Here is a 72,089-nt window from a genome sequence, read left to right on the forward strand (position 1 = left end):
TGGTGGCCTACTACTTTTATTTTATTGGCATGCTTCCTTCAGAAGTGTCCAAGCACTAAATATTTATCTCTGGAAAACTTGGAATTCGGTAGGCTACCACAAAAAAAAACACGAAAATATTCTGTTTTCAGACTTAAAAGGACCATATTTTTTGCATTCTTGCTAATTTTTCTCTAAAAAATTATAACATTCCAGAAAGTTTTTCATGACAGCTAAACATTTGCTCTACATTTTGATATTCAAATACTTATTTAATCTTTGATAGGCTCCCTTATAAATAATTAAAATTTCACTAAAGCTTCTGCATTTTATTTCCGTATTTAAATTATTGGAATCATTTGCATTTGCTAAATTATATTATGGATTAACTAATATCCTATTGAGCATAAATAGGCTAATATTATACAAATACTTTTCACACTGTCTGTGCTTCATAAGGTGAAAGTGGGAAGACCAACATCAACCTTCTTGCCCCCTTCCCCAGAAAAAGACATTATTTTTCACAATACTAAGAAAAGCAAAAAAACTTTTTAGATCAATATTTATCCATACCTTGACTAGAAATAAGATTATCGTTGGCTTCCCCCTCCTTGAAAAATATTTACATAGGAGATGTAGATAGCACAAGAACGCATCCAGGTTTTTTGTGAGGGGGGGGGCGATTTTTTAAACGCATTACAAATTTGTTTATATTCTTTTTTGTTATATTTGTACGAGACGGACAGATATTTTGGGAGGAGGGGGGTGAAACCTCCCACCTCCCAGATATTGCCTTGAAATAACATCAAGCCTATGTTCCCTTGTAGTTGACCTGCATTTTTTTGAATTTAAGCCCCCTTTCGCACAAAAAAAAACTTACTTTTATGACTACTTCGGAAGTAATTCTGTAGATAGGAATTATAAACAAAGATAGTATCAGTAAGTTAGACCATATCAAGTTTCTCACCAGTTCTCTATTCTGATCTATACGCTTCAATACATATGCTAAGGCTTGAAATCGTCAAAATTTCGTAACGATGTAAATATTGATTACCAGAGCTTCTGCTTAATGGCTACAAAGGACCTTGCGTCGGCACTATGGCAGTTGGTGTCCAAATTTATAATAACTTGAAAAAGATATATAGGAAAAAGTCACCAGTTTTTCTCGCGAAAAAGTTAGCTTATGACTCACACACAAATTCTCTTAGAAATCTGGAAGAAAACCCATCATTTCCCTATTTTTCAAGTCCAGGATAATAAATAAAATAGAATATGACTTTTTTATTTCTTATTTATTTTGTGTTTTAAAGTCCAATTTCAAAGACACTGACCAAAGAGCACAAAAGAAATATTTTCACTTAAACCAAAAATTGTGCTTTTAATTAATTATTGTTGTTAATATCTGTGTATCAAATTTTGCTTATTGAGGGAAATCGACTTCAAATCGATATTTAAGCAAAATGCAGAATTCTATGACCTTTCTAAGACCGTTCAATTAAAGTTAGTATTATTACTGTGGTATCTGACATTTGATTCCAAGATCTGATTTGCAACCTAACTTCAAACACATTCTATAAATTTAGACTATCATTGAACTTCCAGACTTACGATGGGACGATAAAATCACTAGCGCAACTCCTTATCAAACTTAGAAAAGATTCAGCCAATCATTCGTCTGCGATTATAAGGACTTGGAGCCATGCTGACAAATGACAGCCAATGAAAAAAGAGAAATATCTCTTAGAAGCAGAGGGCGTGGTTAAGATCTCACAGCGGCTAAACTGATAACATTGCCCGGTAGTTCGACTTACGAACGGTGGCTGATAAGAGATAAGATCCTAAGTCTTATGTTGATCCGGTATTATTTTTATTGCTACTAGTTCAGATAAGAGGTTACTGTGCGAACTTTAAAAAATATGGCTCTAATGGAACCTTATAGAAATTATTATGAGAGCCAAGCAAGGCCAGGTGATGTAAGTGCTGGAGAAGATATGGAAAGTTTTTTCCATCCTATACACGGCCATGGAATGGTTGCTGATATGAATGGTCAAAGAGGCCCTCCTGGAATGCGATATTTTGCCCACCAAGCTGCTGCTGCTGCAGCCCAGATGTCTGCCTACAATACACACGGTATAATATAATTTGTTTTTATTAACATTGAAAGCTTTAACTTGTCAGGGCTAACACAATCACTATCTTCGACATAAATTTAGAAGCCTTAATACCAAGGATAAATTAATCCTTAACATCCCTCTGAAGCTTCATGTCCACCAAAAACTTCCCTCACTTTTTATATTGCCCAGCCTGGAATCTTCCCTGAATCGATCTAACTTTTTATAAAAACCCCATGACTGTAATTTTGACCATTTTACTGGCAATTTAGGAATTAGTTGAATCATCTTTGAACTTATCTCCCGTTATGGGCTTCAGTTTCCACCAGGGGCGTAATTTGCATCAAATTACTGAGGATATGCAAACCGATATTTGTTCGCCCCCCCCCTGCTGAAATTCAGTTTCTTCAAAAATATTGTCAAACATCGTAATCCAAACATCCACACAAGGCCGTATCCACAGCAACGGGTCAGTTTTCTTTAGGACATCTTTACCTTTATGGTACTATATAGCTACACTGTCTTTTTCCTTTGATTTGGGAAAATCGGATCTAATTCCCCTCCAACACCCACCCCTTGTGGGGTGGCTTGTGTCGAAAATACGACACTTATTCCCACTTTGAATTTTAGATGAATCTTTAAAATATGATAGAGAATAGGACACGTCATAAAATTAGAAATCCTAAGCAAGACACATACTCGGGATTTTTTCGAGGGAAGAGGAAATTTGCTTAGGGAAGTATATTGAGTTGACCATTTGTGAAGGAAATATGCTAAACAAATGAAAATAGCTGCATTAGATTTTTTATTTCATGTTGTTTCTAAGTATCATGTTTTTGACAATGTACCATATCTCACTTCTGGTGGCCCCGGATATAGCTCTAGGATTGTACAAAAAAAAATACTAGGAGAAAAGACTATATCAATAACGTTCTTATTTTGTAGTATGCAGCATGATTTTATTCATCAGGTTGTAATATTTCCTTCCATTATTATCCACTTTTAAAATTTTAAATAACAGTTTATCCACATTCTATTGTAATTTACTCATGTGAAACTAGGTTTCATCAAGTCGCACTGCACAAGCCCGTTTGAACGAAGAACCTTTGACGTATCACGAGATTCTATTAACGGGGAAGTATGTTTTAGGGCTATATTTGGAACCATAATAAGAAGGGGAGTGCATTATCAAAAAAAGTGGTCATACTATTTAGAAACAGCATAAAACGGGAAACTTAAAGGTACTAAATTTATTTGTTTAGCATATCCTTCATAAGTGACCATCACTATGTATCTACCCTGATAAAACAGTTCGTGATAACGGACTGTAAATAAGGAACGATGCGGTTCAATAGTAACCGAAACTCTAAAATACGGAATTTTGATACCAATAGATATATTAAAAGAACTGGCTTATTATGTTGATTCCAAATATATATATATATATATATATATATATATATATATATATATATATATATATATATATATATATATATATATATATATATATATATATATTTCATTAAGTTTAGTTTTACCCATCAAAGGTTATGAGTCTGAAAACAAATTGCCTGATTTTCGAAATTGAAGTAAACACCCGCTAAAAGTAGAATAATCTTAATGAAAATCCCACCATCAGACAAAACGTATTACAGAACCCTTCTGTAGAGGTTGCAAGCTCCTATCTGTAAAAATATGGAATTATATAACTTTTGGCCAGAAGAAAGATCACAGATGCGTGTTCATTTATTTTTTCCCCCAGACGTGATCATTTCGAACCAGCAGTCCTAGAATATCGGAAAAGCACTAATTAGAACGGATATTGTAAGTTCTAGTGTCCTTTTTAAGTGACCAAATTGGAGGGCAACCGGGACCCTTCCCGTGCACCTTTTCTCCCAAAATTGCCTACTCCAATCCACCCTTTCCTTGTGTACGCATCGATCCTGAAAACAAGCCCAAAATCTGTTTTCTAAGAAACTTTTAACAAACATTAAAATCCCCATACGCGGTGATTTTGGACATTCGCCTTCCTATCAAGATTCTAGTGATTTCAAGTGTATCCCTTCTCCCACCCAAAATCAATTTATCTATGCTTTCCGCGTATTACATTAATTTTCTTTATTACCTGTATGCTTTCTTATGACATGTAATCATAGAGTTATATATATCTATATATATAAAAATAAGTTGTCTGTCTGTCTGTGGATGGATCAGGTGACGTCATGGAAAAAACTAAAAAAAGGCAAAAACTACAAAAAAACTAATAAAAAAAATATAAAAAGGCTAAAAAACTAAAAAAACTAAAAAAAACTAAAAAAAGGTAAAAAACTAAAAAAAACTAAAAACTAAAAAAAAACTAAAAAAAAGGAAAAAACTGAAAAATAGAAGAGAAAAAGAAAACTAATAAAATTTTAGGCTAAAAAAGGTAAAAAACTAAAAACTAAAAAAAAAAACTGAAAAAACTAAAAAAAGGCAAAAACTACAAAAAAACTAAAAACTAATAAAAAAAAATAAAAAGGCTAAAAAACTAAAAAAACTAAAAAAAACTAAAAAAAGGTAAAAAACTAAAAAAAACTAAAAACTAAAAAAAAAACTAAAAAAAAGGAAAAAACTGAAAAATAGAAGAGAAAAAGAAAACTAATAAAATTAAGAATAAAAAAAAAAAATAAAAAAGATAAAACTAAAAAAAAGTAAAAAGAAAAAACGAAAAAAAACTAAAAAAGCTAAAAAAAAGGGTAAAAACCAATAAAAAACTAAAAAGAAAAAAAAGAAAAAAAACTAAAAAAAATTTTCATCTAAAAAACTAAAAAAAACTAAAAAAGGTAAGAACTAAAAAAGAAAAAAATAAATGACGACACTCAAAGAGAAAGCGACCGGGACAAAAGGAATGTTCGATTAGCAATCAACAAAGCACCGGGACACGGAGTATAAATGACTTAAAAAAAATAAAAAAGGAAAAAAATAAAGGAGAAAAACAAAACTAAAAAACGAATGTATATACTGACCGGGACACAGGGATACAAATGACGACCGGGACACAGGGAATATAAATGACCATACATAAGCCATAATGACCAGGACATAAGTAAAAAATATAAATGACGACCGGGACACAGGGACACAACTACAACGGGGACGCCGGGGGGCACAGTGGGATATAAATGACGACCGGGACAGGGAATGTTCGATTAGCAATCACCATCAACAAAGCTCAAGGGTAGGCTAATCATTAGAATCATGAGGTATAGATCTGAATACGGATTGTTTTCCCATGGACCATTATATGTTGCATGTTCAAGAGTCGGTAAACCTGACAATCTATTTATATGCACAGACAATGGGACAGCAAAGAATGTTGTATATTCGCAAGTTTTACGTAGTTAAAAACATATATATAATATATCTATCTATATTCACAGGTGGGACATAGGGACACAACTACAATGGCGCGTAACTAATATGGCGCGTAACGACTTACGCGCGCGGGGGGCTTGGGGGGGGGGCGCGAAGCGCCCCCACCAACTAGGTGTTGGGGTGGCGCGAAGCGCCACCCCAACAGCTAGTATATATATATAAGTGACCTCATTTTCATATACATCAGAATTGCAATGGCATCAGACTTAGGCCTATGTGGAAAAATTGAAGATTTCATGTAAGGAGAAGTTTATATTAAATTGCTTAAAAGCAAAAAACTTGTAATTGCAAAAATATTGTATATATTTCGATAAGAGACTCCAACAATTCATAAACCTTAAAAGATAAAACCAAAAGTCTGAAGCTTAGTAGATATCGTTGTTAAAAATTGGACTTGCTGTAAAAATCTAATATCTTTGAATCGATCCCGTATGAAAAGACATTAAATTACGTAAAGAGCGAGAAACTGGTAATTGCAAAGTATTTCTGTATATTTTAAAGAGGAATTAAAACAAATCTAAAGTCTTAAAAAGAAAACCAAAAGTTGGAAGCTTAGTTTAAATCTTTGTTATAAACATTTCATTGCCGATTTTTTTTTTCTAAAAAGCATAAGCAATGTCTTTTTAAGGCATGAAAAAAAGTTGACAATTTTTCAAGTTCAGTTCACAATCGCTAAAGTTGTTATGTAAACTACAAAAATATTTACGGTGCTAGAGCAACAATTTTAATGTTACATCAAACTGGAGAAATACCTGACATTTTTTTTATATTGGTTGTTTTTGTTAGATAAAACTCGCCACGAAATTAAGCTTAGAGGTTTGAAAGCAACCAGTTATATATTGCCAGTAGGAAGTCCCAAAAAGCAAATTTTTGCAATTATTACCAATGATTATTCTCTATTTTGACAATTCCTTGAAAAGCAAAAAAAATGGTAATTGGAAAAATATTTTTATACATTTTAACAAGGGATTATAACAATTTAAAAACTATAAAAAAGAAAACGTTTTGAACTAAACCAGTTATATAATATCAGTAGGTATTAATATCAGTAGTATATATATATATATATATATATATATACTAGTGATTGGGATCGGCCCTGCTTCCATGCAAGCAGGAAGCATGAACTTTTGAGATTATTCAATAGTTTTCCGACTTCACTGCTATTATTCTTTTATTTCAGTCACATAAGCTTGATTTAGTTTCAAATAAAACATGTGACGCAAAAACAAGATACAGAAAAAACAGGTCTAAAGAGGGATTCATTTTAGTTTTTCCTTCGTTTGCTCTGTTGCTTGGCTGGCATTTACTGCCTTTATTGATCTGTTCTGTCTGTGGCTTAACAGCTTTTGAATAAAATGAATTAATATAAAAAAATAGATAAAACCCGTCGGTAAGCTAGTGTTTCCCAGTAATATAGGTCCGGTTTACATTCACTTGCATTAGATTTTATGGTAGTCTATAGGATGCACCAAGAACTCTTTTTAGAATTTATGTTTTGCAGTTGCCATGGGCCAGGAAAACTACAAAATTTAACGGTTGAGTCAGTTAACTTTATATAATACACCGTTTATCTGCTATTTTAATGAAGAAAATCCAAAAGCGAAATTGCCTGTTTTGGATAATACGCTTGGTGTGGGAAGCCGATAGTTGTTCCCTCCGTAATAATATAGAGAAAAAAATATTATGTATTGTAGCATAAAATTACTGAGCATTTTGCCTGAGTGACGGTAACTAAGTTTAAAGTTTTCTCATGACTATGAAACAGACCTATAACTAAGTCTGTTAAACTGATAATGAAACCTGTTTAGATAGCCCCCCCCCCTCCTGATAGGAGTAGGAAGTACATCCGTGGTAGAACTCCATGACGAACATAAACATTCTCGCTCCTTCGTTGTCGTCTTTTCGTGCTGGGAATTTAAATTTTGGAAATGGGAAATGAAAGAATTTGGAAAACTTTTATATAATTTATGAATACATAGAAACAGGAAAGACTCCAATCACTAATTGATGTTTAACCTAAGAGATTCCTTGTATTTGTAAAAAAAAATATTTTGAAATTTGCTTTTGGGAAGTTTAAGCTTTAACTTCGTTTAGCTTCGTTCAGCCTGATTATTCTTGTTCTATCTGTTACCCAAAGTTGATCAATCTTTAAAGCAAATTCATTGCGCAGTTATGTATTAAACCATATTTAACATCATAATAATATGCTTTTAAGTAGTAAAACAGCCGAAAAAAAATATTAACAGAACATATTGTAATAATAAGCATGGAGATTCTAAATTCGCAAATCTTCTTACAGAAAAAAAATAGTCTCTTGCTTCTTTGATCGGATTAATTGCTTTAGATACAGGATACGTTATGGAATGCTACTGCTGCTACAAACAACTAACCGCAGCTCCAAATATCCTGAGGCATACACTGCTATACATCCTTCTCCATCCCAACCTTTTGAGAGCTTCGGTTTTAACCCGCTCCCATGGAGTCCCAATTTTGATCAAATCTTTCCTTATGACAGGTTCCCAACGCATTCGGGGACGATATTCTTTTCGACCTTCTCCAGGCTGAAGGCAAAAAACATTTTGTCATCCTTCATTCGTAAATTGTGACATACCACATCATAATTTTATTTCATTATAGCCCCAAACACTGAGAAACAGACGAATTTTTTTTGCAAATTTGAAACAAAATTATCGATCCCGCATTAGTTAAAAATCTTCTTGGAGTCCAATCCATGATTTTTTGCTTGCTCTTTTCATTTTGTTCCTTTCCTTACAGCTTTGTCTCTTTCTCTTTGGCGAGTCCTGACTTAGGTTTTAAATCCCACTGTTTTCGTTTGCTTAGATGTAAATGAACTTTTCTTCTCGCTCTGGACTCTCTTTATTTCCTTTTTCCCTGTTAGTATTGTGTTTTATGCCTATTTTATTCATTTGCATGATCTTTACTCGCTACTTATTTTTAACTATATATTCATTCCTCTTCTTCTATTATGTGAGATGCAGCGATGGAGTACTGCGTAAATCTTATGATAAGAAAATGGAAAAAAAAGGATTTTTCCAAGATAAAGATAAATGTTTCATAATACATATTTTATGATTTGCTGTCTCTTTATTCTTCAGTGTTATTTTATTTTACATTTGTATTGTGTGATCGTGAAGTTTTTATCTGTAGCTTAATTGATACTCAATATTAGCCTATTATTATACATTTGATCAATTTTGTGTTTGCAAATCCTGACACACTGGGTAAAGTTTCATTAAATAAAAATTAATAGAATATAAGTACTCAGACTCCTTTAAGGTGGTTTTACTGAAACCAGTATGGTTTGACGTATTATTAAAGGTCTCTGTAATAAGATACGTAATGTTTTCCCTGGATCACTCCCCACCCTCCCCAGATTTTGAGAAATACTCTTTGGAGAATCTTCATTTTAAAATGCCTTGTTTTGGTATTTTGAGGGAAAATTGAAAAAAAAACGAAAAGTTTACCCCCGTAGATTATTTTCACCTCCGTTCCTCTGAGTTTTTCTGAATTGACGTCATAGACTGTTCTTGAAGGAGGAAGGGTAGACTCTAATATATCCGTTATATCCGTAATGTTTAGAAGGAGGAAGGAAGAAGGGTAGAAAAAACGAAAAGTTTGCCCCCGTAGATTCTGAAAAATAAATTTCACCTCCGTTCCGCTGAGTTTTTCTGGATTGACGTCATAGACTGTTCTTGAGGTTGGAAGGTTAATGTATGTTCAACCAAACTTGGTTCTTCCTGATCCATGCTGCCCGGCTGATCCTCCTTGTAAGAAAAGCTCAGCAAATGGTTTTTGGCAATTATGTCTAAAGTATAGAAATGTCAGATCTGACTTTTAAAGGGGGAGGCGACAACGAAGAATTTATTAATTTACCTATTTAAAACCATCAAAATGTTTTTTTGGGGGACATCCAACCTAATTATAGATCACGGTACTTGTCGGTTATTGGAAACACTCAAAAAGTGAAGTTAGGTTAATCCTGAAGAATAATAACTAAACATGATGATAAAATAATACCTAGAAATAAAATTATGAAAACTCAAAATAACCTAACGTAACTTAACCCCCACCCTTAATGTGCAAATATAGGGCCCAAATTATTCAAATCCAATGCACTCTGTCTAAGTCCAATGCACTGAATCATCCGTTACTTGTTTTTGTAGCCATCAAACCGGTTTTCCGAGATGTAGCCTAAGCGTAATTCTTGGGTGTGTTTCCAATAACCTTCAAGTACCTAGATCACAACTAATTATAGAAGACCTGGACATTGTCTAGCAGCATTTTGACACAGACAGTTTTTATGTTATTCGACGAAAACAATTTAAAGCTTAGCTAGGTTCGTAAAATTCTGTCATGGCAACATATAGAACTTACAAGACTTCTGTAGGCCAACTATTGCTTTATATTATACTTCCTAGCCAGCACTTTTTGGGCTTCAACTCCGTTCCCCGCTAAAAACATAAAACGTTCTTTAAGAGGGAAACAGAGTAGGCCTGTTGATTGTTTGTATTTATATTTCAATACGAACTTTAAAATAAAATAAAGTAATTGCCGTTGCTACTGACATGGACACTAGCGAATTTTACATTTTCTGTACATACTAAGGAAATCCTGCTGTATAGGTGAATATCGTTAACACCTTAAGATTTTGGAAGTCAAAGCTCCAAACATATCTATTCCAAAGGTACTAACTTCATTTTCATTTTTCATTTTAACTTCATTAAGTTCTGAATTTGATTGGGTAGGTATGTGTAATCAGTCAGGGATTTTTTTTTTCTTTTTAGTACTAAATCAGACATTTGCTAAATTTAGAGAATAGGTGAACTTGGAGTAATCTAGTCAAATTAATTACTATCTAATTAAGGGATTATCCATAACTGTTTTTCAACTTACTGCTCTTGTTTCTATGCTGGACAAAATCCTTTCTAGGCTCAAATAACTCATCAAAAACATGTCATGTCAAACGATGGGAATACGCATTCATATTTTTTCTTTAGATATTAATATTAATATCTCTCTTAATATTAATTAGGATATTCTTAATAGGGATATCTTAATATTCTCTCTCTCCCTTTCTGCCTTAGTTATTGCTAAAATTTAAAGTATAGTGAGCCTTTTTATTTATTGGTAGCTATAGAAATGTCAGGTTATGGCTGTAAAGGTTTTTAAGTTGCAAACGAATTTAAAATAACGTGTACAAAATTAATTGCGCCATTGTTATCTTAGATGTTATTAATGGTTGTAGTTGTATTTATAGGCTTCTGTAGCCTATTTAGCAGAAAAATAAAGTTTATGCTGCTAATATCAAAAGTTGTTTCACATGACACCATTGGTGAAACTAGCTCACAGCAGAACACTACAGATTTTTTTTTCTTCTTAAAATATTAAGAGAAAAATTGATTTATTTCATCTACCTCCTTTTTAAAAGTTGTTTAAAACTAACTTTTTTTTTACATGGATTCTATCTTCTGACATCGTTTGAAATATTTCCTCCAATATCAAATAATGTAGCCATTAAAAGTTAAAAAATGTTATTCTCTAATGTTCACGGCACTAAAAAAATCCATCAGTTTATACTTTCACTTTAGTAGGAATCAATCAATCTTATTTCATTGCGAAGTTACTTAAAACTCATTCTAACACTAATTTAGTCGCCTCTTTCCTGATACACCGGTGTCCTGGAATTAATCTTGTGCTACACATGAAATCATTTCTGGAATTTACGATTTACAAGAACATTAAATAAATATCGCCACTGGTGTATTTCTTTAGGCATAGTCTAGTAATCAATACTCTTTTTCCTTATCGTTTTACCGGATGGTAAATTAATAAAGCCTTTTCAGTAGCAAGAAAGAAGGGCAATTTACATATTATTGTTTTATTCAAAATATGTGCTCAACGATACACCAAGGATTGAATGAATTTTAAGTGGGCTCAGGGAGCTTCATGGCCAATGGATAATTTATGGCAACCTATAGTCACATTTTCCAACTTGTATGTTTTTATGTGAGTTTCAGAAAAGCAATCACTTTAAATGGTTATATAATTAGCTAGGATGGTAACAATATCCAGTTTAAAGGTAGTCAAATACACTTTTAGTATTTATGTTTCAAGGGGTATACAAAATGGTCGAGATTTGGCAATAAAATTTGACAGTTATGGATCTGCAAACGGCTCTTTCTTCGGTTTTTGACACTGTTTATTAAATTAACTTTGGATTTTTTTTTTGAAAATGAAGATATTTCAAAGCTAAAATAAAAATGTCTGAATGTTTTATAAAATGTCTGAATGCTCTTTTCCTAGCTTTTTTAAAATGGACTCTTTTTTAATCATAGAATAATGTATTTTTGAATTCTAATATATTTTAAACTTATTTACAGCGATTTTACAGTAATTCTAAGCAAGACATTGAACCTCCTCAGGATAGGATTTACTAGTCAAAAATTACTAGAAACTACCGAAATTAACGAAAGTGTATTTTACTGCTACCACTACTAACAATTCACAGCAGCATCAAGTCGCCTGAGGCCAACAAAGCTGAGAACGATCTTCCTTTACCTCAGTCTATCTGAAGCTTCTATCTATAATTCCTATTATGAAGGTTCAATTTCCATTAAATCCTTATGTATCATCAGAGTCGTGTCCAGTATTTTTTTTGTGGGTGGGTGGGGGGTCAAAAAAGGGATTTTTTTCAGGGGGAGGCAAAAACTTTTAAAAATGCATCAACTATTTGTTTATATATTTTTGTTAAGTTTTTACGAGTCGGACACACATTCTGAAGGGAGAGCCCCTACTCCCATTTGTTTATATATTTACAGCATCAAGTCGCCTGAGGCTAACAAAGCTGCGAACGATCTTCCTCTACCGCAATCTATCTGAAGCTTCTATCTATAATTCCTATTATGAAGGTCCAATTTCCATTAAATCCTTATATATGATAATGTTCGTCCAGGATTTGTTTGTGGGGGCCAAAAAGGGATTTTTTTTCAGGGGGAGGCAAAAGACTTTTAAAAACGTATCAACAATTTGTTTATATATTTTTGTTACGTTTTTACGAGTCGGACACACATTTTGGTGAAGAGGGATCGAACATCTACCCCCTCCCCCTGAATTTGGCCTTGTGTATGACCTATTCCTACCTTATTCGGGGACGACTTGTTTTTCATTTAGCCTAAGATAGATGGCCATAAGGCACAATCTTTGGGTTTTCTATAATCGGTAAACGTGTCCTAGCTATTCTCAGAATTGCTTTTACTAACAAACGCGGCAACGAACAGTAAGGAGTGACTGGGGCCCAATGGTAGGTCTAAAAAATGTAACTTTAATGGAAATGCATACATCAATACAACTGGGCTTTCATGATGTTTCTAAATATATAAGAATTCATTAAGCTTAACGTTACCCATCAAAAGCTACAAATCTGAAAATTTTCCTGATTTTTGAAAAAGGGGGAAAACGCTCCCCAAAATATAAGAAATATTAATGAAAATCATACCGTCACATTCAGTATGTAAGAGAACCCCTTTGCAAAAGTTTCAAGTCCCTCTCTACAAAAAAGTGGAAAGTTGGCTTTTTTGCTAGAAGAAAGATTTGTCTAGTTATTTTCTTCTTTTTCCATGGTTAATCGTATTGAACCAATAATCTAAGGAAATTAGAAAAAAGACTCATTTAAACAAAAATTAGAAGTTCTAGTACCTTTTTAGTAACCAAAAATATTGGAGGGTAACTGGCACCCCTGCAGGAAGGAATTCTTGGCATGATTTGAAAATTTAAATTGAAGGAAGGGAAATTTTTCAGAGAAAATTTTCAGCAAAGAGGGAATGGTCCGGAGGTAATATTCCGGAAGGGGACACTTAAGGGGGTAAATTTTTGCGAGAGAATTTTTCGCAGGAAAGTGAATTTTCACGGAGAGGGGAAGTGGGTTTCTCGGCATGATTTGTAGACTGATCAGGAACTAAATAAAAATAATGCATGCTGTTTCAACTGAAAGTAAGAAACAACATTAAAGGTTAAAACGAACAGAAATTATTCCATATATAAGAGGGCTGTCGCTCGTTCTGTACACTAGAATTTGACTTTGTAGTCCAATTCTTTAAGAAAGACTCCATAAACACATCATTATGTGTCTCATTTAAATGGAATAAGAAGTTTTTTTAAAGCACTAGAAAACTTTAGCATATTAAGTAAGGGTTGAAGAAGAGGCAGCACCCCTCATATACGGAATAATCTCTGTTCGCTTTAAGGTTTAATTTTGCTCCTTACTTTCAGTTGGAAAAGCTGTTTTTTAATTCTATTGTTTTTTAAGTTGATAGAAAGTGGGATCGAACCTCATTTTCACGTACCCTATTGTTTGACATACGGTCAGTCAAAGGGATACCTAAAACTATCCTTAGATTTTATCTACGGAAAATATGAAACATTGCACCGTCAAAAACCAAGTATTGTATTGACATTTTGACTGGATATTCCCTGTAATACGTTTAAAATAGAGTAGTCAATCATATATTGACCCAAGAATATACATTGTAAAGAAAGGGCTTGAGAGAACTGAGACTCTATTTCAGTTAAAAATGACTTGACAAATATATTGTTGGGCTGGGTATTGAAAAAGTGTCAAATTTCGACTATTAAAGTTTATGTTGCGTCAAATTGACGGACTTGTCGATTCAGCAGTTTTGCTGATGTTTAGAAAAGTGAATTGAGCCATTAAATCACAAGCAAAGTGATCTTCTTTTGATCTAAATCCCCTGTCGTACTATCGTATGCAAAGGTGAGTCTTACTCGATGTTAATTCCCCTTAAAATTAGAAACTGACAATTTTGATTACCATTCGGTTTTAGCTATTAAACAAAGTGCGTGATGTTTATATCCATACACGCTCACTGAGAGGGAGAGAAGGGAAAAATATAGCCTAAACCCTACATTATATTTTCTACCTGGTCCGCGATCTGCTAATAAACTACTAATGGCTTCCTTCTCCGATGAAGTAAAACGAGAGCTAGATTTTATTTTCTGGGAGGGGAAACGATATTTTAAAAAACAAAAATAATAACGGAAAATTAAAAAAAGATATAGAAAAATTATAATTTCCGAGGGAAATGGTTTCAAAAGCCTCCCTCCTCCTCCAACAAGCGGACCTGCATCGGATAGATACTATGATGTGATTTATTGTATTATTTTTTTCGGGGGCTAAATACAATAATGCCCTTTATTGCATTCTTATATTGCAGAAGAATTTTTTCGGGGTGGGGCACAAAAACTGAAAAAAAGTTTTTTACATGTCGGGCAAACATTTCGGCAGGGGTGAGTTCAAAACTCCTAATTCCCCTGGATACGGCCTTGGTGGACGAGTCCATTTTTACGAAAGAAATGTATATTTCATTAATAAAATTACTGTTGAGTAGATGTCACTTCAGATTCCCGACGAGTCTCCTTTCTACCGCTTACCAATTTAGCGTTTTCCTGTCCATTTACAATTCTCATAACGGGGGTGAAGTTGAAATCTCTTTTTTGGACACATAAGTTGACAACACACACAATATTAAAGTAGAAAAAGTGTTATTGTTAATAGGTCCTTTATATTCAGCCTTAAAGAGTTGATTGCTACTTCGCAACTCTTTCCATTTTCGTTTAGGAAGGATTCTTTACAAGGTGTTAGGCCACAGCGGGACAACCGCTACGATGTCAATAAATAAAGAATCAAGGAATGCACTTCATTTATCGGGCTATAAACTCCAACGGATTACCAATTGCGATTTAGTTCGTCAACTACTGATTTACAAGCAATTTTTGAATGATGAATGTAATGACGGCCCAGCATGCCGTTATTCATTTCAAGTCAAAATAGTTAACTTGGATCAATGAGTTCTTTTTCATTTTCTCGATCTTCAGATTTTTATAGTGTCTGTGGCAATAGTTCACACGAAGCATCGATCGTCTACATTCAATATGTCAGGGGTAGCCGATCCAGCTTAATTTAAAAGTTGCATGCAATAAGTTGACACCGAGGATCGTAACACAAATTAAGAAGGTTAAAACTGTTCTTGCTTGCCTTTTACATCAACTATTACGAGAAAAGAAGTAAAATCGTATCGTCGCTTTCAATCTTAAAAGCTGTACCTGATATTTTCACACTTTTGAAATTTTCTAATCAGTTCTGAAAGGGAAGGTTAGCTGAGCAGTGTTTGCAATCCCTATTCGATCTACCTGGTCTACATTCTCCTGCTGATCATTTCTTGGATACAACTTAGCAAACAGTTTTTAGCAATTATCTTGGAAGGGTCAAAATGTTAGGTGGACCTATAACCTTAAGCAGGGGCGAATTTCCGGCAGTTTTATTGAGGGGAGGGTAAGAGGGGTCCATTTCCAGATAGTCAAGGGGCATGGGATGTATAATAATTTTTCTTTAAAAATTAATCTTCTAATTTTTCTTAAATATTCTTCATTATTGGGAGGAAACTGCCCCCTTTCGCCCCCCTCAAACGAGTCCCCTGACCCTAAGATCTGACGGCAGTGGCGTGTTCACGAGCCTCATATTAAAAAAGTGGGGATTTGCCCGTGACCTACAATTTGGCTACCTTGCCTATTTGGCTACCTTGCCTCTATTGCTCTCCCTCCTGAGTGCGGGCCCTTTTGAATCCTTCCACAATGAAACTCAAACCAATTCCCTCATTTGCCTGTGACCAACAATTTGGCTACCTTGCCTCTATTACTCGCCCACCTGGGTGCGGGCCCTTTTGACTCCGTCCACAATGAAACTCAAACCAATTTCCTCATTAATTACCGTAGCAAAAAAAAATAAATAGACCAAAACAAAAATTGTCTGATAAGGTCAGTGACATAGCCTTCCAAACCCCTGCTCTCTTTTCAATTTTTTCATTATCTAGCCATAGTCAAAATGGTATTTATGTTTGAGCATGTTCGGCAACGGAAGGGGCTAAAATAGTTTACTATTTCCATTGTTTTAAAATGCTAGAAATCCATACTTAAGAGTGTTTTTTTTGGGAGGGGGGCTGGTGTATAAGGGGGGGGTCAAAATTTTAGGGAATACATTCCCCCCTTCGATTGACTTCATTGACCCTCACATGCTGCTTGTTTCACTTTTACTTTTTTCTATTTTTTTTGTTTGAGTGGGTTACACAAAATTATTGCAAACAAAGTGAAAAATCTGAATACATAAAGTGATACATGTTGTAAATTCGTATTATACATTATCCTTCAACGACACAAATAAAGTTTTCATTACTTAAAATATATCTTTGTTAACCCTTCCCCTCTTTTTGGGACAACAGAATCTCATATATTAAAGTTTTACTTTTCCATTTTTGACTCTATAATTGTCACGTGCACAAATCCAGAGTTTATTTCATGGCAAATCCAAGTGTTACAGTTTAATCATCTAGTTTGATATTTTATTCATATGAGCTGCTGCCGGACAAACTTGACCCCAGTGATTTTTGCACCCCACGACTCATTCCAGTCCCAATATCCCACCCTCTGTTAAATTTATAATAAATCTTCTACTGGTAGTCACTGTCTAAATGGAGATTGCTCTGCATGTAGTAATTGTAGAGTTAGGTTCAAGTTTTAAAGGAGTGATTCATTCTTCTTGTGAATAAATTTTCAGCCTCCCAAGCAGATACTTTGAATGAGTTGTTCCAGGTTCGTTCTCAAGGGAATTCCTCAATTGATATTCAATAGGTCCTGCTCAATTTAATTGAGAGTTCATCGATGTTTTTCTTCTTCTTTTTTTTAAACTTGTTTGATGGTTAGTGTTTAAGCAGAGGTTTAAGAGAAATGACGAAGTAATTTTACGGATTGTTTATTCGAAAAGGGGGATTTAAAATAAATGGAGTTGTCTACTAGCCATACACAGAATAATGGAGCAGGTTGGAGTTGTGTTAACGAACTGCATGTTAACGGTAAGATATAATTCTTTGTTAGACATTATGAGAATGTTTAAAGACCATTTTATTATCAGTCTTAGAACTATGATTTTGAAGAGTTTCTGGATGTCCCAGGTTGTCAACTGTTAGGAATGAACAGGGTTTTCCAGTTTTGTACGCTTTTTAACCGGTCATTCCTGAGAAAATTTAAACACCCATGTTTTTTTTTCAAATAGTTATATATATATATATATATACAAAATGTATATATATATATATATATATATATATATATATATATATATATATATATATATATATATATATATATATATATATATATATATATATATATATATATATAGATCACACCCCTCCCAACTTTGGCCTTGTGCACTTTGTGGCGTTAATTCACAAAAAAAAGTAGTGGGGGAGGAGTGAAACGTTATTTAAAAATCTAGGGGGGGGGGGACAATTTGGGGTCAATGTTCCTATAACCTGAACAATTGTTTTGAATCATGAAACTATTGTTAATAGATGCATTTTGACTTTTTGAACATCTTTTCTCTCTTGCAAAACTACCGCGAACTCACCGTTATGGAGTTATTATACGTTTGCACATTAGGGGGGGGGGGATAAAGCATAGCATATGTTAAATACAGCAATGGTTAGTTTACGTATTTAATATATGCTATGCTTTACTCCCACCCCCCTAATGTGCAAATATATAGCCCAAATTTGTTTCTAAACTATTACAGATTCGCGATTTCAAAAATCCGATCAACGAAAACGGAAATGATTGCAATTCTATATGTATAAATACAAGAATATTTGGGCCGGAATAACTCCACAACGGTGAGTTTGCGGTAGTTTTGCAAGAGAGAAAAGATATTCCAAAAGTCAAAATGCATCTATTAACAATAGTTTCATGACCCTAAACAATTGTTCAGGTAATAGGAACATTGACCCAATTTGGTTCTTTTTTAATGAAAATATACAAAAAGTTACCCTTCAACGAAAACATCGTAAAACAGATATTTTCAAAATACATGGTGTTCAATATAAGTGTTTTTCAAAATACAGCTGTCTTCTCTCCTTCCCCGAATTGTCACCCCCTGTTGATGCTGAAGGTTAACTTTTCATTTTGCTTGAAGCATTTTACAATGCAGAAATATATAGTTACAGATGTTTTACTTACTAACTGTGTTTCAAAACTAATAAACACAAAAAATTAGCCTAATTAAAGCAAATACTATGAAATACACTTTTTGATCCTTGAAGCATTTTGTTTCAAAAAGTTTAAATGTTTTTCCGTACTGCTCTTGCGTTGGAGCATTCATCTTTAAAACTTAGACAATAGCCACTTAAATTTTACAGTAAAAAGTGAGGAGTGGGAAGGAGTAAAATTGACAAAAATACATGACAATTTTTCTGGGCTTGGCCGGTGCCACCTGTTGTATATTATTTCTGAGATTTGGAACCCCTTCACGAAGGGGAGTCACGGAAAGTTTGAACTTTTGAGCCCAAGGGGCAGTTTTGGTAAACATTAGAATGTAATTTTTCACACACTCACAACATTTTCACTAGAAGACGGGATCTATAATCTCCTCAGCACTCAAAATGAATGAATTACCGGGGGCAAGATCTCGTCCTTTGCTCTCAATGCTGGTATAAAGAAACGAGGGATCTCTTACTTTCCGCCTCCTTGTGTATATCTCTAAGCGCTACATGTGCCTCACTGCTCGAGCACGTGCGGGACAATACTACTACACGTGATAAAGTCCCCACAATGCTTGGCACAATTTTTCTGGACTTGGCCGGTGCCACCTGCTGTATATTATTTCTGAGATTTGGAACCCCTTCACGAAGGGGAGTCACGGAAAGTTTGAACTTTTGAGCCCAAGGGGCAGTTTTGGTAAGCATTAGAATGTAATTTTTCATACACTCACAACATTTTCACTAGAAGACGGGATCTATAATCTCCTCAGCACTCATATTGCACACTATGTTCAAAGATATTCTTCCATAAGCTGGAAGTTAGACCTTAAAATATCCCTCCTCTATCCCACCACATTGATTTTTGTGGGTTTCATGACCTTTTAAGAAAGTTGGATAAACTTTACCTGAAATGCACTTTTTGAAGCCTCAAGTAGACCACAGCAAGATCCACTGACACTCTATCTCCCAAGCCAATATTTCAAATTTTGCCAAGCGATACTGCCCATAGATAAATCGACAATGAATCAAAAATATTTTTAAATTCCTTTTTGAGATATTTCCATCTAAAAATCTTTTTTGCGATACTTTTGGTCATAAAGTAGAAAATAACAATAAATCCCCCCAAAATTTTCGAAAACACATTTTGCCCCCCCCCCCTTCTGCTACATTTTCGTGAATTGGCGATTTGTGTCTTATTGAACATTTTTATACAATATCTATGATTCTGGTTGCATATACAAATGCATCCAAATTTTTGGGAACGAATATGAATTAATCTGAAGAATAAAAGTAAGTTTTTCTTCATTGAGCGCTAAATGATATTTTTGAAGCAAATTTTATGTTCAGACTAAAACGCACTTAAGAAGATCTTCCATATTTAGAAACACAAGCGAGCACCAACCATGGAGCATTGGTGTTTTAATGGGATTTTCTCCGTTGTTTGCGTTACGGACTTCTTGCTTATCAAGGTGATTATTTATGGATAGTCTGTATAGCAACTATAAAAGTAAAATTTTAATCATTCATAATTTTAACCATTAGCCTGATTTATGCAGTACAAGGCAAAATGAAAAGCATTTCTGTCCTCATCATCTCCCTGAATCAAATGTGTCAACAGGTACTAATTTGGGGGAGAGTAATGCACAAGTACCGTCTCTAAATTACATAAACACGGGCCGAGAAATACTCTCCCTGCGTACATTTCTGCAATAACCCGTTAGGTGTTGATCCTTCTCTAAAGAATCAGCTAAATTCACGCTTAATTACCGCAAAGGCCCCTATGACAGAAAGTCGTTAATGCGCACCGACCTTAATCTCTGATTTTTTTTTTCCACAAGATGAAAATAATAATGGCCAAATTACATGGCAGGGTGATAATAGTTGTTTTTGTTAGATCAGGACTAGCCCTTCCTGTAAAGGTGAAGTTTTCAAACGATGGATCAGAGAAACTAATGGAATCTGTTTGCAATCCTTCAACTATTTTCTTCTTTCGTGGTTTAAGTCTTGAATATCTGTCTGTTGTCTGATGAATAGTCTATTGTCTATTGCATAGTCTGATTGTAACCCTTTTTTCCACTGGGGAACCCGTGAGGACTAAATCTCAGGAAAATAACCAGCCGAATCATCTCTTTTTTCGCTCCAAGAGCAGAATATCGTCAACATCCTTATATTTTTGTGGAATCCACATCGATGAACAGATTCTGATCAACATAATCTGTTTGTAATTTCGTAACAATTTTCTACTTGCTACTGTCTTGTATTATGTCTTGACTCCGTTGATTTCGCAGGTGTAACCTGTTCTTCTCAACGATGGTTCTAGGCCTGGGCAGATGGTTAGGGGGACAGCTGCCCCCCCCCCAATTTTTCTGAAATTTCAAAATAATCTCTAGTTATTTTTTATTTTTACACTCCTATTGTACATCTCCCCACCCCCACATACACATTATGAGGTTTAAGACTGCTATTGAATTTTCCACAGGGAATCCTAGCAAGCTAGTACGAGGATTGTGTTAAAACCTGACGTCTTCAAAATTTAATTGTTTTACAATGTAACGATTAAATGGGTTTTGAAACAAGTAACTTTGTCTGGGGTTTTTAACTTGTAATACCAGTTTCTCTAGTCGAATAACTAAAAACTTTTAGTTGAAACTTGATACGATTTTAGAGTATCGATTGCTTTTGAATTAAAAAAGGGAAAAAATGTTGTGCCTACTGAATCTGAATTCTTGGGCTTAAGCCCGGAGTTCTTGTAATCGTAAAAGAGAAAATGTATTAAATAACAGTAGCGAAGTTGTGAATCAAAAATTAATTAGTTCTTTAGGTGTGTCTTCAATTGAAACCAACTGTGATTATTTTATTATTTTGATAGAAACAACTTCTTTTAGAGAGTGGCGGTGTATTTTGGAAAAGAGAGCAAGTTTTTGAAAATGCAAAAACATGCGAATTGAGCGAAAAAATTCAACAAAAGCCACTTGAGAAAATATAATTTACTTTTTTGTGAATAAAAGACAGCCCATCTCGCTATTCGGTCTTTCGTCATTGCAAAAAAATAGTTTTAAATTTAGTAATGGTTCTAAACTTGGAAAGGCCACCACAATAATCACAAGGCTTCCTAGTCGAAGTACTTTTCACAGAAGCGTTTAATTGCATGGCTTTATCCTGGCGCCCAACAATGCAATGACTGTCGTCTAATGAGTTTTTTGTGGTCCGTACATGGTGTTCAGCTTAGTCAAACAAAAATTTAGTTTTAGTCCCCAAAAACCCGGTTGTAAGATGGTTGAATGTGTCGTTAGTTGTCTCTTAAAACCGTCAAAGTTTGGGGCCATAAAAGCAGTCACATTTGCCTTTTCAAAAAACGGCGCCGAGTGAAATGAAAACGGGTTCCTTCATTTCTATTCGATAGAATGTCAACCATGGTCGTAAAACATGCAAATTTTATGATTGTAATTTGCGAAGTTTTTTCGCAATTTGACATCTTACTCAAATATGCAAAGAAATTGATTTAGCATTTTCAAAATATGTGTGAAACTCAGCATTCCTTTAGAACTGATTCCCAACGTGGGGCGCAGACCCCACTGATGGGGAATGACAACATTTTGCTTGGTCATGGGCAGAACGTTCACCCTTCGGCTGACTATACTTAAGAGCCTCAATTTCGATAAAAAAAAATCTTGTGAATAACGTCCAATTCAAATGAATTTCAAGAACAGGAGAGATCCATGATAGCATTGCAATGACATTATACATTGTATAAAAGGTGTTTTCAGACAATGTCTTTTATTAGTGTAAAACAGAAGACGACCCAAAAGAAGATACTAAGTTAATGGTCTTTTAAGCTTCCTTCAGGTATACAGAAAATTCTGAATAAAAATTGTTTAATATCACGGAGGGGGGGTTAAGGATTTATAAATGCCTAGGTTGGGCATGTTCTAAAATTGGTTAGGAACCATTGCTTTAGAACAACACAAAGTTTTCAAAATATATTCTGCAAAATAGAAGTTAACTATGCATACGCATTTTCCCAAGTAATTCAAGGAATTCAAAATACCATATGGAAATGTAATTTATTATACTTTTTTCTTGGAGACGAGTCTGTGAAGTTCTCATTTTCTGTTCAAAGTCATTGCTCAATATCTCAATATCTTTTCAAATATTCCCAACTAGTCTTTATCCCCCACTCCCCCGAATATGAGGTAATGAATCAGCTTTTGAAAAATATTAATGACATTTAATCTCTTCTTTTCACGTGTATATGTTTAAACAAGGTATGTTTAAGTTTTAGAATTTAGTAGCCTAGTCAGTTCTCAGAATAGCTTCACACCGCTATGGTGGTGTAAAATATTTAAAAAAGTACTTTAGTTAGTTTATGGCTTTTATTTCTTTTTAGCTGCTCGTCTCAGCAGCAGTTCTCAAATGTGCCGTCCTTCTCCTCACATGCTGACGCCTTGGCTGCAAAGTGATTCAAAGTCTATGATAGGAGTTAATGCTCACCAAGGTCATCCAGGATGGGGCACTCACTTTCCCATGACGTCACCATCATATAAAGCAAGTCATCCTCATGGTAGTCCACCGTCAAGTTTCTTTCCGCCAACACCCCCCGATGAAAATCCAGATTTACCAAATAATCAGTTAATTCAACGAAATGGAAGTCCTTCTTCTGATGACAGCAGTTCAGAAACAGAACAAGCGAACTGTAAAGAAGAAGTAGGTTACGGTGGAACAGGACCTATTGACTTGAAGACTCAAGGACTTTGTGGATTAAATTCTGAATTCAGCAAAACAGCAGGAATGGTTTTTGGTAGCTTTCATGGATCCTTTTCAGCCTGTGCTGTCACCAAGCCCCGAGAAGGTACATCTCCTTACCCATCCCCAGGGAATGCAACAGGGTCAGGTTATTATAATGGGGATTTACATCCTGCTGCATATGGGTTTCACCCTGGTGCTGCAGCGGCACTTAATTCTAAGTCACTTCAAACTGCAAGAGCCAGAACGAAAACGAGGTCAAGTGCCGGTAAGACTACCTTATAGAGCACTGCTTACATTTGGTGACGGAAAAATTTCACTAATTTAGTTCAGTTAATTAGCAAAATGCACAATTTAACATTATTATCAGCAATGTAGCAAGCTGCATTTTATCGTTGAAACGTGGTAAATTTGAAATTACGTACACGCTAAAAACCTAATCAGACATGTATAATAGTAACGATAATAGAGTATTAATGTTATACAAAATGACAATGTAAAGTATAGAAAAGCTAAGGTCCGTTTCACTTTTACCAAGGCCATAGAGACAGATTTAGGCAGATCATGATAACTCTGTTCTAAATGACTTCCTTTTATTTTCAAATTCTTTTTGTCACTGAGAATTAAAATCCACTTTATAACTTATTTTTTTATTGTAAGAAAATGCTAAGTATTTGAGATTAACAAGAGCTATATGTAAGAATACAGGGAGGGTTCATTCCCATTTTCAAGACCATTGATATCTATTGTTTTTAGGGGGTATTTTGTGTTCTTCCTTTTTAATATAATAGAAGCACATTGTTGGAAGAAATAAATGAACTGAAAAATATTATCAGTAAAATTATTAATTTGATAAATACTTAGGAGCAGCTTGAATCGACGTAAAGTACATTGCAGGGGCCCAAGAAATCATTTATTAAAAACAAAATGTATTGTTTACGTTTTCAACATTTTAAAGTTAGATGTATGCTTTTAGCCCTTAGAGAGACGGCTTGATTAACTATGCTTCTTGTAGTAGTTTTTAAGTAAAATATTTTTCAATTTATGATATGTTAAACCATTCACGATAAAATGCAGCTTTAGAGGGTAGATGTAGCATTATGCCGTCGTTTTCTTCTCTGGCTTCCAAATGCATAAAGATACTAAAGTGCCCATTATTAGAGGGTTGTAGGATCGGGCACTCTTTGCGTAATTTTGCTAATTCTATTTGGTAATATCCCTCCCCCAAAATAGCAAAAGGAAACAGGTTCCGGTTTACTTTCCTGAGCTGAGCTTATATCCATAATTACATTACTATAGACTAATAAGATTACAACTTCTATCACACCTTTCCTATTAAGAAAATATGCAATCATCTAACGATCATGCGTAGAACACATTGCTGGAAAGTTTTGAGTAAACTATTGCCATTTTCTGTCACAGTTGATGTGGGACGCATTAGTGTGATTTCTGACACTTTTACATTTGAGATTCCCTTCATGTACAATATGCTCAAAATATTTTAGAGTGCTTATTTTCTAATGAAGTTTACCCCCCTGTCTGAATAATCTGTTCATACTGTGATTGAATTTTGGTAGCTTAAACAGCATGCCATATTTTTTTTCTATTTTTTCCTAATCGCCTGTCTGCCTTTTATCCTGTTTAAATTGAGGCATTTTCTTTCCTAAATTTAAAGGCCTAGAAAGAATTCTGATATTCAAGGTTGTCTACAGAGAAAGCTCTGAAGGGACCCCCTTCTAGAAGACACCCGTAAGAAGTACAGAACTTTATAAAATTAAAAAGATAGTATATTCCAATTAATAAAATTTATTTTAGTCAAGGCCATATCCAAAGAGAGGAGTTACAGAGTTTGACCCCCCCCCCTCCCGAAAGTCTTTTGAACTGTGAAGAGACCCCCTTCTAGAAGACACCCGTAAGAAGTACAGAACTTTATAACATTAAAAAAAAATATATTTTCCAATTAATAAAAATTATTTTAGCCAAGGCCATATCCAAGGAGAGGAGTTACAGAGTTTGACCCCTCCCCCTCCCGAAAGTCTTTTTGAGCTCGTGAAAGCGTGACAGAATACAAATGAATAAATTTTAATATGTTTTCAATGTTTTTTGTTGTCCCCTTCTGAAGGTTTTATCATACTATCCATGTCAAGCACAAAAGGCTTGGCTAAAGCACTCGGAAGCCAAATATCACGCTTTGCAACACGAGAAATTAATAGTACTTGGCAAGGGAAAGGCTATACCTACTTTTAGAAGAGGTCTGTTGTGCCCCAGTTTTTACAGGGATTTTCAACAATTGTTTCAAATCTTCCTTTGACTCAGAACAGAAATTGAACATTTGAGAGTTTTCATGCAGTTGGACACAGTCTGGCACAAGATATTGACTGCGTCCGTAGATTTCCAAATTTCACTCTTTGGCAATTTCATTCGAGCATAATTTACCGGCAGAATTCTTACAAGCATTCGGTAAAGAAGTTCTTTACAAAACAGAAGAAGCAGCACCTGGAACTTGGATAGGGGGTATTGGTGACGTTGCTCTAATCAGTCAGACTGGTCAGTGGTGTCAATTCACGAAATGTAGTGGGGCGACTGTTTTTCGAAATTGCTCCTTTTTTTTATTCCCCCTGGAAATACCAATTTTCAATGAAAGTAGCCAAGAAAAAGGTGTCTTTCAAAATTAATGGGGACAAACCCCTCTCTTTAACTGATGCACCGGGGCTGCCACCAAACGTGTTGCATTTTCTAAGAAGGTCATCAGGTTTTACAATATATCAGCAACTTTAGAAACAAGAGCCAAAAGACTTTTACCAGATGGTGTATGCGCACCATTATTGGAATTATTATTCTCTCTATTCATGAAAAAAACTTCATAATATGCATCTCTTTATTATGCAGACACCTATCATAAAAAAGCAAAAAGGCGAAAGTAAAAAAAATTATTGTAAGAGCTGTATACACAATTTTGCTCTTGGTAAATTTAGATGATTCAAAAAGCATAGCTACTAAAAAATATATTAAAAAATAAGAAGTCTTCTAATTACCAGGGGTGGGAGGGGAATAAACGGCCCTTCGTTTGGCTGTTTAATTATGTGCGTTTGTATAAGTTATATACACTGTTGTAAAGATTAGTCGGAAGCAACATATATGAAATCTGAGAAATGCGGGTCTATATGATCTAGAATTGATGGAATAGGAGATAAAACCACTTAAATTCGTGCCATATAGATCGCACGCGAACGACACGGGGGGCCACACATATGGGTGGTTTATTGGGTTGAAATTTTAATTTGAAGGTTCCTTTGTATTTTTATCAGTTTTTTCTAGTGGGCATTAGACCATTCGGAAGGAAATTAGACGCTATCGAGTTTTGACTTCTGCTTCCGTTGCCTCATAAACTATTAGATAATTGTGAGAGAAATTCTTAGAAAATCTTAATAATTGGCTATGAAAATAAGAATGAAATGTAAATTTGGGTGGTCTTATGTCATTCTCATTAATTGTTCATGGGTCTGTCCCATATCCAAAAATGTTCCGTTTAATTTTCAAATATTATATTTTGAATTATTATGGTCAAAAATATATATGTAAAAACGCTTCGCATTGGTTCATATGAATGATTTGCATGTGCGTAAGATTTTTGCCATGGGGTAGGGGGAGGTAGGGTTGATTTTGGAATTAAAGTAATAAACATGTACTAGATGTACAGTTCAAACTGCAATACAGTTAGAAAAAATTGTAATAATTTGGTAGTTTCCTAAAATTTGCTGTGATTTCAGGATTTAGGTCTTAAAATATTTCATTATTAGCCTACTGCTACTCTAGTTACAATTATACTACTCACAAAATGGTTTAGGAGAACTCTCAAAAATGTTTTGAAAACACAGAATTCTCAAAAAAATTTGAAAACACAGAATTCTCAAAAATGTTTTGAGAACACAGAATTCTCAAAAAAATTTTGAGAGCTCAACTTAAAAAGTTCTCAAATGTGTTTTGAGAACTGTTTACTTCCAGAGTTCTAGAATTATCTTTAAATATCTACTTACAGAGTTCTCAGAAACGCTTGGAGAACTCTACTTACAAATTGATTTAACAGAACTTTGTACTTATAAAAACTGTACACGTAATATGTTCAGTGAAATTTTAAAATGCACCAAATTAGCACCGTAGTTAATCGCCAAAATATTGCTTTTACTGATAATAATACGTATTTAAAAGCTTTAAACCAGCAAACGCAAGGTGTAGAAACAAGATCGATAAATTCCATTTAACTAGAGAAAGTCAATTATGTAAGGCATAAGAAATGACCGAATTTATCATTTTTATTAAGCTATTAAATAAAAAAACAAGTTTTTTTTAACTGAAAGTAAGGAGCGATATTAAAACTTAAGTCAAACAGGAATTATTCCGTATATGAAAGGGTATGTCCCCTCCTCAACGCCCCATTCTTTACGCTAAAGTCTTTTATTGTTTTAAAAAGTAGAGTTGTGAGATAGAGTCAAACTTTAGCGTAAAGAGCGGGGCGCTGAGGAGGGGAAAGTCCTTTTCATATACAGAATAATTTCTGTTCGTTTTTTATGTCCCTCCTTACTTTCAGTTAAAAAACTTTTTCTTTATTTAATTTCTGATCGTTTTCGAATTAATCCAGGTCTTGATTTTGGCTCATCGTACATGAATAATTAAAACAAAATTTGCATATTGATTTTTGCTTTTTTTGGCAAAATGGCTTTCTCAAAGTTTTGATAGTACGATTTTAAGAACAAAGAGGTGGAGAGGGGCCAAGTTACCCTCCAATTTTTGGTTGCTTCTTAAAAAGCCACTAGAATTTTTAATTTTCCTTACGAGTGTTTTTATTAGTAATAAATATACGTAATTTACGAAATAACTTGCGTAACGAACTTCTATATTCGTATATTTTATTGCATATATAAGGATGTTTTACCCCTTGTCCATACTCTTGTCCATACTCTTACCCCTTGTCCATACTCTTTATACCAAAATTGGAATTTTGTTCCAATTCTTTAAGAAGGACCCCTGAATCACAAAGGCCGTTTAATGAGAATAAATAGCTCTTTTGAAATTACTAAAAATACTTTAGCGTAAAGAACGAGGTATTGACGAACCCCCTAATATACGAAGTCAGTTGAAAAAAAAACTTGTTTTTCTTATCTTTAAGTTAATAATTTTTGTTAATATTGCTGGAAAATCCAGCGCCCTCTTCATCGAAATTCTCTTCCCCTTGATAAACTCCTCCATGGAAAGATCCTCCTACGCAACATCCAACCCCCCATCACCATAAAAATCCCGTCTGAATGCTTCCCCATAACCAATACTGTATGTAAACAATGGGCAAACTTCATAACTTGCAGCCCTTCCCCCAGGAATGTGGAGAATTAAGTTGTCCTCAAAGACAAAGTTATTGGACTTTTCGACTATGCTGAACAAAATGGCTATCTCGAAATCTTGATCTTGTGACTTTGGTAAAAAATGAGCGTGGGAGGGGCATAGTTGCCCTCCAATATTTTTGTTCACTTAAAAAGGGAACTAGAACTTTTAATTTTCGTTAGATTGAGCCCTCTCGCGACATTCTAGAACCGCTTGGTCGATTCAATCACCCCTGGAAAAAAATATCAACAAATAAACATGCATCCGTGATCTTTCTTATGACAAAAATAAAAAAATTCCACATTTTTGCTGAAGGGAGCTTGAAACATCTACAGCAGGGTTCTCTATTACGCTGAATTTGATGGTGATGTTTTCATTAGGATTCTAAGACTTTTAGGGGGTATTTTCTCCTTTTTTCGAAAAAAGGTAATTTTTCTCAGGCTCGTAACTTTTGATGGGTAAAACACACACACACACACACACACATATATATATATATAAATATTATGTATATATTGGTATCAATGTCCCGTTTTTTTTAGTTTCGGTTACTATTGAGCCGGGTCACTTGTACTTACAGTTCGTTACCGCGAACTGTTTGATATAAAATTGTCTAATTCCAATTTGGACCTTAAAAGGGAATCTTCATAATTTTTGTTTTACAGGTATCATTACTTACTTCAAAATTTCATTAGTTTTGGGCTGAATTCTTTAGATCTTTAACTTTTTCCCATATGTTCTAGGATTATCCTTTTTACAGCAATGGGGGAAAAGTTTCACAAAAACGCATATTGAAAATGAATAAAAAAGCAACTTTAAAGTAAATTTTAGCCAATTAAAAATTGTCCAATTTAAAGAGCTTTCGGAGCAACATTCAATGAAATTAGGTTAATAACATGCAATTGATGTAGTACACAACCCCTTGGCAAGACCTAGTTTCAGGTATAAATGTGAAACTGTCAACTAAGCGCCATGTTAGACATTGACTGCGAAATAAGGGATTTCTAATTTAGCTTTGGATTTAAAGTCACGTGACTTCCGTGTCCACTTTCACTTTTTGTCCCATAGGATGTGGATTTGAATGACTTCATGGCCTATCTTTTTTTCAAATCATTCGACCTTGTCCCCTGTGACTAAATCGACTGCTGTTGATTTTGACTGTTCTGTCAGCATGCATAATAATGATGTTAATAACTTATAATAATACTACATATTATAAGCTGTTATAAAGGCCATGCTCGGATAACATTCAATCATAAATGCTATAATACTTGAAAAAATTCACTCTATTTAACATCCTTCCCTTTAATACGAAATTTCCTACTGAAGGAGATCTAGGTTCCATTATCCTTTGGAACCCTCCCCCCCCCCGAAAAAAAATGAATCTCTTATGAGAGAAAGCTGCCTTCACTGATAAGAATAAATTAAAATTAAGCCATAAATATTCGTATAGCGCGTCTCCTCTTGGGAATTGACGCAACTTTATTTTCATGGAAAAGGGGTTACAAAACCCAGAAATAGATTTCAAATATTGTACCATTATAGTTGAAAAAATATAGGTACAGTATAGCCTACGTAACAGTTTTTAAATTTCAATCTTAGTGTTTATTGGTTATAAAGCAATATGGAAAATCAGTCCTATTCTTCTGAAAACTTTGATGATTTGAATTGTTAGAATGTCAATTCACGAGTTTCAAAATTAAGCTAAATAAATAATGTCAAACCTAGGAAAGAGGGGGAATAATCAGTAATGGTATTGTTTGCGGTAAAGGGCTGACGCGTGGTTTGATAGACCATAAATACAGCAGTTCCGACTTACGTATAAAGGGTTAATTGTTACTTTATTCTATTGAAAACACATGTCTTTTATCTATCCATATACTGAACAGTATTTACTTAGAAATTTTTGGATCTTTTCTTTTTTTAAGTAGGTCTTGGTTTCAGACAAAATTCTGAGTTTAATGATCAAGGGTTGAATCTGTTATGCGGCAACACCGATCTACAGGTCCTTTTACTCTACACTGCAAAAAAATCTTATGAGCTGCACATGACTACAGAAAATACACGCGAATTGGCCGACAAGTACTGGAATTTAGTGGAGTTGTATGTGTATTTGGGGGAGGAAACGTATAAACAGGATTGCCACCAGATGACAAAAAAATCGCTGGATTTTAGTGATTGTACTCTTACGGATTCTGTCCTTTTGCGAGAAGCAACGTTTTTGGAAGTGTAACACTGCGTCCTGGGGGCGCATTTCCAAGTTAAAGTTGTCACAATTTTACTAATAAAATATTGTATTTTCATCATATTTTTTTCATTAACATTAACCAACCTTCACTTCTCGAGTGTGTTTTATATAATAGACAAGTACCAAGTAAATTATATAGACAAATTAGGAAATCAATACAATCGCGAGATTTTAGCAATATTGCTACTAGAGGTGATTTTTTGTTCAACTATTAACAACCACGTGTAACGCACACATGTGTATAAGGAGAGATAAGGTGGGCCACAAAACCTGGCCCTCCTGGAAATTTTGAAATGTATGTAATTGCTGTTTAACTTCCCTTATCTTCATACAGTTTGCTGGTTTTATTATTGTTTCTTTCAAGTTAGCCCTCTTGCCAAAATGCTAGTCCACGGTCTACAATATATCCTTGTGTATGTGCCTTTTGTACGACTTATTTCAGATTTCCTAGCCAAAGCACACCCCAAAAAATAATTTCTAAGCTGTAGCAAAATTTAAATTACTAGACTAAATTGAGATTATGTAGACATCAGATTCTGAATCAGAATAAATTGAAAAGGAAACATTTAAGTTTCTAAGATCCAACCAATGCCAATAACACCACTTTACAATTTATAAAAAAGCCCCTAATACCACTATTTGGCCTTTTATATCGTTTGAGCGTGATGGTTAACGCCATATCGAATCACTTAGCTCTTAAAGTATGTATGTCTACCTGAAACTACGAAGCACGTGCTTGAAGCAGCTTTTTGTTCTGTCGATTATTTTATTACCGCTAAGTATTTCACGAGTATTTGTTATAAATTTAAATTGATTTTGCAGAAGGACGAGAATGTGTCAACTGCGGTGCAACCTCCACACCCCTGTGGCGTCGTGACGGGACGGGACACTATCTATGCAACGCATGCGGCCTCTACTACAAAATGAATGGACAAAACAGGCCTCTAATCAAACCAAAAAGAAGACTGGTAAGTATTTAAGCAATCCACTTAGATTAATACACAATAATAAAGTAAGGTGTGCTGGCTAATTCTGGTCAAACGAAGTAGGTGGTCGTTCAAATCTAGGCGTCGCTTTTTTGTTTAATTTATTTCACTTGTACCAGGAAAAAAAAGAAGTGAGGTAGTTCTAGCATTCTCAAAATAGTTAAAAATTATCGACCAGTTATGCTTTAATCCTTGTAGAAGCGTGAAGCGTCCAAAACTCTGTTAAAGTTGAAGTTGCAAGCACCTAACTCACCGTACTTGTAAGAGATATAAAACAATGATCGGTAAAATTCTAGTTAATTGACTTCTTGCTATCTCGAAAGGGTTTAGGTTAGGAAAATGAAACTTTCAGGGATGGCTCTACAGGCTAAAGTATGTCCCAGGAACAAAAAAGAGATGTAAAAAAACTAGTCAACAAAAATTTTTGTTCTTCCCTGTTAAACACAACCACAAACCTTAGATTAAAAAAAAGTTTGACTCATTATTATTTTACAGGCGAGCTTGCATCTAAAAAAGTTGTGTTAGACCAAGAACAAATGAAAGAAATAGAAGACATTAGGAACTTTGCAGACCTTATTTATGTACCAGAATCAATGATTGTATTGGGTGCATCTGATTTAAAACTACTTTGCAGGAAGTGTGTTTTGATTTTGAGCACCCGATTAAAGATATTTCACTAGTAATAGAAAACCAGGGTATCGCCCAATAAATTCGAGAAAAAACACTATACTTGACGATCCGGATATGGACCCCTCTCCCCCCAATAAAATTCGGGAGACTCACCCCTGTAGAAAACACTAAGGTCACGAATAATAGCTATTCAGACTTCTTTATTAATTTCATCTGCTGTGAAAATTGTTTTTTCACCCTACCCCCTAAATTTATTTACTCATCTGAATTTTAATATTTTTTTTTTATTTTATGGCTAGTTACTCGTAATCTGACAACATCCACTTTGAGCTTTTTGGTCTTAGCGAATGTTTGATGGTTCTTGTTTCGCTTGTTTTAAATACAGAAATCTGGTAAAAGAAGACTTGTCACCAATGGCCCCTGACTCGTCAGTGCAGATATTATCTCAAATTTCTGTAGAGCTCAGACTCTGTTTGCCAACCTTTACCATCAAGCTTATTGACTAATGATAAGCAGATTAATTATTTTAAAGTCACTTTAAAATCCATTAGCTTAGGATTGATTACCACATTGTTTCGGGTTAAAAACAAGAGTAAGCAAACAAGGAGTCAAATTTTCCATAAACGTGGTGGCAATTGCTATTATTTCGCCTGTCAAAATTTTAAATCTGTCACGGTCATAGAATGTGTAATTACCAGTTTGGGGCGCTAATGATCACCCGAAAGGACAATTTTCATCGAAAACCTGACTTTCCTTAATTGTTAGGTTAAGGCGCCCGTATATTGCTACTAGCTGCCAGTATACCTGTAGAGTTTAGCAGGGTTCTTGCTACCTTGACACAACGGGGGTTGTCGCGACTGTCTTTTGATTTATCATAGGGTATATAGTCTAAGGGCCCACTGAAGCTACCTGTGGTGTAACTATTAGGTATCTAACTCGGGGTAATTGTGACACACTCCGGTGACTAATATGATAAACTAAACCTTTCGCCAATTATTCAAAATTCCAGAAATACGATTACCCATAAAATACAATTTTGCATCTGTCGTGATTTAATAATTTAGGGAAAGGGTTTTGTGTCATGAAATTTGAATATTGAACATTTATACACCCCTCTGTGCCTTTTGCCAAGTTGTTAGAGTCAATGCAACTCCTATAAATTATGCTTTTGAATGTCCTATAGAATTTTCCATTGAGGCTTGTTTGAAAAATGTCGTGTCAGTTTCGTTCCACACTTTTATTGCTTAATTCGTGGTCGTTATTCTAAAACGAGTGATTTAACTCGCTATTTATTGGGAATTTAAATGGAATTCTTTAATGTGAAGCCAAATCTATTTGCAAGCCTTTTTTCAGTACCTTCTTTTTCATTGAAACTTAGTTGTTATGTTGCTTCCTTTTTTTGGTTGATGCGTTTAATTGATAAGTCTGTCACTCCGAAAACTAGATTTTTCTGTAAATCATTTTTCACTACCCATTTTTATGAAAAGTAAAATTGTTTGGTCGTTTGCTTTTATTTCGGTGTTTAGTCAATAATGGAGAGACTAGAGAGCTCAAAATTCGATATTCTTTTTGTTTTTGAATTGTTATGTATATTTTTTTGCATTCAGCATCAGAATTTTTATAACAATTTTTAAACCAGAATTTTTCTTCATTTGTGATAGCAGACAACTGTAAGAAAATGCTCTTTTTTTTGTTATTGCACCATTTTTAGCCCATTTACAGTGCTTTGTTGAAATAGTGTTCGAGTTTGTCGAAACAGAGTTCGAGTTGTTTGTCAACCCGTGTATCGGGTCTGTTATTTTTGCATGGTCATCAATGACTTTCTGACTATTGAAGCAATATTTTTTTTCTGTTTATGTTTTTATGACAATTTAAGTTTTATGCTAAATTTATTGATATCATGGATAGGTTGATCCATATTCACGCTATTGAAAACCTTACAGATTAGCCTGATATTTTCTATAGGTAAATTACTCAATGCCTTTTAGGCTCCTATGACAACATCCGTATTTTTTACACGAGGCCTTTGTGTTTTCAGTGAAGCTCTGGTTTTGGATAATTCTATAAATATAATCGGGTTATCTGTAATATATTTACAGATATATATTACATAGGCTGCAAAGCAGTAGTTTGTGTTCATTTTAAGTTTCGACTTCAACTTTTTTTTCCATCAGGAAAACTGTTTAAAAAAAATAATTTTTGCTCGTGTTTGTTTAAAAATGTTGCAAGAAACTAATTGAAAAGCTAATTTTCCTTCTAGCGGCTACTGTGTAGGGAAAAAGCGGACAAGCTACAGATATTCATGTGAAATAAGATGATCTTCGTTTTAAGGCAGGGGCAGTAAACCTTCGGTCAATCAGTTTGTGACGATGCCGATTTCAATGGCGTACTTCAATTTTGATTCAATAACGTGTCATGCTTCATTGGCTTCAGGCTCTTTTTGAAATTCTCAAAAATTTATTTTCGTAAAAAAAACATTCTGTCAAATCTGTAAATAGTTCTTAGGAGTGAATCCCTAAGAGATCCAAAGGCGTTAGAATAAAGTGACTTGTCAGTGTAACTCATGCAAAAAATATGATCTTCGGTATTTTCAATATGAGTGACAGCAAATTTTCTGTTAAGGGTTTTTGACGATCACAGTTTCAGTCTCATTCATACAGTTCATTCTTACTATTCTAAAGAATGTGTCTTCATAATTAAGGAACAGTGTTCTCCTAAATGCGTATAATAGATGTTGTGTCCGCATTAACGTCAGTTGGATTTTTTTTTCTCTTAACAGTTTCTTTGAAAGAGTGTTAGAAAAATTTTGCTGGGCCATGATTTGCTGTTTATGCTACTGCCATAGCCATGGAAGGCTAAATTTCACTAAACGTATTGGTAGTTTTAAGATCAAACATCAGCTCCCTGAAAAATAGCTAGTGTTTACCCTTCGTGTTCGTGTTCATTCCAGACATAGAAACCGAGATTGTTCTGTGAATTTCGTTGCTGATTACAATCACCAACGTTTAATAGCTTCGTTTGTAATGGAGATTAAATATAAGCGGAAAAATAGCACCTCACAAAAACAATATACATGTCAAGCACGATTTTTAATAATTAAAGTTAATGGAAATACTAAACAATATATTTTTAATTTCGAGGTGGCTATTTTCTTCAAATATGTCAGAATCCAGTATAGTAATTTTCAATCTTTCTAGTGCATACCTCACTCCCAAAAAAGTAATAATAAGTTAATACATTCTTAGGTTTTATTTATGCATATAAGAAGTGTTAATAACAGGTTACTATGTTCTATGTTGGCCAGGGTAGCAATCTGACCGCTTTAAATCTGAGTTTTTATATCACCACTAATTTGCAGGTTCAGACCGCATGATGCTAAAAAAAAGATATAGTGGGTTGAATGATGCATTCCTCGTGCTTTTTTCATTATCATTTTTTTGCATGTATCTTAGGATGCACAAGCGAATCTCCTGTTGACACTTCCTTCCTACTGAGCCACGTTTTATGCTTTCTGGATAAGGTGCTGATAAACAGGAACGGATTAAAATCAATCTACAACAACAAATTCATTTAAACTAATCGCCACAATCAGAATCTTAGGGATGATACTGGGAGACTATTATCTTTAAAATAAACAGGGTCGCGAGATATGGACCCGTTACCTTTGCGTCGTCCCCGAAATGAGAGGGTTTATGGGCGTAATTTAACAATTAAGGAGTCTGAGAGATTACCTTGTAACATGTAGGACTAAACTGTGATATCGTGGAAGCTGGAGGAAGTAAGGAGACACGGCAACAGGGCAATTCTCACATTCAGGCTCTCAATGTTTAATATTGTGGGATCACTTAGTCTACCAGAATCGTGAGATAAGGGATTGGAGCCTCCGTTACTGCCACGAAGGTAGATTATATGGTGACTGAATTTTATAAGAGGTATAGGCAGAAGGGGTACAGCCTAGCGACAATATTTCACTGATACCTGAATTTGCCGAAATTATGCAGGATAAAATTTATTGAGTTCTTCTATTGAAACCATTTTATGCGTCATGGAGGAGCATTTTGAAACTGTGCGTAAATTTTCAATTTGGTTTCTAACTTCGAGTTTGTTTCCTCCAAATTTCTCCAAAAAATCGTATTTTTCGTAAGGACTCTGGAAAGTCGCTTGAACATTGTGACATGGAAATTTTTTTTGGTACTTGTGAACACACTCAATAAATGAAGTTAGGTTCTTTTGTGAAACAAACTACGATGCAGGTAGATTTTAATTAAATATTTGCATTTGTTCATTATTCATTTGATTCAATTCAATTCAGAACATATTCAGTTTAGTTTGCTACGCATAATGATAGAAGATGGTGTCTGAGCATGGATTTTGAAATGAAGATTTGGAATTTCCCAAAGACTGAAAAAGAGGTAATTATATTTTTTTCAGGATAAGGGAACACAACAAAACTGTGCCTCAATGGACATAGCATGACTTTATACTCTTACGAGGAAGAACCTAACCTAAACTGCATCGTAGTTTGTTTTACGAAAGAACCTTACTTCACTTATTGAGTGTGTTCTGAATAATACACAAGTACCTTTTTTGATATGACAGAATGCTCGTGGGAATTTGAAAGTGGAATTTGAAAGTTGCCTAACAAAACGTATATTTTTTTAGTCAGCCGCGAGGAGAGCAGGAACAACTTGTGCGAATTGTAAAACGACAATGACTACACTTTGGCGACGAAACCCGAACGGAGAACCTGTTTGTAATGCCTGTGGTCTCTATTTCAAACTACATAATGTAAGTTACTCTTTTTTAAGTTTTCTTTACTCTTATTTTATTTTAGAAAGGGGCAAAAACTGGCTTCTTCTGCACCGAAAATACTGTGGCTGTGTCAGGCCCATATGCGTAATAGTTTTAGGGGGGGGGTCTAAAATAGACAAATTCTGTTGAAAATACAAGAAAGTATTTGAAAAATTGCGTGGAGCTCGATAATTTTGCGGAGGAAGCATGAACCCAAAGGCTTTCTTACTTACGTGACAGAGCTAAGTCACAAATCCTATGTTGTGGCTTAAGTTGTTTGGAGAAGCCTATTATTTATTTTTACCAATGAGTAGCCAGGCTTGTACAAAGAAGTTTATTCATTTTTTCAGGACTGGGGGATATCTGACATAAACTGACAAATATACAGGTGGTAAAAAAATAGATGGACATATAGAGAAACTTGTGGAAATTTCGCTATTTTGTGTGAAGTTTGGAAACCGGAAGGTTTCGAAGCTGCTCGCAAACCTGTCAATACCCGTGTGTTTTCCCAACATAAATCGGTTTTGAAAAAATGAAATGAGGGGTGGTAATTAAGTCCGATACTAACAGCAATTATCGCAATTTTAAGCAAATTAAAGGATTGCATTTTATTTAAAACTAAGATAAGACAAAACAAAAATAAATTAAAAAACATTCAACGTAGAAATGCCCTAAGCACTCACTGAATTTAGACTACTCTGTTTTCCAATTTGTATTTTTCAAACAGTCTAAGCTATCAATTGTAAAAATTAAATTCCAATAAGCCGAACATAAAAAACGAAATGTTTTAAAGCAAAAATTAAGCCAATATTAACAATTATTTTAGAATACTATTTTAATAGACCTATAAATTTATTGTGCTAATATCTTGTCCTAAGAAGAAGGGATCAAAACAATAATGTTTATTTTTGCTGGCATGTCTGCCTAAACAGGTTTGACATATTTTGCCCGTGTAATTTGATTCAAACAACCCACATGTCTACACTGGTGGTCAACCATATTAATCAGTCGGACAGACACTTAGATCGAAAAGTGCCCATTGGAAAATTCAAGTCGTTTTCGAGTGATTGATTATTCAATTGAAATTTAAAGTTGTGACATTTTGGCCTGTCATTCTGTATATGTTTCATACCTTGTTCTTTGAAAAATAAAATACTTAACATGAAAATTCAAAACTCTGATAGGTCAATTGTCCAATTTCGAAAACGGTGGTTCTAATATAAGTTCTTACTTACGATTTTGATTAAGGGAGAGGGCAGGGAGGGAGGGGGCAACTACAGAATGTCCATCTTGTTCAACTAATGATATGGAAAGTCTCCTTTTGTTATTCATTAATACCACTCCTCCTGGTAAAGTTCTGAGTTTTCTTTCCAAATATAGATTTTACTATTACCAGGATTTAGCTAGCTCTAATTTGAGCCGATCTGAATTTTTGTGTAATTTTTCAGCGACTAAGCAAATTCCATGAAAAATCTGATTGGCTCAAATTAGTGCTAGTTAAAACTCCGTATGAACAAATCTTATTGTGAATAGGATTTTACGGCGAAGAATATTAAAAAATTTAATTATTGGTGACATAAATACTAGCGTGTATTAGACCTATTAGTAAAGTAAACTTCCTTCTTGCTTGAGACTGACGGTACTCATTGAATTAGCATAAAATACCTTATTGTAATTTTTTCTTAAAGTTTTTGAATCTATGATTATCGAGGGTAAGACTATATCTAGGAGCGGGGTTTGAACCCCTCCCCTGAAATGTCAGGACAACTCGTAAAAACGTAGCAAAAATGCATATAAATTTTTTTTGGTATTTTCATCATATTTAGTTTTATTTCATTAGCATTAACCAAACTTCCCTTCTCGAGTACTTCTCGCATAATGCACGAATACCCAAATTTCAATGCGTTTTTTAAGTTTTTGTTTGTAAACCCCCTCCCCAAAAAACATTCCCCCCAAAAAAGAATCCTGGATACGACCCTGATTGAGGGTAAGGTTATCAAGGACTAGAAAGAAATTCAATAGAATTGAGCTTTGGAAAAAAGTGTCTGAATCATTTGAAAACTTGCGTAAGAGGTAAAGGAACTAATAATATATTACATAAGGCTATCCAAGGAGCTTATGCAACTTTGACCTACCAATAACAGTAAAAATATCTTATGGTTGACTTGGAAGAAATCTGATGATGACAAATAATATAACATGTATACTTTTGTAGGGTAAAGCTGTATATATATATATATATATATATATATATATATATATATATATATATATATATATATATATATATATATATATATATATATATATATATATATATATATATATATATATATATATATATATATATATATATATATATATATATATATATATATATATATATATATATATATATATATATATATATATATATATATATATATATATATATATATATATATATATATATATAATCCTAAGATCTTGGGGAAAACTTTGAGCAATTCTAAGGTCATCTCCCATTATTAAGAGGCGCAGCTCTGAAGGTCTCGGAAGCAAGCTAGTGTCCCTTCTAAACGAGCCATCGTTAACTGGCATGGTTCTAAAATCCGTCAAAGATAACAAATTCAAAACCTCAACAGACTATTAGTTTCAATTCGACTAAAACTGGAGATAAACTGGTAAAGATCAAGTTATCATCACTTACAACCGGAACAATGCATATCAAGTCCGTGCCGACACTAAGTGCCGCCCTCATTTAAGCACCCTGTTGTCAGATTTTTATACAGCAGCCGAGAAATTATTACGTCCCAGGCGTCCTTGCGTCGCGACTCGGCGTCTCTCAGGAGCATGGCTCTTTGTAGCTCTTATTACAATGCTCCCAGATTTTGGAAAATTTGCGGCATTAGTTTTTCTCAGGGTCTGAGATCTGATAAGTGTCATACTTGTCATAGATGACATGATGTCCGCAAGTCAATGGAGGAAAGATAACATGATGGCTATAAAAATAGAATGTTTCCCTTTTGTGCATCTGTCATCCACGGTGAGGCTCGCCGTGAAATGATGCACAATAAATTTAAAAACTAAGTTTCTGCTTTACAAAACTAAGTCTTTCTTTGCTAGATCTCAGTGATTCTGTCAGTTTATCAAAAGATTAAACCTTAATAGCAACTTTATTGTTGTGATAAAGCTACAAAAAAAAACAAAATTATTCTAAATTGTTAAGTTGTCATATTTCTTAAGCGCAGAAAATTGCAATAGATGAAAAACTAGTATAAGGAGGAGGAGGATAGGAGAAATTTTGGTTAAAAGTATTAGGAAGGACACCTTCCCACACACAAAAAAAATAATCGGAGACTATACTGAATTCTACTTAAAAGTAAAAAAAAACTTTTATTCAGGGTTTTGTGGATTTGAATTCTTCTCTCATTTTGAAAGTATCATAATTTATTATCAACTATCATAATCTCTGAGCAAATCTGAATTTTACGGAAGAGCAAAAATATTTCATTTAATTTTGTATATCTCAATTGTTATCTTCCTGCGTCAAAGTTATTAGCAAATATTTTCGTTACAAATTTAATTCCAAATTTAGTGTAGGCTATTGTTCCACTCGGAGAATAATTGTCTCAATCACTTATTTACCTAAAATGGGTTTCGAGAAGCAACACAGAATATCTTCTATATTCTCTGCTTACTTTCATCCACTAGTTCTGCGTTCTTGTTTTATTGATGTTTAGTCGTTTAGCACGTTCAGTCATGGCTAATTGGGTCCCTTCCCTACTACATTTTACACATAATCCATTTCTCCAAGTTTCCGCGCATCGACGTGTGTAATGAGGAAGATACAGGATTCCTGGAGTTTTGAAGTCATGCTCACGCGTTAAATGGTGATTGATAAGAGTAGCCTTTAGCCCCATTTGTCCGGTATACCATCAAAGCCAAAATATTCGGATTCCTTCTTACTGGACAACATCCGATATGCTGCGTTTTCTTAAATGGATTAAATGAAGGCGATCTATCTTTGCAAATGATTTAATCAGATTTTAATTTAATTGAATCGCATGAATAAGTAGGAATTTAAACATTTACCATTTTCTATTTCATATATCATTCGTGTTTTTTTTTTTTTTATTAGTGACTCCCTCTAGAAATTCTTAGCCCTTCTTCTATGAAATAAGTTGATGTGTGAGACCCTAAATCAATATCCTTTTACCCTTTATTGTTTAATTTATGTAAGTGATAAACCTTGAAAACATGGATCATTACGCTGGAATTATGTGTATAGATGACCAGATTGTACACAGTATAGGAAACAAAAGGAATTGAAAAGGAAAGTTCATAATTACACAACTTCACAGCAAGGCCGTATCCAGGGTGGGGGTTTACTGGACTTGAACACCCCTCCTCTCCCAATTTTTGTCTGATTCACAAAACAGGTAAAGAAAATGTATATAAACAAGTTTTGATGCGTTTTTATTCTTTTTATAAATCCAATTTTCGTTTTATAAACGTCTTGACCGTCCAAAACCAAACGCATACCCTAGACAGGTACCCCTAGAAGACCTATCTTTGTGGAGGGCGCATTCCAAACCCCGATTGTCATTCGAAATTGCTAGGTTGCATTAAAAATGGTATTGCTTTTTGAAAGTTAATGATTAAAAACGGATATGTTGAGCGCCGTTTCTACGTCACCTATAGACGCAGCTGGGCTGATACGTGATATGACGCATTTAACTTGAATCCAGCTTTAAGAGCGAACGTCTTTTGATTTTGGACAACAATTCTTCTGACACTCAAAAATACTTTTACACTTTTAATGTAAACGCATAAATATCGAGAAACGTTTAATTAATTTCTTTAACTTTTTTCTGCATCCCGGTTCACTCCGTTTTCAATTAAAAATATTACAGGAAACTAACCAGTTTCTTGGTTGCCGGAAAACTATCAATTCAAAATCCTATCCGGTTACATACTATTTGCATATTCCCTGATTTGCGAATTGCATGACTTCTTACTCGCTATTTCATCCGTATTAATTATTGGTCTCTTCTGTGGTAGTAGCACTGCTTGTCTATTTCACTTTTTGTCTCATGTTTTAACTAACTGTGTGGTCGACCATGTTAAGTTATCATTCACTAATATATTAAATTAACTTGGTGCTGTGATGTGTCCGGTGAGGATTTACTTTCCCTTTCTAAAACGGAGCTGAGGGTCAGTCTCAGTCAGCTTCTGAACATTGTTAAAGACAGTTTGTCGTAAGGGACTTTTTCTCTTGTCCCCCTTGACAGGAAATGGTTGACTTATCGAAGATATTTTAGAACCATGTTAAAGCATTAACAAATCTACATGTTTCGGCGAAAAATATAGACGAAGATAACAACCTTCGTATAAAGATAGAATGATAAACAAGCCATAATATTTTGTATTTTGCTAGGGGGGAAATGATTTTTGGTGATTGGCTGGTCAGTCTTCCCGATCAAAGTTAATATTTTGGAAAAAAAATGGTGAAAATTGATAAAACTTCCGTGAAATCGCCAGACTTCGTGCAGTAACTTTATCACTACATTTTTTCTGAATGAATGAGCACATTAGAGGAGGGATTCCTCCTCCCTTATTAGAGGGGTTGAGACACTGAAATTGTAGGTTGAAGACTCGTAAACTTTATTTTGAGGACTCGTATTTGCAACGTCGCTGTATCAGAAAACCTATGGAGGAAAGAAGAAATTCAAATAATTTTTAGAGAAGAAGTGCACTCAAACCATCTCTGCTCTAATCCTTTGAAAATGATTAGCCTTGTACACAAGGGCGCATCTAGGATTTTTGTTGTTTTTTTGTAGGGGAGGGGTGCATTATTTTCTCGAAGAGGGGGTGGTTACAAAAAAAGAACGCGTCAAAATATTTGTTTATGTGTGTATTTGTTACGTTTTCACCAGTTGGACAAAAATTTCAGGAGGTTCAAGCCCTGCAACCCCTCCCTCCTGGAAACGGCTTTGCTAGATACGCCTAAGCGTATCAGTCCTATCTCTGAAGATTGTTGTTGTTAATTGTTGAGGAATTGGGCTAACCAAATACAGATAGAAATATATATGTTTCTCGAATTCTATAACAAACTGATTTCCATAGGGTGTTTTGTTTCGCTGTTTCTGTTTCAAGTCGGAGTGAGGGGGGTTTAATTTTCGCGATTTCCTGCAGGGAAATCAAAACCGCGTAAATGACTATTTTTAAGCAATTAGGGAAAAATGCTGTTGCACCGATATATCTCATTGATCTTTCCCATGAGAGGGAAAGGGGCATGGCCCCATTTTTGCTCCCCTTAACAAAGACCCTATTATATACTAAAAAAGAAAAACAAATTACAGGTTAATGAGTTTCACATACATTTTTGCTTTTAAAAGCCTACATTGTTACATTTTTAAATGCTGATTTTGCTATTAATGCCAAAAAACGAATATTTAATGCTTTGCTTTTACTTCTTTGTCATACAATCACATTTGTCAGTCATTTCAGCTACATTAACTCACAATGAGAATCCTACATAAGAAATAATTATCCTTATTTGCCTTAGATTTATACCCACGGGTTTAAAAGCTTATTTATGTACCACGTTTTAGTCCTTCTCAAAGGCCATGCCTGGTTGGTTATAATCCTCACCAATCCTTAAGATGAACCTTAAGAGGTATAGCGGTATTACGGCACACTTCTCGAGTTACACAGAAGATCCATCCTACCTGTCAATAGGAGCTGGGGAAACAACTTGAAAAATTCCGAGTCTCGCGACGAGTTCTTTCAGACGACACATCAGATAAACCTCTTCATTCAATGTATCATCTTTTCAAAAAAAGAACTATGAATAGGTCTGCATTCCTTTGCAACTTGTCAACTATAGGTCGCCCTTTGCTACTGTATACAGGGGGGCGACACTTCAATGCGGGTTTACTCATACACAGTAACCCCCCGATGAGTATGTTTTTCGGGGACAATTGGGGCTAGTATTGTGATCCTTGAGGATGAAGGGTCAATATAGCGAACAATGGCATGACGACTTTTAAATGATAGTTCAACATGTGGTTATTGTTACATTGTAAATCGAACGCTTCATTCATCCGTAATATAACAGGCTACATAGATCAGTTAATCCCAAGGCTAATCTTCATGGTCTTTATTTGCTGTTATGATTGAAAATTATAATAAATGTAATTGAATCCTTTTCAGATACACTCCAGGCTGTAGAAGTCTAATAGGAAATAAAAGAACTGTTCCAAATAGAATTTGGAAAAGTCAAATATAATTTTTTTCGGCAGGGGGGGGGACTAGAATAAATAGATATTGTATAAAATGAATTACAACAAATTAGAGGATATATAATGAATATATGAAACTTCCAGGATGGGGAATACGGGCACAAAACTTGTTTGTTATTTTTGGTTATTATTCCTTAAAGCTTTTGCTCTATTTCTGATCTAGTTTTCATTTATTTTGTAAATGTGTTATTTTTCCTACATGTCAAAAAAGTACTAGTATACACATTAAGAATCACAATAAATACTATCATTTTTTTCAAATAAATTATGCTATTGTAGTGTAATAAAGTAATGTGTATTACCAGAGAGGAAGGATATTATAGATATGATACTCTTAAAAAAGGAAATAAAACGAATATAATATATAAAGTTGCTATTCTAAGATGGACACTCCGAGCTACTTTTAACGATATTTGAAAAAAAAGTTGAAAAGTGACAAAATTTATACATTAAAAAAACAAACATAAATAATAACAAGCATATGCACCCAGTGAATTTCAACTGCTTTTGACAGTTGAAATTCAGCTCTTAGTCGGGAAATATTCCATGAAATTTAGACTATGTAAAATGATAAGAGAGAATTTGGATAAAATTATTACTCGGATCTAGAGATAAATGACACAAAATACCAATTTGATATTTCAATTTTCCCATTTTGTTTGTATACATTTTGTATATCACTGTGTGTTTGAGGTCTAATCTTAATGAAGTTATAGCCGTCAGTGTTTGGAAGGGGTATAAACTGGTTTTTAAACGGTGTTCATTGAGATGTTAGAGAAAATAAATATTTTCAAACCCTTTATTGAAGCTAAATCCGACAGTTAAATCTGGTATTCAACCAAGTCTTTCAATTAGTCCTCCACCTACTGAAATCCTCTTTTTGGAAACAATTTGTAAACTTCCTTCGCAGTTTTCGACTTAGTCGTTCATAGGAGATAAGGTTTGATCCTAATCAGGTGTTGTTTGTCATTTAATTTTAGCGTGCGTCTTTAAATCATTCCGATTAGCGACAATGTTACATTGGACATTCTTTAATCGAAGAAAGAAAAGAACACTAATTAAGCCGGCATTTGCGAAGTATTTCACCCCCATGGTTTCATCTAAAAGAGTTAGAGTCATAGAATGCGCATGATCACAGTACACCCGCAGTTTGCTCAAAATGTCGGCTCCGGTGACTTGCTTACATGCAGTGAGCAAAAAACACAGAATCATCCAACATCATCTACCAGCTCGTCTGCAAACAGTACTCTTCGTGCTACTTGTTTCCTTTCTTTATGATCTGGTAATGACTAGCAGCAGAACATAACGAAGAGTTTCTGCCTCATCATCAACAATCTTGCCCTGCCCTATTTATATACGGCCTACAATGTTAAGCCTTTAGATTTATCGACTAATTTTTATCCGATTTTTTTACAAACTGTCTGGGATTATGCCATGGATATTAAGAAAGCTAAAATATTACAAAAACACCGAAATGTCAGATCAAAAAAGGGGGCGTGTTTCAGCATTGATATGAAATACACTTTCACGTCTCATAAAGTGTTTCTGATATAGTAGTATTTTTGGTCAAATACTGAGGAGCGAATAATTCACCTGTTATTTGCCGTTTTCACCCCACCCCCCTGAAAAAACTCTAGCCCATACGCCTGGCTCCCAAGGTCAATAAGTGACTTGCTCATTCTTCAATAATACTTTAGAACACATAATTTTGTAGTTTTTAGTTCCAATTGGAATAACTCCAGTAGCTTTATTATTTTCTGCTAAATCATTGAAATATAAGACTTAGCCAACTAATTTAAATCTACATTGATGGGTTTAGCTAACAGATCCTCAATCAATTTCATAAGACAGGGTCATAGACACTGAGTATTCCTCCTCCTTTTTATTTCTAGTAAAGTAGTCTATGTGAAGAATTGCCTGGATAATGTATGTTTCTACTACAATTTGCCTAAGGGTAACTTTAAAGCATGCTCACCAATTTCAGGATGAGATCTGTAGCCTAACCCCGCTTTGGGAAATGAGTGCTAGAATCTATTCTAATCCAAATTAATGAGCTTCAGTCAATACAGAAAAGGTAAAAACCAGCCATCAATACTTCAAAGAAGCCTGGATTAAAACTTATTTTTATTTAATTCTTTAGTTTTTAAATAGTAATATTTTACTATGGCCGAGTGGGTTGGTGCGCTGGATTCGGGATCCCTTGTCTGAGAGGATGCGGGTTCGAATCCCGGTGTACCCAATTCTTCAGTTTGGGACGGGGGTCAGTGGCGTGACTCTGTAAGCTTAGCCAGAGTCGACCCAGCTCTAAATGGGTACCTGGAGAAATCTGGGGAAGGTAAACAGGAAGGGTGTGCGAAAGCACAGGATGGCTGGCCCCCAGCCCCCCCATTGCACTTCCTGGCTGAAGGGCCAAGAAACGGAGATCAGCACCGCCGGTACGGACTGTAAAGTCTAATGCCGTATCCTTTACCTTTTTATTTTGGGGTAGAAGGAAAATATCCTTGTTACTCCAATAATTCTAATTTGGTTAATTGAATTATTTCTAACAGTTTTGAGAAGTTTGGTCATCTCGCCATGGGAAAATCAAATAAAAGCTATTATTTCTCTGAACCTTCTGATACACACACCAGCTAGGTTTTATTTGGTTGAAACTTTCTGAAGTAGTAAGAAGACACTAAAAACTAGAAACTGTTTACAAACTTAAATTGATTACGAAACAAAATCCTTCCAAACAGGTTTTGTAAAATGCAATAAATGAATAAATGTAGAGAAGAGATTAATGCATATAGATTTTAATTTAAGACCTTCCACTAAGACCGATGACGAAACATTAAATTGTACAAAATCGAGAGTATTTTTCGATCTCCTTAACAAGGTACGCATCGAGATGTTTTGCTTATTTGAAATCCAACATCAGATTAGTGTTTGTAAGTCCTAAATTCAAGAATATTGTTTGTCCAAATTTTTTAAAATACCTTTCGGACGTTTTTCATCATGGTTTGAAACCACGGGTCCAAATCCGTGGCAGCCTTTTTGTACTTGTTGCGCATCCAGACTCTTCCCTGGATCCAAGATTTGTCGGTATGCAGCTTTTCAAGGCAGACTTTCAAGTGGTGTTAATTTTTTTGGAGCATGTCACTGTTTCCATATGAATACTTATTCGGAATTCCGTTCTGTAAAGGGGCACAACTTCAATGAAAAGATAAAAATGCACGAATTGTACCAAACATAAAAAGAAATGAAAGGTTTAATCGTCTAGAAGAAAGTGTGGGCCTGAACCCCCCATTACATACGCATCTGGTTGCTTATTCTGTTTTGGTTTTCCAAAACCAAGCTTGTCTTTTTTTTAGTTTTTGCTAACAAAGTTAATTTTCTTTATTATTATGATTATTATATCTTTAAATAATATTATTATTATGATCTTATATGACGAGATGTATTATAAGACACTGGAAAATGGGAGGACTGGGCTTAACTACTTTTAAGAAAGTATCTGCGAAAAAACAATCATTAGTATTTATGTAAATCTTAGAGGATTTAGTCACTGAACAGTGAAAAGAATACTTCCACAGGAAAAACCTATAAAATGGCAGTTATTCAGATGAATATTTACGTTTTCAAACATAGCACATACATACATAGATTATCCTATACCCTCCCGCAAAGCTCCACGGAGTGGAAAGGAGAGAAAAGTATATTTTTGCAAACAGAACAACAAGATATTACTCGTTATGGTAAACCTAAATAAAAATTTGAGGTACTTCTCTTTTAAACGAAACACTAACGAATTACGCTCTGTAAGACAAAAATCGGTTTGCCTAATGGTTAATCCTAATGGAATATACCAAAATATAATATATTAACAAAATCACTAAAAGTTAGGAACGATATGTACAGACAAGTACCAAATTTGATAAACCTATCGTTCCAGTGCCGTCATTTCAGGGATCTGGACTTGCACCTCGTTTCAGAAAGACCAAATAATACCTTATACATTTTTCCTTAGCAGCACCGTTCCGGCCAAGTAGATTTTACTCTTAATGTGGGCTAAAGGCTAGAAAACGAAAAAAAAAATATGAGGAAATAATTTGACAGACCGGATCGACATTTGGCTAAGAGCCTCGTATAAAGCAATGGTCAAAGGTTTTGATGCCTGTTTTATCACTTCCTCAATTTTCTAGATCTCTTTCTCTATACCCCTTGATCAACAAGGAAATTATGGGAACTCCTTGACAGAAGCTCTCAAAGGACCACTTGAATTCATCCTATTTTTCGATGCAAACAATAACAGTTGAGTTTATGGTCCCACAGTTATTTTCCTAGATTAATTGAAACTTGATACTGTGACAAGCAGTTATACTTTGAATGCGACAAGGGTTTCCCAGTCTTAAGAACGTGACTGGATAACAACATAAGATCCTCGTCTTTATTTTAGCACGTACAATTGCAATAATAATTGGCAGTGTTATTAAAGAGGTCGTGGTAACGAACTGTAAGTAAGGAGTGAATCAGCCCAATAGTAACCGAAAATCTAAAAAAAGAGAGTTTGATAATAATTGTCTTATCAAAAAATTAGCTTTTTAAGCTGATTCCAAATATATAAAATTCTTTAATTTCAATATTATTCTTAAAACCTACCAGCCTGAGAAAAATTTCCTGATCTTGAATGAAGGGAAAAACACCCTCCAAAAAAAGGCAAGCAATCTTAATAAATCACACCGTCAAGATAGGGTCAGAGAACCCTACTGTAAAAGTTTCAAGCTCCTATCCACAGAAATGTGGAAGTTTGTTATTTTATATCAGAAGAAAGACAACAGATTCAGGTTAATTTGTTTGTTTTTTGTTTTCGTTTTTTTTTCACAAGGGGTGATCGTATCGAACCGATAGTCCTAGAATGTCGGAAAAGCGTTTATTATAACGGAAGTTCTAGTGCCCTTTTTAGGTGACGAAAAAGACTGGAGGGCAGCTATCCCCCTCCCACGTCCCCAATGACATCCGATCAATATTTTTGGATAGCCATTTGATTCAGCGCAGTTGAAAACTCCAAGAGATATGCATTCAGGGATGACATAGTCCCCCACGATCTATGGGGAAACGACTGTAAGCTATATAATTTGTCATTATTTACATGTGGCATCTGTCATTGGGAAATGTAGGGAAAATTGCTCGCGGGGAATTTTCTCCGGGGGAGGATTTTTTCCCTGCAAGAACTTTCTGTGGGGAGGAACATTTTTTAGTGAATTTTCCAAGGGAAATTTCAGTCAGGGGGGGGGGGGTTGTCCTGGCATGATTTGAAAAAATGGTTGGAAATTAAATTAATTTTTTTTAAGTGAAAGCAAGGAGCAACATCAAAAGTCGAAACGAACAGAGATTATTCTTTATATAAGGGGAACTGCCTCCTCCTCATCCCTCGGTCTTTACGCGAAATTTGATTTTTTTTTTTTTTTTACCCCTTATCTTTAAGAGCGAATCATGAAGCAGAATGGCCAATGAACGTGAATGATAAGTATTTTCCTTAAAGAACATTATGACTTTTGTATAAAAAGTGAGGGTTGAGGTAGGGGCAGTCCCCCCCCTAATATATGGAATTATTTCTTTTCGTTTAAACTTTTAATGTTGCTTCTTACTTTCAGTTGACACTTTTTAATTTAAAAAGACTCAAGAATTCCACTCTTACGCTTCTGTTACGTCTTTCTTCCAACTTTTTTTTTTTTTTATACAACCAGGCATTTTCCAGTCTAGGTAATTCGATTGTAAAATCATTTAGCTTTATTTTTGGTTCGTTGATTTGGTTTGTCAAATGCTTTATAAACAAATATTTCTTTATTTCATGATAGCCTACTCTTTCAATTTGGTAGTTTTCTTCAAAATGTTCGAATGTATTTAAAACATCCTTTAAAGCAATTTTGTAATTTAGGTTCTCCACCTAACTTCCATAAAGATTCAGACTAATCACATAATTAGGCTGAGTAGGCTATATAAGGCTATTAAGTGCTCTGGCGTTTTGATCTGGGTCACTTTAACTATCCTTGATGGGATTTACGCAGGCACGTGAGCCTCTGTAAAACGACTTTATTTGTGGGGGGATTGGGAATTTGGAGCGCAACATTTTCAGTGGAGAGTCAGAGAAAATATATTTTTGTCACTTGTTTTGTAATTTTCAGAACCTTAGCGATGCAAGGCTCCACTACCCTCTACCCCGCAAAATTTGTGTCTCTCGTGGGGCTACTGATATTACCAACCTATTCTTGTTTTTAAACATGGATCTATTCACATTTTAAACTCTACAAACCTTTTTGTTTCTTTTGAAGTATGTTTATAGCAAAACACACCTTATTAACTTGACATTGTTTTGAACATTTTTCAAAAGCCAACATTCTAAGCATAACTCACGCTGAGAAAATAGTGTTTACAATTAATGACCACGGGTGCGAACGATGCCATTTCTTAAGCGTTAACGAGCCTACATTGCCATTGACGGGTTATGAACAAAAGAGTGAAAAAAAATTTACGGCGACCCTTTGGCCGTTTCGCCCCCAAATATACAACCATACATCCTCTAAGGGCATGATTTTATTACATTTTGATCTTGTTTATAGCCTTGTCAATTCATATTAGACACATTCTTAACTAGATATACCTTCGTGAATGGACCACCAATATTTTGCTCATTGTGTTATTACTACCGAGGTTGGATTGACAAATCATCCGTAAAACGGATCAATTCAAGGATTGGGGAAATCAATAGAGTTAAAGACATAGGATGACTAATTGAGTTTCATGGATTTTTGGTTCTTTTAACTGTTGTTGTCATGCCGTCTAACAGTCATTGTTTTTGAATGGTGCAAAAATAATTGCAATATCATTCAGTTGCTGTTTTTTTTAATTATGATTTTTATTATTAATGTTTGGTCCTTTGTCCATGGATAGCTGTGGTCAGCTAATCGACCACACGTTTAGTAAGCTCATTGTAATTAATTTTTCGTTTAATGGGCATTTTCAACTTTTATTTCCAAAAAAAGTTTTTGGTCCAAATGATTTTAGACCAAAATGTCAGCTTTTCCTTGAAATTTTATTTTATCAATATAAATTCTCTTTCTTCTTGAGGCAGATGACGGCCTTTGTAAAACATAATGTCTTCTCTTTCTTCTTGAGGCAGTTGACGGCCTTTGTAAAACATAATGTCTTATCTCAAGGTGCCCAACGTGTCTTATTGGTGTATGGCCTATCATTATTGACACTCGATTTTTTGGTGAAATGGTGATGATTGTTTTAAATGGTGTAAAATACTCGCAATATCATTCAGTTGCTGTTTTTTTTATGATTTTTATTATTAATCCTTCGTCTTTTGTCTAGCTAGGGGTAGCTGTGGTCAGCTAATCGGCCACACGTTTATTAAGCTTATTGCAATTTTCTTGTATTTTTTTCGTTCAATAAGCATTTGCAACTTTTATTTCCAAAAAATGATTTTAGATCGCAGTTTCAGTTTTGTCGAAATTTCATTTTTCGGTATAAATTCTCTTTCTTCTTGAAGCGGTTGATGGCCTTCAAAAAACATAATGTCTTACCTCGAGGTGCTGAACGCGTCTTATTGGTGTATAGCCTATCATTATTAACAATCAATTTTTTGGTGACTTTTCTTTTGATTTTTGGTGAAATATTGGTGATTTTTTTCAATGGTACAAAAATACTTGCAATATCGTTCAGTTACTGTTTTTTTTAATTATAATATTTATTAATAATGCTCCGTCCTTTGCCCAAGAATAGAGGGAGTCAGCTAATCGGCCACACGCTTCGTAAGCTTATTGCAATTAATGTTTAATTTTTTTTTTGGTTCAATAAGCATTTGCAATTATTGAATTGCGTTCAATAGTGCTTTTTGAAACCTATTAAATTAATTGTTTTTTATTCTGAGTTCAGCGCTCAATAAACAGCCGTTCATTTTTTTCTAAATAGAAAATTCATGGTGTTTATATCCATCGGGATAAATACAAAATCCTCCTGTTCAGACCTTCTTTAAAAGTGGCCGCAGAGTTGCAAGATTTTGATTTCAATTTTAACATTTTTTTATTTATTTCAACTTCATCTTTTGGTACAATAGGAACAATATAGTCTCATAGACTTTGACCAGTAAACTTTTACAGTTTCCTCAAATTTTCAAATTCGTTGCATAGAATTAATTTTGCTGTCCAAAACGGCTTTTAACATAGCATAATAGTTGCGATTATTCAATAACTATTGGAATTAATTACAACAAGCTATATTTAGCGTCGAGTGGGACTGGCTATCCTGCCTGGGGCAGGGGGCTTGAGTGTGGTTGGCAAAATCACAGATCGACATCACGTTATTTTTTTAAAAGGGTTATTGTCACTCCGGGAGAGGATGAGTAGAGACATTTGGTAATTCCTTGCCTTACAATTATGAGCCAATGTTAGTTTCAGGGGCTGTTTGGCTTCACCAGGCTAACTATCAAGCAGTGTTTTTCTATTATCCAACCTAAAACTAGAACTAGGTAAACGACTAGCGACATATTGGACATTTGTGACTGTGACACCAAACACTGTAATATGTAAGCGGAGATATGGAATGACTAGATATTAAGTAGAGGGGGAAACTCCGTCAAAGCTTGCAGAAGCCAAAGCTTTAATGGACTTTTTTACGTTTATTCTTTTATTTTGATGCCTAGGGAGGGCAGCTACCCACTCTTCCATCCATGTTACGCCCATGACTGAAAATGCGAGTTTTTCATAAGCATACATTGTTTTGTGTTATTTGAATTATATTGTATTTCAAATGGAAAAGTACATAAACATGAGCCTGATCCCCTCGGAGTACTAAGTATAAAAGTACAAACATAAAGAATTCATAGAAATTTGACTTTTCTTGCTGAAAAAAAAAATCCAATGTGTTCGGTGAATCTCCTTCCCTTGGAAATTGTTTACCACGGAAAATTTCGTGAATGCGCTTTAACTTACCTAACGCTATTATTGACAAAAGACAAAATCATTTAAAATTAAGTTTATGTTATTAGACTAGACTGTGCAACCACTAAAAGAACAATCGACTGCAGATTAAGTCATGAAAATATTTATTTTCTCAAATCATTGCCACTAATTTCAGAGTCAATTTTTGCATGAATGAAGATGCCTATTTTTACGTAGGGATTGTTCACTATTTTCGAGACTAAATGTATAATATTTCTTCAGGTGAACCGACCGTTGACAATGAAAAAAGAAGGTATTCAGACACGAAACCGCAAACTATCATCAAAGTCAAAGAAGAAAAAAGGCTGTTTAGGATTACCAGAAATGCTCGGCTCATTTGACAAAGGGTTTGCAACATTTGGTGCCCCTGGTGGGGCTAGCGCAAGCTCTTATTATATGTACAATCAATCAATGCATGGTGGAGGTCATCCTGGAACAGGGTTTATGGGAACTGGCGCAGCTGGAATGCACCATATGTCTGGTATTGGAGGTCTCAGCATAGGTGCCTCCTCCTCCTTTGGGCTTGGCGGAGGTTTTGGTCTAAGTGCTACCTCTGGCTCAATGGTGAGTATTATGTTGGTAGTAGAACATAAAATTTTGCTAAAGGAAGGTCGTTGAAAGTTACATGTCTGCTATGCCTTATTAGCAACTGTGTCATTTTAAGTAGTGGCTAGATTTCTAGCCAAAAAATTGTACTTACTCTTTTTTCGACGAAAACTTAGTTTTTCCTTGTAACGACTTTTTCTATAGTTTTAACCCACCACTAACTTTTTCTGGTAATTTTCTCTTCCTTCTTTGGGCTGGGTGGAGGTTTCTTATTGGTGAGTAGTATTTTGGTAAAGTATATGTTTGAAAAAGTAAATTTTCTTTAACCATTGTATTAAAATAAAGCGAGCCGTTCTAGTCGGGTGTTTAGCACGCTAGACCTGAAATCCTGAGGACAGGGGTTGGAGTCCTGGTTTCACTAGGTATTTGGTTTGAAACAGGGGTCAATGGTGTAATTCTGTAAGCATGCATTTGGTGAATATTAATCGCATCTAGTCAGGCCTTTTTGGATACGTTTTTTAAGGGGGATGATTTTAAAACATAGAAAGAAGCAACAACAAAAAAACAAGCAAATTACTTTCTGCTCAAATTTCAGGAGAGAGGAGGAAAAAAAAAACAAAGAACAAAATAAATCATGCGAATAATGCTAGAAAGTATGGAAAGGGTAAAAAATAAGTAAGTGTGTTAGGGGCCTCATTGGAGGCCAATGATCCCTCCTCCTTCAGCATGAAAGAAACTGACCCGGTGGTAGCCCTACTTCTCTCGTAAAATCCTGATACCCATTCCGCCCCCCCAGCCCCTGCCGATGATTAAACTTTTGTGGATTAAAAGACAATCTTATAAACTCATGAGATCCTTAGGGACTGAACCAAGGGACCTAAGAAAGAACCTTTCTTAGCGCATAAGCACATCTTGCACAACATCTTACATAGATAATTACTTAGATGTATGAGTAACCTAATGTCAATGACAGCCAGGTGACAAGCTGCTAAGCTAAAGTAGTTTGAACTCAAGTGACCAAATAAAGGATCGAACAGATGCCACGTGCAATTTGTTTGCTCTCTGGGCTTGAAGCATGTCTAACGACTGAATTCAAATGTTTGTGGCGTAAGGTATTACTAGGCAGATTTAAGGACTATTCAAGATGTCACTCTGACAAAAATGAGTGCAACCACTCATTATTGTCTCTTAAACAGAGTCAGCTTTTGGAGCTACTTGTTAGTTACGTCTATCAAAGATAAGTCTTATTCGCGTAAATAAAGAGGATCAAGTATAATGATGTTGAAATAGAATTACCCAGCGAAATATTTAATGATCGGAAGCTATGATTTGGATGTCCAATTTTGAAGTCTTTAAATGTATAATTTGATATAAAAATAAATAATCCTAAATAAGAGGCGAATATGAAGATTTACTAAAGGACAGAAGGATTTACTAAAGGCGTTTTAGGTTCTCTATATAATGAGACTATAAGTAGTGAAAGTTGTTTTCCAGCAAACAGTGAAGTTTTTGCTCAATGGTTCCCTGGAAATTCCTACTAAAATATCTTATATGGAGACTATAGCCGATCATTAATAGAAACTATGGTATTGTGAATATGTAATAGGTTGGAATTCTTAGAGTGAATGATTGGGAGTAAACGTATATAAACAATTTAAGATAACATTTTTAATTTCTTTCTTATGGGTGGTTGAAAATCATAATATGACTTTCAACCACATTTGGTATGATTTGAATTATGATTTCAAATCATATTATGAAATCATAATTTCTTTCTTACCTGATTTGAGATCATACACTTTTTGATTATTACCGTATCATATTGGTGAATAGATCACTTTCATAATGACACTGCCCATGGAGGGGGGGTTTTGTTATAAATGCAACACACAGTAACTATTTATAACAATTATACCAAAACTTCTTCAGTGAGAGTTCTTCAAACTACTTGCTTCATTCCCGAAATCGCAAAGTTGTTTTTCTTATTGTGTATATGTTTACCCAACTAGGTCTTTTTTTGAATTTTTTTTTTTACTTTCCCTACAGAAACTACTTTTTCGTTGTTGAAAATAGTATAATCTTGTCGAGTGGATTGAAACTTAATAACTGTATTTTTTTTCAGCAACCATCTTGGAGAACAGATTACGGCAGCTAGTCCCTCATAACCTGTACCTGATCAGACAATTGTGTGATACATAGAAGAATAGATGGGCTTAGATGGAACTTGGGCTTAGAATAGATAGCATGGAGTTATTTGAGCCCATTGGATTCTTGCCATTTTCGTTACAGTTCCCGTGGCAGTGTACTATGAATGGAAAGACCCTGTACTTATGTTTGAACGATTTTAGTTGTTAGTGTAAACAGATAGGCGGCCTTCTTTTATATTTTTTTTAGGTTTGGAATCTCTTTTAGATCCAGCAACACCAATGCCAAATTCGTTGACCAAATTTCGCTTCCTTGTTTTATTTGTATATTTTTCGACAAAAAAGTATTTTTGTTGAATTAAAAAATATGAGATATTATTTTAAATATAGGACGTACTATTAGAGTTTTCCATGCAGAAATGCTGCCGTGCTAAGACTGAAATATGCGTCTCGAATTTGTTCTCTCATCTTCAAAGACATACTTTACTTTAAAACAATTTAAAGCTTCTGGCTATACGGTTACACCAGAAAAAGTTTATGCAGCTTAAAATGAAAATCAATAGCTTTTTTTAATAAATACTTAGTTCATTTAGACCAATTAGACCAATAGTGTGTCATATGAAAGACGAGAAAAGTTAAAAGAGAAGCAAGAAAATCAAACAAACTAAAATCTTTAAATCAAACTTAGAAATAGGCTTAGAAAATCAACGAAGCATAACAATAAAAAGAAAGACAGTTTCACTTGGACACCGATTATGATTTTATTAAAATGATCAATGGCAAAATCAAAGCTTCTCGAAACACATTTTACCACCGTAGGAAGGTGTCAAAAAGTCAGTCTAAATAATAACAATAATAAATGCTCCACTTCAATAAAACCCAAAAGTAATAACAAAAATACCAAATATTGTGCTAAATAGGTATGGTAGATGATTTAGTAGTAAGTAGTAAAGTAAGACGGCACAGACCCTTAAGGTCCAAACCGACGGTTCTGATCTCTGTTTCATGGTCCTTCAGCCAGGAAGTGCAATGGGGGGCTGGGGGCCAACCATCCTGTGCTTTCACACACCCTTCCTGCTTACCTTCCCCAGATTTCTCCAGGTACCCATTAAGAGCTGGGTCGACTCTGGCTGAACTTACAGAGTCACGCCACTAACCCCCGTCCCAAACTAAATAACTGGTCACAACTGGGATTGAACCCGTGCTCCTTTGACAAAGATAAAATAAATAGGACAAAGATAAAGGTAGATGATTTCATTCAGAATGTATAATTTACAAAGTCCAGGAATATGGAGATAAGTCTTTTTAGCTTAGTACTGCAGAATGTGTCTATTTTTTGTTTTATGAATATTGACTAGTCAAACAAAAGCATGGAATAATTGAGATATTGATGCAATTTACTCGTAAACATTAATGGTAATCTTTCTTTGTAGATATGTCTAAAATTGAATATAAGCACTTCATAACAGATCTAATTATATTGGTGTCTTAAAAACACAACTGGTACTGCTTTTCATGAAGCTTACAGTAAGCCAGATTTTCCTTTTGTAATAAATTATAACCACTTTATACACTCGACGAACTTGTACCATTTGACATTCTTTATCCTTATTCTGTTTAAATATTTTCTGTCGTTTAGTCAGCATGTATTATTATAATTGTATAAACTGTATATTTCAAATTTTAGGGAGTATTTTATGGTTTATTGTTAATTGCTGTCAGATTCACTCGTAAGTTGTTCTTATTCAGCGAATTTTTGTTCTATTGTTCAAATTCGATGTTGTATGCAGTTATATTAAATTAAAATAATGTTTATTCAAGAATATCCTCTTTCTTGTTTCCCTACTTTTTACTAGAATCTTACCTGAATAGAGAGCAGGCTATAAAAACGGGTAAAGAGTATTTGTAGAACAGTATGAAAGGATACAGTGCAATCGGTCTGTGACAGGTTTTGTGTGTGGAACACATACCTGATTATAGTTGTTGCAAATTTTGGGGACCGAATAGGCTACCTAGAAAATAGAGGCTGGCTAAAAATGAAAATAGTGACACTGCGGCCTTTTTCTGCTTTATTGGAAGCAGGATAAGTGGCACAGAAATATGCTTTGCAATTCCAGCCACCATAGTCGCTGGTGTTCTTTGGTCTTTTGAAGCAAATTAAATAAAAAAATAAGTTGTTTTGACTGTAAGTAAGGAACGATATTGAAACTTAAAACGAACAGAAATTATTCCATATATGAAAGGGGTTTTCCCCTCCTCAACACCTAGATCTTTACGCTAAGGTTTGACTCTTTCTCAGAACTCTACTTTTTGAAACAATAAAAAACTTTAGCGTAAAGAGCGTGGCGCTGTGGAGGGGACAACCCTTTCAAATACAGAATAATTTATGTTCGTTTTAAGTTTTAATGTCGCTCCTTACCTGCAGTTAAAAAAAAACCTGTTGTTTTATTTAATTTCTGAACGTTTTTGAATTAATGCATGCTTTGATTTTGGCTCACCGCACATGAATAATTAAAACAAAATTTGCATATTTTTTTTTCGGCTGAATGGCTTTCTCATAGTTTCGATTGGAGGATTTTCATAAAAAGAAGGGGTGGGGTAGGAGGCCTAGTTGCCCTCCAATTTTTGGTTGCTTAAAAAGGCAACTAGAACTTTTTTTGACTAAAGTTTTTATTTTTGATAAATACACGTAACTTACGAATTAAGTTACGTAACAAACTTCTATATTTGTATATTTTTATTACGTATATGAGGGGGTTCGCCTCCTCGTCAATACCTCGCTCTCTAAACTAACGCTTGAATTTTGTCCCAATTCTTTAAGAATGACCCCTGAATCACAAAGGCCGTGGAATAAATAGTTGAAATTAATAAAAATACTTCAGCGTAAAGAGCGGGTTATTGTAGAGGAGACGAACCCCCATATTTGCGCAATAGTTTATGTTCTTTTTAGATTATAATGCTGTTTCTTACTTCCAGCTGAAAATTTTTTTGATTTATTTTCTCAATTTTTCTTATAATATTGCTAGAAAATCCTGCAGCCCCTTCATGGAAATTGTCTTCCCTCATGATAAATTCCTCCATGGAAAGATCCTCCCACGTAACCCCCTCCTCTGACCCACCTCCCCCCCCCTCAACATAAAAATGTCCCCCTGAAAATGTCTGTACACTTCCCAATAGCCCTTACTATATGTAAACGATGGTCAAAGTTTGTGACTTGTAGCCCCTCCCCCGGGGACTGTAGGGGGATTAAGTCGTCCCGAAAGATATAATTATAAGGTTTTTCGACTATGGTGAGCGAAATGGCTATCTCAGAATTTTGATCCCGTGACTTTGGGAGAAAAAATGAGCACGGGAGGGGGCCTAGGTGCCCTCCCATTTCGTTGGTCACTTAAAAAGGGCCCTAGAACTTTTAATTTTCGTTAGAATGAACCCTTTCGCGACATTGTAGGACTGCTGGTTCGATACAATCACCCCTGGGAAAAAAAAAAAAAAACACACATCCGTGGTCTTCTGGCAAAAAATAAAAAATTCACATTTTTGTAATAGGAGCTTGAAACTTCTTCAACAGGGTTCTCCAATATGCTGAATTTGATGGTGTCATTGTGTTGCGAGAGCCACACTTTGGTTTTGTCCCGGTTTTTTTTTTCTTCCTATGCTGTCGATCTCAGCTTATTCCTGGAAACTAGTAAGGGTCCTACCTTTGCGGTTTTTACGGAAAGTGTGGACCTAAGGCCGAATTGATGAATATGACATTACATTTTGGAAAGCTCTGCAGAACTCTTGCCTGGGGCCAAAAAGGATGTTTTTTGCTTGTCCACGAGCCAGAGCCTATGGTGCGCGAAGTGAAGTGGAGTTATATAGCCTATGTCAGAGAGGAGTATCTGAAGTTGTGTAGCCAAGCTTTCGTTTCATCAAAGCATGTTTCTGCTTTCAAGTGGAAAGCTCCGTTCTAGCATGCAAGCAGGCAGGCACAACTTTCAAATTGAAGATGGACTAAAATTTATAAGTGTTAAATATATGCGACAGTTACCTGGCCCTACATCCAATATATCTTCTTTGAGTGATAAATAGAAAAATTTACAGGAGCAAAAATGTGGCATTTTCCCACGGGTCCGAAAGTGCTGCCATCTATTGTTTCTATCCACTTCGGTTCGTGATTTCAGCTGAGTTTATCATTCGATTTTTCGGACTTGGGATTGCGGTAGAGAAATGGTATCAGATGTGCCAAATAAACTTTAAAAGTTCTCTCATTGCTAAGAAATTGAAGCTTATCCTTTGCTCCTTTCTAAGTGGTGACGTTAGAAAGCTGGCCTAAGGCAAAAAAAAAAAAAAATCAACTTTTGAACTAAGACAGACAGAATTTTTTTTTCGACGGCAATCGATAGCTCTTGATGAGCTGATCTAAGTATATTACATCCATTTTTTGGTACAAAAATTCCTTCATGAGGTATACCAGTTTGAAAGTTTCAAGGGGTTGACAACTTCAGTAGTAAGGTACACACTGAAACAAAATCTAGGCCGATACAAATTGTGAGACATATAGAGGACTTGTAAGCAACTGTCGGCTGTTCTAAGCAACACTTAGGCAATGAAGGGTTAGCAACTTTTGCTAGTTGGTGTATCTATTATTTGTTTCCAGTGTATTTGATGGTAAAACCAATTTGGTTCCAGTGGTAAGACATGTAGGATACGTGTAAGTAATAATCTGCTGTTAGGCTACAGTCAACTTCAGTGATGAGGGGTTTGCAACTATGCTAGTTGGTGTACCCATTTATTTGTTTCCGGTGAACTTGATGCCTATCACGGGAGAGGGACTTATGAGTAAGAATCGGTTCACTTTGGGCGAGAAACGGCTGTTAGCTCATAATCATCTTCGGCAATGAGGGGTTTGCCACTTTTGCTAGTTGATGTACCTATTATTTGCTTCCGGTGTATTTGGTGGTTAAGCCAATTTGGTTCCAGTGGTACGACATGTAGTGGACTTGTAAGTAATAATCGGCTGTTGGGCTACAATCATCTTCAACGATGAGGGGTTTAAACTTTTGCTAGTTGGTGTACCCATTTATTTGTTTCCGGTGAACTTGATGTCTATCACGGGAGAGGGGCTTGTAAGTAAGAATCTGTTCACTTTGGGCTAGAAATTTGTGCAAATTGATGCACATTGTACTCGATCTCTTTAAATCTGACAGAATTAAGTGTTTACGCAACGGGTACAAACGATAACGTAAAACAATGAGGTAGCTTCGTAATAATTAGTGTCACCTATGGTATTTTAATTCTGAAAAGTTACGGATAGCTTTATAATACCAACTAGATTATATAAGATACTATTCCAAGTTTTCATCCGTCACGATGTCTACAATTGAAAAGGATAAAGTTCAACTGGCTGCTAAGTCAATTTAGTCCCTTCTTTCGATATTATTTTGTACTTGTTGTTTTTTTCACTGCTGAGGAATAGCTTTTGGTCATATGATAACTGATTGCGTTCTTGTTAGAACATACCGTTTTAAAAACTTCGATAGGTTGACATCTTCATCATTTAACCAATAGTGAAGAAACAAGCACAAACGGGAATGTAAAACAATGAGATAGTTTCGTAATAATTAATAGAATGTCATCTATGGTATTTTGATCCTGAAAGTTAGGGAGAGCTTTATAATACCAACTAGATTGTATAAGATATCGTTCCAAGTTTTTATCCGTCACGATGTCTACTATTGAAAAGGATAAAGTTCAACTGGCTGCAAAGTCAATGAGGTAGCTTCGTAATAATTAGTGTCACCTATGGTATTTTAATTCTGAAAAGTTACGGATAGCTTTATAATACCAACTAGATTATATAAGATACTATTCCAAGTTTTCATCCGTCACGATGTCTACAATTGAAAAGGATAAAGTTCAACTGGCTGCTAAGTCAATTTAGTCCCTTCTTTCGATATTATTTTGTAGTTGTTGTTTTTTTCACTGCTGAGGAATAGCCTTTGGTCATATGATAACTGATTGCGTTCTTGTTAGAACATACCGTTTTAAAAACTTCGATAGGTTGACATCTTCATCATTTAACCAATAGTGAAGAAACAAGCACAAACGGGAATGTAAAACAATGAGATAGTTTCGTAATAATTAATAGAATGTCATCTATGGTATTTTGATCCTGAAAGTTAGGGAGAGCTTTATAATACCAACTAGATTGTATAAGATATCGTTCCAAGTTTTTATCCGTCACGATGTCTACTATTGAAAAGGATAAAGTTCAACTGGCTGCAAAGTCAATTGAATCTTTTCTTTCAATACTATTTTGTTATTGTTCTTTCAACGCTGAGGAATAGCCTTTGATCATGTGATTACTGATCGATAGCGAAGAAAGAAAACCAAAGTGTTGCTCTCGCAACACTTTAGCCGGCTTAGCTGGACAAAGGTTGCAACACTACACGTTGCCCGGGCAACGTAGGTCTAGTTTTCGTTAAGGTTCAATTGCTTTTATGGGGTGTTTCCCCCTAATTTTTAAAATAAGACAAATTTTCTTAGGATCGTACCTTTTGATGGGTAAGACTAGACTTGATAAAACTTATATTACATTCTTTTGATGTAACTATTGGTATTAAAACTCCGTTTTATAGAGTTTCAGTTATTATTGAGCCAGGTTGTTCCTTAGTACAGTTCGTTACCACGAACCGTTTGATAGGGATCAGCCCAAAGAGTAAGGGCAGCTTAAGACAGTGGAAACTGGCGCCAGTGGCGTCTAAAAAAATTACCAATGCCGGCAATGCCATATAGTGTTTGGCATTGCTTCGTGTTTCTACAAGCTTTGTTATTGGGTTTCTCTGCGGAAATTGAGATCTGACACTTATTATTACACCAATCTTGTCCTTTACACTAATTGAACTTATATTGCCTCATTGTTACACTGACAAATTGCCAAGAAACGGCAAATACTAGATGGCGCGGTTTTTTGTTTTCTTTTTCTCATCGACACCAGCGCCAGTTCCCAATATTGTAAGTTACTCACACTCTTTAGGTCAGCCTGAACCTTTCTTATTTGTAGACCAGCCTGGAGCTACGTGTGAATTGTTACACTTTTTTCGGGGTAGCCTACTGGTTCCATGATTATATATACCCCTCATTTTTTTTACTGGCGAATTAAAAATCTAAAATAGTAAGCATAATAATAAATATGATTTTAAGATAATGGAATACTAACATCTAAATATTTCAAATATTAATATTTATCATGCCTATGGTTGTGGTGATCTTAGGGATTTTACTCAATTTTACTTTCACAGAGGATCGTCACTTTGTGCTTTGCTATGCCAATATTTTTGATCAAACAGTCCGTAATAACGAACTGTAAGTATGGAGCGATCCGGCTCAAAACTCTAAAACACGGGATTTTCATACCAATTAACTCATCAAAAGAATCAGGTTTTTATGCTGATATCAAATATATAAGTTACATGAAGTTTACTCTACCCATCAAAAGTTAAGTTTCTGAGAAAAATTACTTTTCTTTCGAAAAAAGGGGGAAATACCCACTAAAAATCATGGAATATTAATTTTTGATTAAAAAAGACAAAAAAAAAACAACAAAATACCTTTTTCCCCACAGATTTTGAAAAACATCTTTTTTGAATCTTCATTAAACAAAATACAAAAAAGCCTTATCCCCCTTAAACACTTTTCGCGAATTGCCCCACAAGACCCTTACAATACTTTTGACAGAATATTAAAGACCCTTAACATTGTATTTTGGCGTTCCTATCTTCCTCCCATAATGAATGTCTCAACGAGCGAGACCTTACGTCTCGCTCGTAACACAGTGAATAATACCTCAGCGGATATTGGCTATATAAAAGCCGTCATCAGCGAAATACAATGTAAAACACATAAAAAGAAAACAAACCTATTCCAAAAATCTCACCAATAAAGCAAATTTAAAAACTAAAATCGTAAAATGATTTTTAGAGTCTATGGTGTTTTAAAAACTGTCTTACAGATGAGCTTTTTGGAGCAAGTTTGTTTGGCCACTTGAATGCAGAAAATCGTCATTTTATTTGGTTCCCCATCAATATCAATATTAACAGAAACCTTTAACTTATCACTGCTTCCGTTTTCGGACACCCAAGAGCCAACAAGCCCCCCTTGTCCATTGTAAAGTCTGAATGAAAACAATGGGCAATATGTAAAATTTACAGCCCTTACCCTAGAGGCTGTGGGGGTCATATTACCGCTGGGGGTAAATTTATTGGACCTCACGATTATGATGAACGAAATGGCTATCTCAAAATTTTGGTTGGGTGACTGAAGTTAAAGAGGGTAGCCAAAAGCGGTGTCAGGGGAAGGGGTAGCTGCCCACAATCACTTTTTACTACGAAAAACATGACTAGAACTTTCAATTTCCAATCAAATGAGCCAGTTCGAATTTTCTACGACCACCCCTCCCATACAAAGGGACCTGGTGAAAAATATAATAGATAAATGACATAAGTCGGCCACTTATTTCTTTACTCAGGCAGTTTAAGTAGTGTAATGGCCATGGCTATGATTAATGTTAGACAACTCAACTGAAAAAGTTAGTTTGGAACAGGGTAAACCAATACAATCAATGGATGTCACGCATTGAATAATTCAGGCTTTTCGCAAAAAAAAAAATCGTCTGAGATTTAAATCTTGATTTAAACATTTGTTACAAGGGAAACTGTAGTACATACGGCAACATTTTCACGTGACATCTTGTTTTAGTATTTGTAAAGTTGTCTCAACAATTACAGTAACCTTTTCTACACTTTAGCCGCTTTGAATCCTTGCATCTGGAGTGTGTACTGTGTTTAAAGAAAGTGTTTATCTGGATAAGCTTATTAATCATATGGCAAAAGTTTCACGTGACATCTCATTTCAGTATTTGCAAAGTTGTCTCAACCATTGCATTAACCTTTTTTTATTGCAATTTAGCCACTTTTGAACCCCTAAACTTGGAGTGTGTTCACCATTTAAAGAAAATGTTTGTCTGAACGATCTTATTAATCACCTCAATTTTACGACCTTTTGTCTAACCTTTTGTTTTAGTTCATGACTCACATCTAAAAGAAGAATAAAAAAAGGGAATAATCTGCGTTATTTATTAGTCTAATTTACAATACCATACTTATGGGCCTAAACTATTACTTTTAGTTACAAGGAAAGTTTAAAGGATGGTTTATTGTGTGATTTATATATGCAGTTTTTTTCGGGGCGGTCATATGCAAAACATTCTGTCCATTTCCGTTATACTTTATTGGTAAAAGATCTGCCCATTTTTTCTCCAGTTTAAGCTGGGATATCAGAAACCGCCTTCCGAGTATCGATTCAATTTTGTTTATGAATATACACGAAGTTATATTGAATTTTGTTCTCTTGCTTTTTATTTTCCGTAGTAGGACTCACTTTTCTTCAAAGCCTGAAAATTCTATTACGCTACGAATGAATACAGCAGACTGATGGAAATAAGATAATAATAATAATGATAATAATTTATTCCAGAAGAAGCCCGTGGGCCATAGGAAATTTACATAAAAAGCAACAAATTAACTATCAACAAATTAAATTAAATAATAAGTTGATTTATACAAATCAACAAATTAAATAAATTAGTAATATTTAAAGAAAAAGCGTGACGATGTGCCGCTGCAATCCTGACAAACCTTGCTATCCTTTTAAAAACTCAGGAAATTTGTCTCTTTCATTCTATCTACCATCCATATCTCATTCAATTTTACTTTACCATGCTTCTCTCGCCTCCATTCATTCAATTCGACACATTCACACACAAAAATGTATCAAATTTTCATCCTGAGATCCACACATAGGACAAGCAATAGAATTTACTTTCTCCCTTGGTACTTTCTTTTCTCACCAATCGAAAATCCATTTCCCCTTCAATCCAAATAAGCCTTCAAATCCTCTCTACTGAACTCAACCTTCCAAAATACCTCCTCCCCCCAAATACACTTTATCTGTCTATAAAAGTTTAACGATCCAGACTTGCCCACCATATCTGGCTTTCTTCGTTCTTCAACCTCTCTCATATTTGGTGCTCTAACATAGATGTAATGGAAATTAGAAACTTCTATTGCCACTGGCGGTGTAGTTTTAGAGTTAGACAAAACTAAGCTTCTTTTAATGTTTATAATAATAGCGCCACAAACCGTATAGTGATACAAGGGTAAATTAGAAAAGCATTGGTAGCTCAAAGATTTTGATTGGAAATGATCGTTGCAGTGGATTTATTTCTCTTGGAGTTGATTGAACTTCTCCTGTGTCAAAGATTGGGTAAATGAAAAGTTTGTTAAGTTTTATTAATACAAGAAAACATAAAACGTCAAATACCCTCTCCCCACCAGCTTCAAATGTTTAAATATGCCCGGTATTGTTTTAACGTTGTAATTTTTGAAACGTGTTTGGTAATTGAAATCAACTTCTTACTGGAGTTTAAACATACACTAATTTAAATATGACTCGTCACTGTGTTAGGTTTAGACATTACAGTCGAAAGTTTTTTTTATTTTTTTATTTTTTTATTTTTTTATCGCAGATTCAGAAGTGCGACAACAAAAATAATGAGGAAAAAGGTCGAGTTAGAGCCTCTTTACTTATCAGCAGGGGCGTCGTTTGAGGGGGCCACTTACCCACAAAAATTTTGATAAAGTTATTATATAGCCCATGCCTCTTCACTATCTGGATATTAACCCCTATTACCCTTTCGTCCCAATAAAAATGATGGAGCTACGCCCTGATTATCAGGACGGTGCAAAATTCGGGGCTTTTTGAATAAGCATCATCCGTCAGTTTTCCTTACTTCATACAATATTTTTTATTTATTTCTAATTTGATTTCTGTTTGCTATCAGCTTACAAACGTCAAAGATACACCTATAACGTCTTTATCTTTGTAGAAAGGTGTGTGTAAAATGAAACTCAAGAAAATTTTAAGCAAAACCTTGAAAACTGATAGGTTATTGAGACTATTTTACGCAGTTAATAACAAAAATTCTTCCTCAGATTCTTTACTACAGAGGAAAACCTCAGTGATTTGTGATTTGTGCTTATGTTCTAGGTCTTTAGGTTTTTTCCTTTTTTGCATTAGAATGCTTTAAAACTATTTTAAAAAGCTTGTAACCCTAACTTAATGGCATTATTTACGCAATACTAATTTGTTGAAATGAAATTAATCGGTCAATTTTATATAAAAAAACTTTTATGGTAGTCCAATTCATTAAACCTCAGAATCTGATCCTTAAGTTGTTCAAAGGGTCCCAAAGAAAAAAAACCTTCGGAAGCAGTGTAATACTAAACTGCACTATTAATTCTTCTTGGTAAAATTAATATTCTAAGTTTTAAATAAGTAGTACCAGTTTATGTTTGCCTGTTGTACCCAGGCCCAATAGAACATACTTTTGGAGCCATGACCTTTGAAGTTGTTTTTCGTCCTTCATACTCTCAGGATTTGTATGCTTCGTTTGTGTATTTTTGATTAAAAAAGACAAAAAAAAACAACAAAATACCTTTTTCCCCACAGATTTTGAAAAACATCTTTTTTGAATCTTCATTAAACAAAATACAAAAAAGCCTTATCCCCCTTAAACACTTTTCGCGAATTGCCCCACAAGACCCTTACAATACTTTTGACAGAATAATAAAGACCCTTAACATTGTATTTTGGCGTTCCTATCTTCCTCCCATAATGAATGTCACAACGAGCGAGACCTTACGTCAACCTAACCGTTTCGAGATTCGACAAAAGAAGTTGAGTAAGTTCTTACTTTTTCTTACGTTAACGTACCAAGAGTTCAAAAGAAAAGGAAACTAGTTTGTGTAAGATAGAAAGTATGCATATCTATTTAATTTAGTTTAAAGTTTCTGTGGATGATGATGAACTAAGGATTCTACGTTTATGATGCTGGTAAACTTCCGTCAGATCAAAATCGTGTCGTATTGCTTTGGAACAGTGTGGATCTGAAGGCAGATAGACGTAAAAACCGTAATATGAAACATAACAACCATATTGCTAAGCTTGACATATTTTCTTATGTATTCTGAAGAGTCGTTTAAGCTTTTAATATTTGCGCAGACATTGAGCTGGCTCTTCAAATAGAATTTGTGTGCTGTACTATATGTTACCTGCCTGGCTCTTATATTATATACAGCTTGACCAAACTATTTGGCGACTAAGAAGAAAATCTTGGAAATTCGGAATCTAACGAATATACAACCACAAATTAAAAAAGAAATAAATTTCTAAATTCTGCACTTTTGTAAATTAGATTGTGATGCCAGACTCTCTGTCTGAGCAACCAAACGTGTTTAAAAAAGGTGCAAGTTTCATCATCCTGAATTTTTTTTTCTGCATTTCGTGTAATCTATTCAAGACTTCCCGGCAAAATCTCAAAATTGTTTTGTTGTTCCAAAAAATCTGAAGCTGTTTAAATTTTATTTACATCATTTCGTTCAATTATGAAGTGGAACACTTCCATTCGATTTAATTTTATGTCAATCAATGACCATGGTTACCCGTCTCATAAAAATATGTTTTTGGCAAAAATCTTTTTGGAAAATCAAAATAATCCAGCTTCGCTTTGCATCAAAGACAAAAGAACTTGTAAGAACTATGGAAGCAGGGTCAGAACAGCGGAGGCACAGGTATATAAATTAGAGGGCCCGGATATAGTTCCAGAAGCAGATATTTGGGTATTTTTAAAAATGATTGTGGTAGCTCCTTGACCAACATTCCATTTATTCAAACAGTCTTAAAGAGTATTAAAAAATTTGCAAAGAGTAAATCTTCACATACTTTTAATAGTGATAGGAACAATTGATGGATAGCTAACACCAAAAATGGGTGGCGACAAGAATGGATTGGACAGTGGCAAGGAGGCAGAATGGTAGCAAGACCCAGCTTCTGAGTTTGCAACTCCTTCAGGACTTAATCAAAAGTCGTAAATGTATTCTTTCATTATGAGGAGGGCTATTACATATGGTATTGTAGTCATCGGCGTGCCCTGTTATTAAAACCTCATTTAATCTAATCTGATGGATTGCCTGTCACTAGATTTTGCTAAGGATTTTATTGAAAACTAACATACAAGAAATATGAAATGGACTAATGCACTATTGCAATCAAAATCTAAATACGGTTAAGGTAATTGAGATCATTGGATTGAACATAGAAAATGTGGAAATGGGTGTGTGAATTGTTGTTAAGAAAATACTGTTTCAGAATTTTTTAAATAAGAATCCCTAGGAATGTATGCTGCAGCTGGTATTCGAGTAGAAATCTCATTTCTTTTGGCGGATTTCCTATTAAATATTTCCTTCTCTTAAAAAAGAGAATTCTTTGTTGTTTTGAAATAAATCGTCACAAAAAAACGAAATTGATCTTTTAATAACTTTCGAAGTTTGTTATTAGAGATTTTTACACACTAACTTTACTTACAAAAAAAAGATCAATAAAGCATCAAAACAGTCAGTAATGTCATATGATATTTTAGAATCTTCATAAGAATGTGGTTACATGGAAAGCTCCCTCTCCTCTAGTATATATGTAGCTAAGATCCCAGGATTCCCAGAGACGTGATTTTTCATGTAGATCTAATGTTCAGTCATAAATGACAAGAAGATATTAACATGTAAAATCACTTTTAGAGTTTTAAACACTCAGTATTACATGGTAGCATCAAAAATTTAGAGAAAACACATAGGGCTATAATGAAAGAAAGGTTGAGATGGCTAGGCCACGTTCTACAGATGAAGAATGACAGATTACCGAAGATTTTCCTTTTTGGCCAACCGTCTGGGGCTACACGGAAAGCAGGTCGTCCTTGTCTGGGTTGGGAGGATGTCATAAATAAAGATTTAAAGGAAATGGGAACATCCTGGGAGGGTGTAAAGAGGGAGGCTTTAAATAGATTAAGTTGGAGGAGGAGCGTGCGTAGCTATGTTGGCCTCAGGCGTCTTGGTGCTGCAGTGAGTTATTAGTAGTAATAGTAGTAGTATCTAAACATATATATAGAATGTATTTAAATGCCAGAAAACACTACTGTAGAGGTTGTGAGGACTTCTGTCGCCTAGAAGATCAAAAGCCAAGCAGAATTTCTGTCCATTTGAGCAACAACAATCTATCCATTCAGAATTCTGCACTAGAAATATTGCTAAGAATTTATTCAGCAAAATTACTGTTTATCAAACATTCACCCCACGGAAAATACCCCCCACGCTACACAGGAAATTACTCCCGGAAAATATATTTGAAATTGAGCAGCCAAAGGGGAATTAAGACAAATAAATAGAATGAAGAGAAAAGGGATTTGACTATTCGTTTATTGCCACTGCTTTTTTATTTCGATTGAACGAACTCGCATTTGCAGGACTTTATTGCAATATTCCGTTAAAACTCTTTCTTGGCATGCGTCAAAAGTACTTGGATATAGTATGGCAAAATTCCATTTTTAAATCATTTTATTTATTGTCATTAAAAAGGAATTCCCTTTAGCAAGCCTCAAACATTTGTTTGGCCACCCAACCATTCCCAGTGGGTAGCCGAAGCATTTTCACAGTGCACCCTTTCTTGAGGGGCGCCTCCGCGAGGGAATTTCACACTTTGGTCCCATTTTTCGCTTCAATTCTGCTTTTTTGCTTATACTTGAGTTGGGAGGGGGAGCCGTAATTATTTTTTCCCCGGGTGCCGTCAACTCTAGGAATGGCTCTGTATAAACCTAGTACTTAAAACGGTTAATTATAGTCATGAGCCCAAAAAATGTCAGAAAAATGTCAATGTAAATGTGTAATTCTTATGAAGTAATACTTTCAAAAAGTATACTCTCTTGCATCAGTTAATTATGATTCTTATTAAAAGAAACAGATCTACGATTATTGAAAGGCCAATATGTCATTTTCACTAATTATTGGTTTCTCCATAATATTTTTTTCAACCTTTGTATTTAAATCAACCCAAAGTCCCACCTCCAATTACAATCCGATTTTAAGTTTGAACGATAGGTGTTGCTCACAAACCAAATTAGGCTTTCTAACTATTAATTTTTCACATAAGTCAATTGTCGATTTATAGTGGGGAGGGTAAGGATACAATAGTGCGTCTCTATGTATTTAAGAACTGGTCATCTGTATGATAACTACAAAGGTTAACAATATTCGCTTTCATGGGATGCTACATAAGTGCTCATTTGAGTGGCAGTAACTCACATTCACTAACACATGACAAGAAATAGGTATAGGCTGAATCTTATCAATGGGCTAATAACTTCTTTTTACTTAGTTAACAGATCCAACTTTGGAAATGCCGGATACAGTAGCTATGGTGATCAGATCTTGAATGATAAAACTGACTTTGTTATTGTTTATTGCTTACAAGTGTGGCAGACTTGGTTCTTTCTTTTTACTCTTTATTGGGATCACCCAGAAGAAGACAGTTCTCATTGTAGAGGAAAATTACAAATACAAATTTTAATTTGGCAGCTCAGAGGTAACCTATGACAATGATATTCGCTCTTGACAAGTGGCATTACTTAGATACTGTTTACAACCGAAACTTGTAATATAAACAAGCTTTTGAATTTAAAGTTATCAATTAGGCCGCGAATATTATGATTAACAAACAGTTTTTTTTTCAATGGTGGAGTGACGCGGAAACGGGTTGGGAAAAGTTGTTAGAAGTTTTTTTTCGGAAGGCTAAA

At 34.8% G+C, this 72,089-nt stretch overlaps 1 protein-coding gene across 3 annotated transcripts; it reads left to right on the plus strand.

Annotated features, from left to right (window-relative positions):
- The first annotated feature begins 1,783 nt into the window (after positions 1 to 1,783).
- On the plus strand, positions 1,784 to 58,191 carry LOC136035366 (GATA-binding factor C-like). Of its 3 annotated transcripts, none has more exons than XM_065717123.1 (6): positions 1,784 to 2,109; positions 23,022 to 23,645; positions 31,824 to 31,969; positions 37,280 to 37,405; positions 53,901 to 54,242; positions 56,347 to 58,191. In XM_065717123.1, the coding sequence occupies exons 1-6, from the start codon at positions 1,896 to 1,898 to the stop codon at positions 56,377 to 56,379; spliced, it is 1,485 nt and encodes a 494-aa protein (XP_065573195.1). In that variant the 5' UTR covers positions 1,784 to 1,895; the 3' UTR covers positions 56,380 to 58,191. The 3 variants fall into 3 exon arrangements, with proteins under 3 accessions (XP_065573195.1, XP_065573197.1, XP_065573196.1); XM_065717125.1 differs by having other exon boundaries at positions 1,786 to 2,109; positions 23,022 to 23,483; XM_065717124.1 differs by lacking the exon at positions 1,784 to 2,109 and adding an exon at positions 17,293 to 17,452.
- The last annotated feature ends 13,898 nt before the right edge of the window (positions 58,192 to 72,089 follow it).

This window comes from Artemia franciscana, chromosome 14 (assembly GCF_032884065.1).
Source record: "Artemia franciscana chromosome 14, ASM3288406v1, whole genome shotgun sequence".
Classification (NCBI taxonomy): domain Eukaryota; kingdom Metazoa; phylum Arthropoda; class Branchiopoda; order Anostraca; family Artemiidae; genus Artemia; species Artemia franciscana.

Coding starts and splice junctions, on each gene's coding strand:
- LOC136035366 (XM_065717123.1), top strand. CDS start 1,896: ATGGCTCTAATGGAACCTTATAGAAATTATTATGAGAGCCAAGCAAGG. Junction 31,970..37,279: donor TCAAACCAAAAAGAAGACTG/GTAAGTATTTAA, acceptor ATATTTTTTTAG/TCAGCCGCGAGGAGAGCAGG. Junction 37,406..53,900: donor TCTATTTCAAACTACATAAT/GTAAGTTACTCT, acceptor ATATTTCTTCAG/GTGAACCGACCGTTGACAAT.